This window comes from Pelobates fuscus, chromosome 4 (genome assembly GCF_036172605.1).
Source record: "Pelobates fuscus isolate aPelFus1 chromosome 4, aPelFus1.pri, whole genome shotgun sequence".
Classification (NCBI taxonomy): Eukaryota; Metazoa; Chordata; class Amphibia; order Anura; family Pelobatidae; genus Pelobates; species Pelobates fuscus.
The window spans coordinates 304,486,004-304,558,092 of record NC_086320.1 but is presented as its reverse complement, the minus strand read 5'-3'; positions in this window follow the sequence as shown (position 1 = coordinate 304,558,092).

Genomic DNA, 72,089 nt, shown 5'->3' with positions numbered 1-72,089 from the left:
GAACTTTCTTGCAGTGCGAAGCGTGTATCCAAGTGTCCTTCCCAGCTAGTTTTACTGAGGTAGATGTAGTTAGGAGGACTTGGAATAAACCATGAAATCTTGGCTCAAGTGTGTGCTTTCTCAGGAATTTCTTAACCAGAACCCAATCACCAGGGAGTAACTTATGGGTGATTGTATCAGACACTGGATCTGGAATAGAAGAAAACACTTGCGCATGGATTTTGGTCAAGGCATGAGAGAGAGCAGTTATGTAATTTACCATTGCATCTGACTGAATTTGGAGCTGCTGAGGAAAGTAACAGCATAGCATGGGAGCTGAACCAAATAGATTCTCGTAGGGGGACAAGCTAAATTTCCCTCTTGAAGTGTACCTCACGCTAAACAGTGCTATGGGAAGATAGGCTCAGAGCGTGGGCTGAGTAGTCTCTGCATATCATTTCCGCCCATTGTTGATGTGGACTGGTATAATTAAGGCAGAGTTTATCCCTGCCTGTTGAACAGAGCCAAGGGACACCAGCCACCTTATCCATTTTAATGAGCTGTCCCTTTAAGAGCAGAGCTCAGCTAAGAAGAACAGCACAATCAACAATTTCAGCATTTGATCAAACAATGAGATATAGAATAGGTTTGATGATTTCTTTGTGCTGCGGAATCTGTCTTCCCAAAAGGTGCAAACACCAGTGGTTTTTGAAGTGTGCGACCACACTGGGACCATTGGACAGTGGAATATCCAGGCCCAGTAACTACCATTAAGTTATTTATTTTCCCTTATTAATCCATTCTTCTCAAGCATTAAATCTATAACATGTCACTGCACAGAAAGGATCAGAATTGTAAGAGCAAATAAATCAGGCATTGTTGTAATGATGATGAGGGTTGGAAAGTGAGAGACAGCATTAGGAAGTTGGAGAATTTCAAAACGTCAGGTTCCCTGTGTACAATGTATTGATGGGCTTAAATCGCCTATCTGAAAATGGTCTGGGTGGCAGATCGGGATTATTAAGGAATGAAATAATTAATATTACTGGTGCTCTCTTTGGTTCTAGACTTGCAATAAATTACAATCTGCAAACTAATGATTGCTTCCGGTTCCTACGTTTTCACTGTGCTTTGCCCTAATAATATAAAGCAGAATCCTCAGAAAAACAACAAAATAAAGAATTCAGTTATAAAACTTTTTTAATAAAAAACTTTTTCCTTTACAAGCAAGCAGTCTTTTTCCCCACAACAATTCCTTCTTTAAAAGACTTTCCATTTCATCTCTTCTTTCACCTTCGTCACCTCCATCACCTCTTCCTCATTCTTCTCCTCCATGCCTTCCATTGCCATCTTCCCCCTCTTGGCCAAGTCTATTAAGACTATCTGGAATACACAGAAAACTGTGGCCACTAGATAAAGGTGCTCATAAATAAGGAGGAGAAGGAGGTACAGTGCGTATGTTGTACTCAGGAAGACTGCCGTATAATGAACACGGGATTTGACCGTCCCTTGTAGAAATAAAGAGTCCAGCATTAGCCGACATGTTGCTGAGTTCACAGAAACACATACATAAATGCACGTGTAACATATGAGCAGGAAAGAGCTGGCACAAATATGGAAATATTCACTGCTAATGGAGGGTGGTGGCGGTTTAAATTTCCTATTCACTGAGAATTTTACCTGTATTAAAGAGGAAAAACACTGTTAGACGGAGTATATAATTTTATCGAGAGTCACAATCTTTCCAGTTTGATTTTTGTCACAATCGAGTCACAATCTTTCCAGTTTGATTTTTTTTCTATTGATTAAAGATGGCATAGGACACAGCAATGTACCCAATAACTGGAATATCTATTAGAGACAAACAAATCTGACCAATTGTTAGCTACCACTCACTTTAGGCAGTCTGACAGTGAAATAGCCTGTTGGTAGCCATATGTATTGGGCAGGTAGTAGATTGAGAGGGATAGAATGTGGAAAGAAGGGAGCTGTAAAAAACAGGACTGGTATCTGAAATAAAGTGTGTGAACAGAATCCTGTTGCAGCAGCTCGTTTTATATGCAGAGTAAAGTTGGACATATTATGGAAGCATGGGTTGGTGAATAAATGAAGAGAAAATTACACAAATAAATATCAACTGTGTCTGGAGGAACAGAAAAGGGTAACAATGAGTGGTATGGGTATTGAAAGGCCAAAGCAGTGGTTTCTGGGAAAATTGATATATGGCTGCCGGCAGCATAAGAAATAAACGTTGGATTCCATTATTTTAACAATCACCTATGGTGTATTTATATGGAGTTTATATCAATACTTTATGTATAGCACAAGGAAATCAGTAAGGACTTTATAATCAATAATTAATTATTGTTATTAATATCTAAGCATTTTATTATTGTGTTGTTGTTTAAGCTCATATTTTAAAGTAACAGTATAATCACCAAAACAACTTTATATTAATGAAGCAGTTTTTCTGTATACATTATGCCTCTGAAGTCTTACTGCTCAATTCTCTACCATTTTGAAGTAAAATCACTTTTAATTCTGTCTATCCAGCCCTAGCTACACCTCCCGTGGCTGTAAATCACAAAGCGTGCAAAAAAACATGTAATTTTCTTTTAGATGTTACTTATTTTAAACGTTTTTATCTCCTGCTATTCAAATGAAACTTTAATCACACACAAGATACCCCTGCATGGTCTAGCAAGCTATTAACAGAGTAGGAGATACGAAATTCTAAATTAAACATAATTTGTAGTAAAGGAAGTGTAAGCTTTACAAAGCTCTTTTCAGGAAGTGTTTAGGAAAGTTGTGTAAGTCATGCAGGGAGTTGTGACTAGGGCTGCATGAACATAGTGATTCAATTCCTAAATGGTATAGAATTGAGCAGTGTTCCTTTAGGTTTTTATTTAATGCAAAAAAGTAACAAAATAAAAACTTAAAATTTGGAATTTCATTTGTTTTAATTATTTGAAAATGATAGCTAGACAGATAGATATAAAGCAGAAAAATAATCACTCACCATTCTCATTATACTTGTTTTATAGGATAGCAAAGTACAAGTCAACGGTCCTGTACTCAAGAGGTGCCTTTTCACAAGATCCCTTTGCAGGTGAGTAGGAAATATATATTTCCAGTTAATATAACCACTGTCCAGGTGAAGTGTAGCTCTGAGTGCTGTGAGTGTTCACGGAATGTTTGAAAATGACATCACTGTGTGTTACCTAGACGTACTCTGCTGTAATTTATGACATCACAGACTCTGCTCTTGTGCATAGGCCTTACTAAGTATTGCAATGTCAACTTTGTTATTACTTATTTTTTTCATAGATAAAGCAGAGGGTTTGAAAAGGCCATTAGGTACTTTTTTTGCATGAAATATAACTTCTAATCTAAACTTCAAATTGACTGTACGAACAACAAAAACAGAAATATATTTTTATATTATTAACAGCAATGAATAATATACATACCTATGTCCCTTATAGATTTCTAAGTAGTGCATAATCGCTATTATATACAATATATGAGTTCATGCGCTGTTAATTATTGTTAAATGTTACATTTGTGGAGTTTTTTCTTTATTTGCTTTTCCTGTGATCAACTAGGACTCTACTTGAATTTGTTATATACATCTAGTTAAATAATATATAAGCACACACATATTATATACATAGAGAGCTTAAAATCTATAGCCTGGAGAGCCCATGGCATACTCTCCATAAATTGCCAATGACTTACCAGTAGTGAGTTGAAATTATTATAGATACATATATATATACATGTATGTGTGTGTGTAAATATAATCATACCTTGTCCAGATATTTGTTATGTGTTGGAGCAGCTCTTGGACAAGTTGGTAGATTTGATTAATAGTATTAATAATCGATCTATCTGTAAATATATATATATATATATATATATATATATATATATATATATATATATATATATATATAAACTTCATTGAGATACACCTTTTGTATAATCATCCCTTATTCGGGTTTTGTAAAATCTGGAGAAGATACATAGATGATGCTTTTTATGTGTTGGAGCAGCTCTTTTCCACGTTTGAAGATTACATTGATAGTATCAATAATCTTGATTAGAATATCAAACTCACTGCTATGGTTACAAAGGTACCTAGTTTGAACTAAATTGTACATGAGCCTAGAGAATGTTCTTTATATGAAACCCAAATATAAAAAATAATCTGTTGTTATTTTAGATTTTTCTATCCTAAAAATCATTAGAGAAAATTACCATATTGCCTGTTGCTGGGAAAACAGTTTCTAGTTTCTAATCAAAAGTGAAGAAAAATTGCAAGAAATTTGTGCTGGGTTTACAGAAAAGCTGTTGTGGATCAAATCAAGTGCTTGATATTTTTGCATATCTGCCCCTGTCCAAATTAATAAGTATTTACGTGCACGCTCCCAAAGTAATTCACACCAGACACAAGTTTCAGGTTAATGAAAGACTTGAGGAATCTTTATTCCGAGGGTCCGGTAAAGCAATTGGTTAGGTGTTAAGTGGTTCATCAATTGCTCATCCTACCGGGTGTGATGTCACTGGCATCATGGAGCTCTCCTCCAGATTCCAGCGCCATCTTGTTAATTCAAGGGTGTTAGTTGACTACAGGGGAAATTCCCTAGCGGCCATTTTAAGTAACTTATGAATAATATTGATTATAGTTATGCAGAGCAAATAGGCATTTTACGAAAATTAATAGAGTTAATATTCTGTCCACAACAGTCCCCCCTAAAAATTACTATTTACGATGTAAACAACTACTATCTATCCCTAATAATATCCCTAATAGGCTGCTGCTCATCTTCTCAAACATGTTTTCTTGAACTCTTCACTGCACTAGAACCCGTAGCGGCTTGTCCACTACATCTCCGCAACAGACTTTTTACCCGTTAGACAAGACGCTGTCCCTATAGTTTCCCTAGAGAGAAGTAATTGTATACTTAATGTGGTGGGACTGAAGAGGTGCATGTGTTGTGTCACAGGTTCCGTCATCAATGTCTTGTTGTAGGAATGTTGGGGTGGTGCGGTCAATGGTTTGATCTACAGTCTTCTGCAAATATTTCTGTGCACAAGGCATTATACAGCAGACAAAGAAGAGGAAAAGAATCATTACAGTTAGGACAGCCATACCCACTTGGAAGAGTACTTTCTGCCATCCGTTCATCCATCCAAACCATCTATCCCAAGAATTGGTGATCCCTGAGTTTCTTTTTAACTCTTCAGAGAGGCTTTCAAGCTTCTCGATGGCCATAGTTACTTTCCCGTTAGGGCCTGTGTTATCTGGGATAAAAGTGCAGCATGTCATGGTATCTGGGAGTATTTCACACACACCTCCTTTCCCCCGCCAGAATCATGTCTATGGCCATCCTATTCTGAAATGACATTTGGGAGGTGGCTTGTAATTGTTCTGCCAGTCCCTGGAGGGCATTGTTGGTTTTAGTAGATGTAATTAATCCAATTTACATTCTTATATGCCGTGATGAGTGGAATCAAGGATTTGAATCCAGCTGCAACCTCATCCCTGGCTTTAAAATCATTTGGCACCCCCCTTGGCATCTATGTATATGTGAGGGTCGAAACTGCCCTGTACAGGAGTGTCTCTTTTTACTCTAAAGTATGTGTGTGGTGAGTCAAGAGGGCCTTGGTGGTTGTCTGATATTATGTGTATGGGCATGATAACTTTAGTAAAAGCACATTCCCCCCACCATAGGCCTGTCAATTTGGATCTGAGTTGCATGTATCCACATAGCCAATAAATGTCTCTCAAGTATTTAACTTGATGTATTAACAGGGTAGCTGGAGGCTTTCGGCATGTAGCACAATAACCAGAAGGGAATTTTCCCACAAACTTCCCTGTGGTACTGTGTGTAGTGTATCAAGTGTAATTACCTGAATATACTGTGACTCCATAAGGTGGCCTGATATCCCTTTGGTTTAGAGGGTATATCTTCTTCCATGATTCACATACTGATGAGTTTGTAATTGACTGCACATAGAGACTTAAAGGACCACTCTAGGCACCCAGACCACTTCAGCTTAATGAAGTGGTCTGGGTGCCAGGTCCTTCTAGGGTTAACCCATTTTTTCATAAACATAGCAGTTTCAGAGAAACTGCTATGTTTGTGAATGGGTTAAGCCTTCCCCTATTTCCTCTAGTGGCTGTCTCACTGACAGCCGCTAGAGGCGCTTGCGTGATTCTCACTGTGAAAATCACAGTGAGAGCACGCAAGCGTCCATAGGAAAGCATTATGAATGCTTTCCTATGTGACCGGCTGAATGCGCGCGCAGCTCTTGCCGCGCGTGCGCATTCAGCCGACGGGGAGGAGAAGAGGAGGATCGGAGGAGGAGATCTCTCCGCCCACCGCTGGAAAAAGGTAAGTTTTTACCCCTTTCCCCTTTCCAGAGCCGGGCGGGAGGGGGTCCCTGAGGGTGGGGGCACCCTCAGGGCACTCTAGTGCCAGGAAAACGAGTATGTTTTCCTGACACTAGAGTGGTCCTTTAAGAAACATGTTTCAACATCAGGAGGTAGATTTAGAGGCACTGTACCTAGATGGGGTCTGGCTCCACCACAAACATAACAGTTAGTTTTATTATGAGAATTAGCATTATATCTCATCCACTCAAGCCATAGTCTCTACTGCCATAGTGTCTTCAAATGTAGGGTTAGCTATGGCTACCATGTCTTTAAGAGTCTTAATGTGGGGTTTGAGAGGGTTGATGGTCATATGTCTTGTATCTACCCACTCAGGTGATGTGTGCATGTCTTGTAAATAGAAAGTTCCCAATGTATTGTATGAACTACCCCCTCTCCAGTACATTCCCATTATATACTCTCCAGTGTCTCCTGGACTAGGGTGTTCTATGTTTAAGGTAAGTTTCATTGGAGTAGACCCAGTTGGTTTGCACAAAGTCATTCTGTGTAACAAGGATTTCCCATTCCTGTCCACTCTATCTAAGGCACTTTGTGGTCTGTAACCCCATGGTCGGCCCGTGTTCCAACCCGCTGCTTTCCAGGAACTACAGTGATGTCCCCAATGGTCACCAGTCACACAAATGTGTGGGTCCTTTTTATTAGGTATGTCTTTGTATATAGTCGAATGTTGGGATTGTGGAAAAGTACAAGAGACAATATCACAGTAAAGCTTCCTCTGGAGCTGGAACTTTCTTGCAGTGCGAAGCGTGTATCCAAGTGTCCTTCCCAGCTAGTTTTACTGAGGTAGATGTAGTTAGAAGGACTTGGAATAAACCATGAAATCTTGGCTCAAGTGTGTGCTTTCTCAGGAATTTCTTAACCAGAACCCAATCACCAGGGAGTAACTTATGGGTGATTGTATCAGACACTGGATCTGGAATAGAAGAAAACACTTGCGCATGGATTTTGGTCAAGGCATGAGAGAGAGCAGTTATGTAATTTACCATTGCATCTGACTGAATTTGGAGCTGCTGAGGAAAGTAACAGCCTAGCCTGGGAGCTGAACCAAATAGAATCTCGTAGGGGGACAAGCTAAATTTCCCTCTTGGAGTGTACCTCACGCTAAACAGTGCTATGGGAAGATAGGCTCAGAGCGTGGGCTGAGTAGTCTCTGCATATCATTTCCGCCCATTGTTGATGTGGACTTGTATAATTAAGGCAGAGTTTATCCCTGCCTGTTGAACAGAGCCAAGGGACACCAGCCACCTTATCCATTTTAATGAGCTGTCCCTTTAAGAGCAGAGCTCAGCTAAGAAGAACAGCACAATCACCAATTTCAGCATTTGATCAAACAATGAGATATAGAATAGGTTTGATGATTTCTTTGTGCTGCGGAATCTGTCTTCCCAAAAGGTGCAAACACCAGTGGTTTTTGAAGTGTGCGACCACACTGGGACCATTGGACAGTGGAATATCCAGGCCCAGTAACTACCATTAAGTTATTTATTTTCCCTTATAAATCCATTCTTCTCAAGCATTAAATCTATAACATGTCACTGCACAGAAAGGATCAGAATTGTAAGAGCAAATAAATCAGGCATTGTTGTAATGATGATGAGGGTTGGAAAGTGAGAGACAGCATTAGGAAGTTGGAGAATTTCAAAACGTCAGGTTCCCTGTGTACAATGTATTGATGGGCTTAAATCGCCTATCTGAAAATGGTCTGGGTGGCAGATCGGGATTATTAAGGAATGAAAGAATTAATATTACTGGTGCTCTCTTTGGTTCTAGACTTGCAATAAATTACAATCTGCAAACTAATGATTGCTTCCGGTTCCTACGTTTTCACTGTGCTTTGCCCTAATAATATAAAGCAGAATCCTCAGAAAAACAACAAAATAAAGAATTCAGTTATAAAACTTTTTTAATAAAAAACTTTTTCCTTTACAAGCAAGCAGTCTTTTTCCCCACAACAATTCCTTCTTTAAAAGACTTTCCATTGCATCTCTTCTTTCACCTTCGTCACCTCCATCACCTCTTCCTCATTCTTCTTCTCCATGCCTTCCATTGCCATCTTCCCCCTCTTGGCCAAGTCTATTAAGACTATCTGTAATACACAGAAAACTGTGGCCACTAGATAAAGGTGCTCATAAATAAGGAGGAGAAGGAGGTACAGTGCGTATGTTGTGCTCAGGAAGACTGCCGTATAATGAACACGGGATTTGACCGTCTCTTGTAGAAATAAAGAGTCCAGCATTAGCCGACATGTTGCTGAGTTCACAGAAACACATACATAAATGCACGTGTAACATATGAGCAGGAAAGAGCTGGCACAAATATGGAAATATTCACTGCTAATGGAGGGTGGTGGCGGTTTAAGTTTCCTATTCACTGAGAATTTTACCTGTATTAAAGAGGAAAAACACTGTTAGACGGAGTATATAATTTTATCGAGAGTCACAATCTTTCCAGTTTGATTTTTGTCACAATCGAGTCACCATCTTTCCAGTTTGATTTTTTTCTATTGATTAAAGATGGCATTGGACACAGCAATGTACCCAATAACTGGAATATCTATTAGAGACAAACAAATCTGACCAATTGTTAGCTACCACTCACTTTAGGCAGTCTGACAGTGAAATAGCCTGTTGGTAGCCATATGTATTGGGCAGGTAGTAGATTGAGAGGGATAGAATGTGGAAAGAAGGGAGCTGTAAAAAACAGGACTGGTATCTGAAATAAAGTGTGTGAACAGAATCCTGTTGCAGCAGCTGGTTTTATATGCAGAGTAAAGTTGGACATATTATGGAAGCATGGGTTGGTGAATAAATGAAGAGAAAATTACACAAATAAATATCAACTGTGTCTGGAGGAACAGAAAAGGGTAACAATGAGTGGTATGGGTATTGAAAGGTCAAAGCAGTGGTTTCTGGGAAAATTGATATATGGCTGCCGGCAGCATAAGAAATAAACGTTGGATTCCATTATTTTAACAATCACCTATGGTGTATTTATATGGAGTTTATATCAATACTTTATGTATAGCACAAGGAAATCAGTAAGGACTTTATAATCAATAATTAATTATTGTTATTAATATCTAAGCATTTTATTATTGTGTTGCTGTTTAAGCTCATATTTTAAAGTAACAGTATAATCACCAAAACAACTTTATATTAATGAAGCAGTTTTTCTGTATACATTATGCCTCTGAAGTCTTACTGCTCAATTCTCTACCATTTTGAAGTAAAATCACTTTTAATTCTGTCTATCCAGCCCTAGCTACACCTCCCCTGGCTGTAAATCACAAAGCGTGCAAAAAAACATGTAATTTTCTTTTAGATGTTACTTATTTTAAACGTTTTTATCTCCTGCTATTCAAATGAAACTTTAATCACACACAAGATACCCCTGCATGGTCTAGCAAGCTATTAACAGAGTAGGAGATACGAAATTCTAAATTAAACATAATTTGTAGTAAAGGAAGTGTAAGCTTTACAAAGCTCTTTTCAGGAAGTGTTTAGGAAAGTTGTGTAAGTCACATGCAGGGAGTTGTGACTAGGGCTGCATGAACATAGTGATTCAATTCCTAAATGGTATAGAATTGAGCAGTGTTCCTTTAGGTTTTTATTTAATGCAAAAAAGTAACAAAATAAAAACTTAAAATTTGGAATTTCATTTGTTTTAATTATTTGAAAATGATAGCTAGACAGATAGATATAAAGCAGAAAAATAATCACTCACCATTCTCATTATACTTGTTTTATAGGATAGCAAAGTACAAGTCAACGGTCCTGTACTCAAGAGGTGCCTTTTCACAAGATCCCTTTGCAGGTGAGTAGGAAATATATATTTCCAGTTAATATAACCACTGTCCAGGTGAAGTGTAGCTCTGAGTGCTGTGAGTGTTCACGGAATGTTTGAAAATGACATCACTGTGTGTTACCTAGACGTACTCTGCTGTAATTTATGACATCACAGACTCTGCTCTTGTGCATAGGCCTTACTAAGTATTGCAATGTCAACTTTGTTATTACTTATTTTTTTCATAGATAAAGCAGAGGGTTTGAAAAGGCCATTAGGTACTTTTTTTGCATGAAATATAACTTCTAATCTAAACTTCAAATTGACTGTACGAACAACAAAAACAGAAATATATTTTTATATTATTAACAGCAATGAATAATATATATACCTATGTCCCTTATAGATTTCTAAGTAGTGCATAATCGCTATTATATACAATATATGAGTTCATGCGCTGTTTATTATTGTTAAATGTTACATTTGTGGAGTTTTTTCTTTATTTGCTTTTCCTGTGATCAACTTGGACTCTACTTGAATTTGTTATATACATCTAGTTAAATAATATATAAGCACACACATATTATATACATAGAGAGCTTAAAATCTATAGCCTGGAGAGCCCATGGCATACTCTCCATAAATTGCCAATGACTTACCAGTAGTGAGTTGAAATTATTATAGATACATATATATATACATGTATGTGTGTGTGTAAATATAATCATACCTTGTCCAGATATTTGTTATGTGTTGGAGCAGCTCTTGGACAAGTTGGTAGACTTGATTAATAGTATTAATAATCGATCTATCTGTAAATATATATATATATATATATATATATATATATATATATATATATAAACTTCATTGAGATACACCTTTTGTATAATCATCCCTTATTCGGGTTTTGTAAAATCTGGAGAAGATACATAGATGATGCTTTTTATGTGTTGGAGCAGCTCTTTTCCACGTTTGAAGATTACATTGATAGTATCAATAATCTTGATTAGAATATCAAACTCACTGCTATGGTTACAAAGGTACCTAGTTTGAACTAAATTGTACATGAGCCTAGAGAATGTTCTTTATATGAAACCCAAATATAAAAAATAATCTGTTGTTATTTTAGATTTTTCTATCCTAAAAATCATTAGAGAAAATTACCATATTGCCTGTTGCTGGGAAAACAGTTTCTAGTTTCTAATCAAAAGTGAAGAAACATTGCAAGAAATTTGTGCTGGGTTTACAGAAAAGCTGTTGTGGATCAAATCAAGTGCTTGATATTTTTGCATATCTGCCCCTGTCCAAATTAATAAGTATTTACGTGCACGCTCCCAAAGTAATTCACACCAGACACAAGTTTCAGGTTAATGAAAGACTTGAGGAATCTTTATTCCGAGGGTCCGGTAAAGCAATTGGTTAGGTGTTAAGTGGTTCATCAATTGCTCATCCTACCGGGTGTGATGTCACTGGCATCATGGAGCTCTCCTCCAGATTCCAGCGCCATCTTGTTAATTCAAGGGTGTTAGTTGACTACAGGGGAAATTCCCTAGCGGCCATTTTAAGTAACTTATGAATAATATTGATTATAGTTATGCAGAGCAAATAGGCATTTTACGAAAATTAATAGAGTTAATATTCTGTCCACAACAGTCCCCCCTAAAAATTACTATTTACGATGTAAACAACTACTATCTATCCCTAATAATATCCCTAATAGGCTGCTGCTCATCTTCTCAAACATGTTTTCTTGAACTCTTCACTGCACTAGAACCCGTAGCGGCTTGTCCACTACATCTCCGCAACAGACTTTTTACCCGTTAGACAAGACGCTGTCCCTATAGTTTCCCTAGAGAGAAGTAATTGTATACTTAATGTGGTGGGACTGAAGAGGTGCATGTGTTGTGTCACAGGTTCCGTCATCAATGTCTTGTTGTAGGAATGTTGGGGTGGTGCGGTCAATGGTTTGATCTACAGTCTTCTGCAAATATTTCTGTGCACAAGGCATTATACAGCAGACAAAGAAGAGGAAAAGAATCATTACAGTTAGGACAGCCATACCCACTTGGAAGAGTACTTTCTGCCATCCGTTCATCCATCCAAACCATCTATCCCAAGAATTGGTGATCCCTGAGTTTCTTTTTAACTCTTCAGAGAGGCTTTCAAGCTTCTCGATGGCCATAGTTACTTTCCCGTTAGGGCCTGTGTTATCTGGGATAAAAGTGCAGCATGTCATGGTATCTGGGAGTATTTCACACACACCTCCTTTCCCCCGCCAGAATCATGTCTATGGCCATCCTATTCTGAAATGACATTTGGGAGGTGGCTTGTAATTGTTCTGCCAGTCCCTGGAGGGCATTGTTGGTTTTAGTAGATGTAATTAATCCAATTTACATTCTTATATGCCGTGATGAGTGGAATCAAGGATTTGAATCCAGCTGCAACCTCATCCCTGGCTTTAAAATCATTTGGCACCCCCCTTGGCATCTATGTATATGTGAGGGTCGAAACTGCCCTGTACAGGAGTGTCTCTTTTTACTCTAAAGTATGTGTGTGGTGAGTCAAGAGGGCCTTGGTGGTTGTCTGATATTATGTGTATGGGCATGATAACTTTAGTAAAAGCACATTCCCCCCACCATAGGCCTGTCAATTTGGATCTGAGTTGCATGTATCCACATAGCCAATAAATGTCTCTCAAGTATTTAACTTGATGTATTAACAGGGTAGCTGGAGGCTTTCGGCATGTAGCACAATAACCAGAAGGGAATTTTCCCACAAACTTCCCTGTGGTACTGTGTGTAGTGTATCAAGTGTAATTACCTGAATATACTGTGACTCCATAAGGTGGCCTGATATCCCTTTGGGTTAGAGGGTATATCTTCTTCCATGATTCACATACTGATGAGTTTGTAATTGACTGCACATAGAGACTTAAAGGACCACTCTAGGCACCCAGACCACTTCAGCTTAATGAAGTGGTCTGGGTGCCAGGTCCTTCTAGGGTTAACCCATTTTTTCATAAACATAGCAGTTTCAGAGAAACTGCTATGTTTGTGAATGGGTTAAGCCTTCCCCTATTTCCTCTAGTGGCTGTCTCACTGACAGCCGCTAGAGGCGCTTGCGTGATTCTCACTGTGAAAATCACAGTGAGAGCACGCAAGCGTCCATAGGAAAGCATTATGAATGCTTTCCTATGTGACCGGCTGAATGCGCGCGCAGCTCTTGCCGCGCGTGCGCATTCAGCCGACGGGGAGGAGAAGAGGAGGATCGGAGGAGGAGATCTCTCCGCCCACCGCTGGAAAAAGGTAAGTTTTTACCCCTTTCCCCTTTCCAGAGCCGGGCGGGAGGGGGTCCCTGAGGGTGGGGGCACCCTCAGGGCACTCTAGTGCCAGGAAAACGAGTATGTTTTCCTGGCACTAGAGTGGTCCTTTAAGAAACATGTTTCAACATCAGGAGGTAGATTTAGAGGCACTGTACCTAGATGGGGTCTGGCTCCACCACAAACATAACAGTTAGTTTTATTATGAGAATTAGCATTATATCTCATCCACTCAAGCCATAGTCTCTACTGCCATAGTGTCTTCAAATGTAGGGTTAGCTATGGCTACCATGTCTTTAAGAGTCTTAATGTGGGGTTTGAGAGGGTTGATGGTCATATGTCTTGTATCTACCCACTCAGGTGATGTGTGCATGTCTTGTAAATAGAAAGTTCCCAATGTATTGTATGAACTACCCCCTCTCCAGTACATTCCCATTATATACTCTCCAGTGTCTCCTGGACTAGGGTGTTCTATGTTTAAGGTAAGTTTCATTGGAGTAGACCCAGTTGGTTTGCACAAAGTCATTCTGTGTAACAAGGATTTCCCATTCCTGTCCACTCTATCTAAGGCACTTTGTGGTCTGTAACCCCATGGTCGGCCCGTGTTCCAACCCGCTGCTTTCCAGGAACTACAGTGATGTCCCCAATGGTCACCAGTCACACAAATGTGTGGGTCCTTTTTATTAGGTATGTCTTTGTATATAGTCGAATGTTGGGATTGTGGAAAAGTACAAGAGACAATATCACAGTAAAGCTTCCTCTGGAGCTGGAACTTTCTTGCAGTGCGAAGCGTGTATCCAAGTGTCCTTCCCAGCTAGTTTTACTGAGGTAGATGTAGTTAGAAGGACTTGGAATAAACCATGAAATCTTGGCTCAAGTGTGTGCTTTCTCAGGAATTTCTTAACCAGAACCCAATCACCAGGGAGTAACTTATGGGTGATTGTATCAGACACTGGATCTGGAATAGAAGAAAACACTTGCGCATGGATTTTGGTCAAGGCATGAGAGAGAGCAGTTATGTAATTTACCATTGCATCTGACTGAATTTGGAGCTGCTGAGGAAAGTAACAGCCTAGCCTGGGAGCTGAACCAAATAGAATCTCGTAGGGGGACAAGCTAAATTTCCCTCTTGGAGTGTACCTCACGCTAAACAGTGCTATGGGAAGATAGGCTCAGAGCGTGGGCTGAGTAGTCTCTGCATATCATTTCCGCCCATTGTTGATGTGGACTTGTATAATTAAGGCAGAGTTTATCCCTGCCTGTTGAACAGAGCCAAGGGACACCAGCCTTCTTATCCATTTTAATGAGCTGTCCCTTTAAGAGCAGAGCTCAGCTAAGAAGAACAGCACAATCACCAATTTCAGCATTTGATCAAACAATGAGATATAGAATAGGTTTGATGATTGTAGCGAAAGCCACTTTGCCACTGTGGTTTGGAGGGGGCTGCTTGCCCGCCTCTTGCCCTGTGACTACGGTCCCTGGGCGATTTGGCCCTTTATGCACGGTATTTGGGCATACTGTGGGTTATTGGGCTGCCCCAGGATTATGGGCCCTCTCATCAGCCCATACGAAACTTAAACCCCATGGCGTTTGAACTGTGTTTGTGGCATCTAAACGCTGTTTGGATATGTTGAGCGCTCAGATCCAAGCCATCTGGGGATAGGTTGAATGTGGGGGTTCTGTTTAGTATAACAGGAGTTATGTATTTTTATGTCTTTTGGTGGTTGCTGGTAACATGTGCTTAATGGAGGCTGTGTTTGTCCCTGGAGATAATTAAATCAGCTTCTCCATTGTCTCCAGGATAGAGGATTCTGGGGAACTAGTTTGAGCTTCTAAAAACCATGCTTCCAGAAGGTCAAATGCACATTTGTACTAACTTTTGAACCCCTGGTCCAATTCGTATGATTTTTGAGTATGTTGTTCCCCCGAATGGATTGATTGTGTATATGTATTTTTATGCGAATGTGATGTATATTTTGGGAGTTATGAATGTTGTGTAAAAACTGTATTTTCCCTACCTAGGATAATTGTATTTTCCTGTGTGTACAGATAATTAGTTTACAGGTAGAGGGGAGGGCTATGTATGGGATGTAACTATTGTGTGATTGGTTAATGTACGTTACTGTGTGTGTCCCTCCCCTTCATGGGAGCACCTAATAAAAAGGGCTGCAAGCTAGCAGCCAGAGAGTTCTATTTTTACCCTCAACTTGAGTCCTGTCTCTTATTGGGGGAATCTGCTACAAGGGATTGCTATGCTAGGCATATTCCCTTGCTATAATCACTGAGCTCTTGTAAGAGCTTGTTCCTGCTTCGTTCTGAAGGGAGATAGCTGCAGCCTGCGGTGCTTATGGTGTCTGGTGGAGTGCTTGGAGTCCTCTGGAAGCGCTAGGAGCATCTTTCAACGGAGGTACCCAGTCGGGGTGCCAGTGGATCCGTTACATTGGTGGCAAGCGGTGGGATGGCGTCCTAGTGCGAGGAGAAGCAGCTCAGAGACACCGGTAACGTGTGGAGTTGTGCAGCGTCCCTATCTTCAGCAACATAATGGAACCAGCAGTGGCTACAGCAAGCATGGCGTATAGCTACTCCGTACTAGAGTTTGGCACGATGGTAGGGTTGCGCCTGAAGTTTTACGGACCCAATCCAGAGGAGAAATACGTGCGGTTCGTGTGGGACATGGTGACCCGGAACCTACAACACAGGGCGTTGAGGGAAGGCCAGTGGGCACGTTGGGAGAAACTCCAGCCACAGGTAGAGTGGGACGAGGAAGAAACCGAGGTGGCCGGTGGAGATGGGACCGAGGTCTCTCTACCGGCCCTACAGGGATGCTGGGCACCCGGCCCAGATCCCCAGCGGCAGTATGTTTTACAGGGAGGGGAGACAGTCGGTCTCACTCCCCAGCGGCAGAATGTGTTATTGGAGGAAGAGACAACCGGTCTCCCTCCCCAACAGCAACCAGAGGTACCCGAGGTAGAGGACCTCATAGACTGGTCCTGGGAGGACCCCCTGCAGGCAGGTGGAGATGGGACCGAGATCTCTCCACCGGCCCTACAGGGATGCTGGGCAACCGGCCCAGATCCCCAACTAGAGCTGGAGTTACAGAAAGTGGAGAGCATCGACCTCCCCCCCCAGCAGCAGCCGGAGTACCAGGGGGAGGTAAGTGATATTTCTCCTCCCCAGTCAACTCCTTTGTTCCCTGACCCCCCAGCAGAAGAGCTGGCAACTGGGCAGAGCGCCGCTGGCCTCTGTCCTCCCTTGTTTCCTTCCCCTGAGCCTGACTTTCTACAGGCTGCCTCAGCGGAAGAGCTGGCAACTGGGCAGAGCGCCGCTGGCCTCTGTCCTTCCTTTTTTCCTTACCCTGAGACTACCCCAGCTCTGACCCCGGAGCAGAACACATCGGGCATCCGGCCCCCAAGTACTCACAGCCATTTGCCCAGCAAGGCCGAGGGTGCCACAGTTTCACCCCACAACTTGGGACTTACAGGCCAGTATGACTTATTGTTGGGGGGCTATTCTGTGAATGCTTTATTGTGGGGGGGCTACACTGTTAAATTTGTTTTGTGGGTTAGACCCTCTGTGAACTATGTACCGTGGGTGGGCCATTCTGTGAATTCTTTATTGTGGGGGGGCTACACTGCTAAATTTGTTTTGTGGGTGGGCTACTCTGCTAATTTTGTTTTATGGGTGGGCTGCCCGACTAATCTAGGTACTGACCGGCAGAAGGTCAGGTACCTGGTTAGTCTACCCCCGAATGGGAAGATATGTAGCGAAAGCCACTTTGCCACTGTGGTTTGGAGGGGGCTGCTTGCCCGCCTCTTGCCCTGTGACTACGGTCCCTGGGCGATTTGGCCCTTTATGCACGGTATTTGGGCATACTGTGGGTTATTGGGCTGCCCCAGGATTATGGGCCCTCTCATCAGCCCATACGAAACTTAAACCCCATGGCGTTTGAACTGTGTTTGTGGCATCTAAACGCTGTTTGGATATGTTGAGCGCTCAGATCCAAGCCATCTGGGGATAGGTTGAATGTGGGGGTTCTGTTTAGTATAACAGGAGTTATGTATTTTTATGTCTTTTGGTGGTTGCTGGTAACATGTGCTTAATGGAGGCTGTGTTTGTCCCTGGAGATAATTAAATCAGCTTCTCCATTGTCTCCAGGATAGAGGATTCTGGGGAACTAGTTTGAGCTTCTAAAAACCATGCTTCCAGAAGGTCAAATGCACATTTGTACTAACTTTTGAACCCCTGGTCCAATTCGTATGATTTTTGAGTATGTTGTTCCCCCGAATGGATTGATTGTGTATATGTATTTTTATGCGAATGTGATGTATATTTTGGGAGTTATGAATGTTGTGTAAAAACTGTATTTTCCCTACCTAGGATAATTGTATTTTCCTGTGTGTACAGATAATTAGTTTACAGGTAGAGGGGAGGGCTATGTATGGGATGTAACTATTGTGTGATTGGTTAATGTACGTTACTGTGTGTGTCCCTCCCCTTCATGGGAGCACCTAATAAAAAGGGCTGCAAGCTAGCAGCCAGAGAGTTCTATTTTTACCCTCAACTTGAGTCCTGTCTCTTATTGGGGGAATCTGCTACAAGGGATTGCTATGCTAGGCATATTCCCTTGCTATAATCACTGAGCTCTTGTAAGAGCTTGTTCCTGCTTCGTTCTGAAGGGAGATAGCTGCAGCCTGCGGTGCTTATGGTGTCTGGTGGAGTGCTTGGAGTCCTCTGGAAGCGCTAGGAGCATCTTTCAACGGAGGTACCCAGTCGGGGTGCCAGTGGATCCGTTACAATGATTTCTTTGTGCTGCGGAATCTGTCTTCCCAAAAGGTGCAAACACCAGTGGTTTTTGAAGTGTGCGACCACACTGGGACCATTGGACAGTGGAATATCCAGGCCCAGTAACTACCATTAAGTTATTTATTTTCCCTTATAAATCCATTCTTCTCAAGCATTAAATCTATAACATGTCACTGCACAGAAAGGATCAGAATTGTAAGAGCAAATAAATCAGGCATTGTTGTAATGATGATGAGGGTTGGAAAGTGAGAGACAGCATTAGGAAGTTGGAGAATTTCAAAACGTCAGGTTCCCTGTGTACAATGTATTGATGGGCTTAAATCGCCTATCTGAAAATGGTCTGGGTGGCAGATCGGGATTATTAAGGAATGAAAGAATTAATATTACTGGTGCTCTCTTTGGTTCTAGACTTGCAATAAATTACAATCTGCAAACTAATGATTGCTTCCGGTTCCTACGTTTTCACTGTGCTTTGCCCTAATAATATAAAGCAGAATCCTCAGAAAAACAACAAAATAAAGAATTCAGTTATAAAACTTTTTTAATAAAAAACTTTTTCCTTTACAAGCAAGCAGTCTTTTTCCCCACAACAATTCCTTCTTTAAAAGACTTTCCATTGCATCTCTTCTTTCACCTTCGTCACCTCCATCACCTCTTCCTCATTCTTCTTCTCCATGCCTTCCATTGCCATCTTCCCCCTCGTGGCCAAGTCTATTAAGACTATCTGTAATACACAGAAAACTGTGGCCACTAGATAAAGGTGCTCATAAATAAGGAGGAGAAGGAGGTACAGTGCGTATGTTGTGCTCAGGAAGACTGCCGTATAATGAACACGGGATTTGACCGTCTCTTGTAGAAATAAAGAGTCCAGCATTAGCCGACATGTTGCTGAGTTCACAGAAACACATACATAAATGCACGTGTAACATATGAGCAGGAAAGAGCTGGCACAAATATGGAAATATTCACTGCTAATGGAGGGTGGTGGCGGTTTAAGTTTCCTATTCACTGAGAATTTTACCTGTATTAAAGAGGAAAAACACTGTTAGACGGAGTATATAATTTTATCGAGAGTCACAATCTTTCCAGTTTGATTTTTGTCACAATCGAGTCACAATCTTTCCAGTTTGATTTTTTTCTATTGATTAAAGATGGCATTGGACACAGCAATGTACCCAATAACTGGAATATCTATTAGAGACAAACAAATCTGACCAATTGTTAGCTACCACTCACTTTAGGCAGTCTGACAGTGAAATAGCCTGTTGGTAGCTATATGTATTGGGCAGGTAGTAGATTGAGAGGGATAGAATGTGGAAAGAAGGGAGCTGTAAAAAACAGGACTGGTATCTGAAATAAAGTGTGTGAACAGAATCCTGTTGCAGCAGCTGGTTTTATATGCAGAGTAAAGTTGGACATATTATGGAAGCATGGGTTGGTGAATAAATGAAGAGAAAATTACACAAATAAATATCAACTGTGTCTGGAGGAACAGAAAAGGGTAACAATGAGTGGTATGGGTATTGAAAGGTCAAAGCAGTGGTTTCTGGGAAAATTGATATATGGCTGCCGGCAGCATAAGAAATAAACGTTGGATTCCATTATTTTAACAATCACCTATGGTGTATTTATATGGAGTTTATATCAATACTTTATGTATAGCACAAGGAAATCAGTAAGGACTTTATAATCAATAATTAATTATTGTTATTAATATCTAAGCATTTTATTATTGTGTTGCTGTTTAAGCTCATATTTTAAAGTAACAGTATAATCACCAAAACAACTTTATATTAATGAAGCAGTTTTTCTGTATACATTATGCCTCTGAAGTCTTACTGCTCAATTCTCTACCATTTTGAAGTAAAATCACTTTTAATTCTGTCTATCCAGCCCTAGCTACACCTCCCCTGGCTGTAAATCACAAAGCGTGCAAAAAAACATGTAATTTTCTTTTAGATGTTACTTATTTTAAACGTTTTTATCTCCTGCTATTCAAATGAAACTTTAATCACACACAAGATACCCCTGCATGGTCTAGCAAGCTATTAACAGAGTAGGAGATACGAAATTCTAAATTAAACATAATTTGTAGTAAAGGAAGTGTAAGCTTTACAAAGCTCTTTTCAGGAAGTGTTTAGGAAAGTTGTGTAAGTCACATGCAGGGAGTTGTGACTAGGGCTGCATGAACATAGTGATTCAATTCCTAAATGGTATAGAATTGAGCAGTGTTCCTTTAGGTTTTTATTTAATGCAAAAAAGTAACAAAATAAAAACTTAAAATTTGTAATTTCATTTGTTTTAATTATTTGAAAATGATAGCTAGACAGATAGATATAAAGCAGAAAAAGAATCACTCACCATTCTCATTATACTTGTTTTATAGGATAGCAAAGTACAAGTCAACGGTCCTGTACTCAAGAGGTGCCTTTTCACAAGATCCCTTTGCAGGTGAGTAGGAAATATATATTTCCAGTTAATATAACCACTGTCCAGGTAAAGTGTAGCTCTGAGTGCTGTGAGTGTTCACGGAATGTTTGAAAATGACATCACTGTGTGTTACCTAGACGTACTCTGCTGTAATTTATGACATCACAGACTCTGCTCTTGTGCATAGGCCTTACTAAGTATTGCAATGTCAACTTTGTTATTACTTATTTTTTTCATAGATAAAGCAGAGGGTTTGAAAAGGCCATTAGGTACTTTTTTTGCATGAAATATAACTTCTAATCTAAACTTCAAATTGACTGTACGAACAACAAAAACAGAAATATATTTTTATATTATTAACAGCAATGAATAATATATATACCTATGTCCCTTATAGATTTCTAAGTAGTGCATAATCGCTATTATATACAATATATGAGTTCATGCGCTGTTAATTATTGTTAAATGTTACATTTGTGGAGTTTGTTCTTTATTTGCTTTTCCTGTGATCAACTTGGACTCTACTTGAATTTGTTATATACATCTAGTTAAATAATATATAAGCACACACATATTATATACATAGAGAGCGTAAAATCTATAGCCTGGAGAGCCCATGGCATACTCTCCATAAATTGCCAATGACTTACCAGTAGTGAGTTGAAATTATTATAGATACATATATATATACATGTATGTGTGTGTGTAAATATAATCATACCTTGTCCAGATATTTGTTATGTGTTGGAGCAGCTCTTGGACAAGTTGGTAGATTTGATTAATAGTATTAATAATCGATCTATCTGTAAATATATATATATATATATAAACTTCATTGAGATACACCTTTTGTATAATCATCCCTTATTCGGGTTTTGTAAAATCTGGAGAAGATACATAGATGATGCTTTTTATGTGTTGGAGCAGCTCTTTTCCACGTTTGAAGATTACATTGATAGTATCAATAATCTTGATTAGAATATCAAACTCACTGCTATGGTTACAAAGGTACCTAGTTTGAACTAAATTGTACATGAGCCTAGAGAATGTTCTTTATATGAAACCCAAATATAAAAAATAATCTGTTGTTTTTTTTTTTTTATTTCAAATTTTTATTCTTTTTATGTGCATATAGTTTTACAACATCGACATGCAATTGGTACATAAGGTCAAAATTTGACTGAATATAAATCTGAAAACATATGTCGCAATTGCAACAATAAAACATTACAGTTGTACATTAAATCAAGAAGGGTAAATTAGTTATACAAAGAATCATAAAAAAAGGTTTAACATGAAATATGCATTCGTGGAACCGCTTCAAAGATAGTCATAACGGTTTAAGGTTCTGTTGCGACCTTGTAATAGAAGGTTCTACTAACCTCAGTGAGAGGAATTTGTATGTATGAAAAAATAACGGTGGGAGTGGAATGGTAGGAGAGGAAGGGATGGGGTGGGGGGGGGGGGAGGATGAAGGGTTTAGTAGGTGGTTGTTGTTTCCATGAATTGTGTCCAAGGTTTCCAAATATTGGTGAACTTGGTGTAATCTTTTGACTTGGCGAATGTTATCGCTTCCATTTGTTTAGTGCTTTCCACTCTCATGATCCACTCTCTTGTGGAAGGGACTTGCGTCGTTTTCCAGTATATGGGAATTAGTTGAGCCGCCGCCATAGCTAAATGTTGAAAGAGAGTGCATTGCATTTTGTTTAATTTCAGAATATTGGGCGGTTCTAGAAAAATAAAGTGTAAAGGCTCTAGAGCAGGGGTAGGCAACCTACGGCACTAGTGCCATGCACGGCACTCAAGGTGTCTTTGCACGGCACTCAAGGCTGCTAGAGCCAAACAGGCTCTGGCCTATCAGGAGTCCCAGTGAAACTTCAGATATCTGATAATATGAAAAGGTGGTGAAGGAAAATCCTCAAGTTATGCATTGCTGCACGTAGAGGAAGTGATGTCAGATAACTATCTCATATCACTTCCTCCCAGCACTTGTAAATGGGAATCCAAACTGTAGTAGAGCAGCCTGCAGCTGCTGTTGCAGCTCCTGTCCTTGACCTGTACCTGGGCAACCTGGCCCCCACTGTAACCCTGGGAAGCCACCCACACTGCTAGATATACACAGAAATGCACAATAACCCTCCCCTCATACAAATAATACGAACAGCCCACAAACAAACATACACACAATCCGCACAAACTTAACCCGCTAACAATCCACATACATGCACACAACCCCACATGCAGCCTCTCACATGCAATACCCCAAACAGCCTCCACACATACACACACTATCTACACAATGTGACTTATCCATCCACACACACAATTCCACAAGCAGCCCTCATACACAGCCCACATTCATGTGTATCATACACGATACCATAAACTACTAATCAGGGCCGGCCTTAGACATTTGGGCGCCCTGTGCGAAAAAGCTTCACAGCGCCCCCCCTTCCCGTCCCACTCTCCCCCACTCCTTCCCCCTTCCCACACACCCTGTCACACACACACACAGGCAGACAGCCATATACACACACACACACAAACACACTCAGGCAGTCATACACAGACAGCCACACACAAACACACACACAGACATAGAATGTGACGGCAGATAAGAACCATTTGGCCCATCTAGTCTGCCCAGACAGTCACACATAGGCAGTCACACACACAAACACACATACACAGGCAGACCCACACACACACAAACACACACAGGCAGACAGCCACACACACAGGCCGGCAGTCACACACAGACAGAAACACACACAAATACACAGGCAGACAGCCACACACACAGAGGCAAACAGCCACACACACACACACACACACACACACATAGACAAACAGTCAAACACACACTGGCAGACAGCCACACACACACAGGCAGACAGCCACACACACAGACAGACAGACACACACACACACGCAGACAGTCACACACGCAGACAGTCACACACACACACACACACACATAGGCAAACAGTCACACACACACAGGCAGACAGCCACACACACACAGTCAGACACACACACACACACTCACAGGCAAACACACTAACAGACACACACTAACAGACACACACACTAACAGACACAGACACACACTAACAGACACACACTAACATACACACACACACTCACCCACATTAACACATTTTTAAAGATTTATTTAAACACCCCCCCCAGCCTCCTTACCTTTGGGAATTCCGGCTCCCAGCCTCACTCTGCGGCGCGCGAGGGAGCTGAGCAGACAGCTCAGAGGAAGTGCTCCCTCGCCAGCCTGCCCACCAGCGCCGCCCGACCGCCCAGCAGCCCGCCGGCATGTCTGTTAGCCGCAAGGCTAACAAGACATTTGCCTTGGGCATTTGGGGGCGGCTTTTTTTTGCCGCCCCCTGGAAAATGCCGCCCAAGGCAAATGCCTTGTTTGCCTCGCGGCTAATACGCCCCTGCCGTGTGAGCTATGCGGCCGCAGGGCGACCCCTGCTCCATGGCGCCCTGTGCGGCCGCACAGTTCGCACACCCCTAAGGCCGGCCCTGCTACTAATGAACATATACAATATAATAGTTCATATACGCACAAATATAAAGATACAAAGCAATTACAGTATAAATAACACAAGCAGAAAACGGCAGCATACAGACCTCAATTTTAAAAAAATAGGACCGGCATACTACCGGACATCACAATCCTATATCGGCACAGTGCTGCTAAAAGGTTGCCTACCCCTGCTCTAGAGGGAATTTTTTGCCCAGGATCATTTGGGTAATCGTGTGGATTCTTTTCCAATATTTAGTGACAATTGGGCACTGCCACCAAATGTGGGAGTGATCTGCAGTGCTATTATTGCATCTCCAACAGTTGTCGCTTTCTGTATTATGTATATGCTGGATTTTAGCTGGAGTGTAGTGCCAGCGTGATATTCGCTTATAATTACTTTCTTGGACCGTTAGAGAGATTGATGCTCTATGTGTAGATGTGAATATGGCTTGCCATTGTTTATGTGAGAAATTCGTTTGTAATTCCTGCGACCATTTTTGTGTGAATTTTGGGAATTCAAGAGGTCTTGAGTTTTTAATCACCTGGTATAAGGTAGACAATATTTTCTTTTGGGGCTTGTGATGTGCACATATGTTTTCAAAGTCTGTCAAGGGGCGGTTACCATCAGGTAACAAGTCTTGAGAGTCTATAAAGTTTTTAAGTTGCGTATATTGAAGTATTTGGTTTCCTGTTAGAAGTCTATTAGGGAAAATTTGTTGTATTGTTCTCAATTTATTATTTGTGATCATGTCACGGAGCAGAAGTATGTTGCCTTTGTGGTAATTATCGTAAGTCGTCCCTGATTGACCTCTTTGAAATTTCGGATTGTTTGTTAGCGGGTATAGAGGAGAGGGGCAGGGGGAGATCTTAGTAGTGTTTACTAGTTTATGCCAGATCTGAATAGTGGTTTTGATGGTCGGGTGAGGATCAAAGAGGTGGGGAGTGTGTGGAGGTTGTTTGGGCAACCATGGGAGAACCATCAGGGGGGTAACTGAGAATTTGTTTTCTATCTGAACCCAGTGCTGGATCGCTCCAGCTCTAGTCCATTCATATATTCTACTGAGATGGATTGCTTTGTGGTATGTATCTAGGTCAGGGAAGTTTAGACCCCCATTATTTCTATTTTTGATCAGGGTCTCGTAGGCTATTCTTGGTTGAGCATGTGACCAAATAAAGTTTGTGAAGGTTGATCTAAGTTTAGAGAAGAAACTAGAATGCAATTGAATTGGGAGAGTTTGGAGAGTGTAAAGTAGGCGGGGAAGGATGTTCATCTTAATGATGTTAATTCTACTGAACCATCCGAAGCAGGGTTTGTGCCATTTCTGTAAGTCCAGATTGATTTCTGTAAGTAGTTTGTGGAAGTTTAAGTCATATAAGAGCTTTAGTTTGTGTGGAATGTGGACCCCCAGATATTTGATTGAGGTATGTTGCCAATTAAATTGAAACCTTGTCTTTAGTTGGTTGTTTAGGAATTTAGTGGAGTGTAGAGGCATAAGGTCGCATTTTGTGATATTTGCTTGGAAATTGGATAACTTCCCATAAAGCTCCATTTCGGATATGATGGTTGGAAGTGTGGAAAGTGGGTTAGAGATTGTGAAGAGGAGGTCATCTTTTCCCCAGTGGCGGGGATTCTCTCAGTTGATGAGAGTGGGGGCAATCTATCGTGACGCAACCGATAGATGCCTACTTATGAATGGGGAATCGGTGTGCCAATACCAAGGGTAAGGATCCCGGACCATCCAATCTTTTAGTATTTGACAATAGAGTAGACTTATGGAGACTAGCGTTTAGATCTATCGAACAGAGATCTAGTTATACGGATGAAAGATCTAATTAACTAATAGTATCAGCGGAGAGAGGTTAGGAAGAGGAGGTATGGAGATAGGTGAGAGAAGGAGGAAAAGAAACCGGCATTTGTACTGTTCACAATTTACATGTCTCTTAACCATAACCTATCTCGTGTACATCAGCTGATACAAAAAATCTGTCGTATTTACAATTCGCTAGGATTGCATGAAATCACTTATCGAGTTTGAGATTAACATTAACAGTTTTTCCGACATACATTATTTTATATACAACCTGTCCTCAATTGTGAAGTCTGAGTGGCTTGGTTAAGTGAAACTTTCTTAGATTAGGCTGGATAGTCCAATTTAAGTTCAAGACTGGTATCTTCGATATTGTAGGTAAACACTTGTGGTTTAAATCGAACATCATTGTTGATTGGAGAGCTGTCTGAAGGATGTTGAATTAAAGTGACTGAGATTTTCTTCTGAACAGCTGCGGGTATTAGAGGAGAGGTTGTTGTAAATAGTTGTCGTCCATATTTGGATACGGCACCATGAGAGTCAATTTGTGATTTTCTGGCTTGTTTCTGTAAACAGTAAGAGACAGTAGGGGTATAGTATGTGATGTGCAAGGGACCCAAATTCCCTTATTCAGGGGATTGCATGGTACGGAGGTTGACATTGTCTGTTGGAATCCTTGATCTCTGTTGTGGTGAGACAAATCGTTGGTCATTTCTTCTTTTTTTGGCAGGTGTGACCCATCGTTGTCTTTGAGGGAGAATTGCTGTATCCTGTTGCGGATGTATCCCGTTCCAATCCATGACATTGGTGACAGGTAAGTCGAGTGCTTGAAGGAATGGGGGAACATCCAGTATAGATGAGATTGACAGCAGGTTTCCCTTGTGATTCACTATTAGGGCAAAAGGGAACCCCCAACGGTATTTAATATTTCTGTTCCTGAGATGTTCAGTAACTGGTTTTAAGGCTCTACGTGCCTGTAGAGTGTACCGGGAAAGATCCGGATATATCTGCACTGGATGCCCATGAAAAAGGAGAGGTTGAGAGGTGCCTCTTAGAGATTTTAGAATATTCTCCTTTATGGAGAAGTAATGGATCCTGCAGATGGCGTCTCTGGGGGTTTCAGGTGAAAGGCCCCTAGGACGCAGGGATCGGTGGGCCCTATCCATTAAAATTCTATTGTCACTTTGTTCTCCCAGTATTAGGTTAAAGAGTTCTGTTAAAATAACCTCTATGTTCTCACCTTGAGATTCTGATTGTTCCTTCTCCCACGATTATCAAGATCGTCTAAGTGCCTCTGTGTGGATGCTAGATGCAGGGAGTCTATTGTAGTTGTAATATTGGTTAAATGAGCTTGGATTATGTCTCTTTCTTCTTCTAGATCCACCACTCTGAGATTCAGCTGGCGGACCTCTGTGCCAATCGCCTCCATTTTTGTATGAAACGTGGCTTCCAATTTTCCCATTGTGGTTTGTAGATCGTTTTTCATACTTTGTAAATCCATTTTCGAAGGCAAGTTTTTCAGCAATGTACGAATGTCTGCCTCATTTGTTGTGTCGGAGGAGATGTGTGATATTTCTGAGGCTGAGGGGCTGCTCGGTTGCGGATCTGTGTCCGCCATTACGAGAGGGGACGCCGCGGCCTCCTCCCCGCGATCAGGATTTTCTTTAAAGTATCGGGTTAATGTTCCCGATTTCGCGGAAGGTGTTTTCCCTGATTGCCCCTGAGTGGTACCTTGCTTCTTCTGATTGCCCATTTCGTTTAGTGGTCTCCGATTATAGTGGATTGGTGTCCGGGTCCTTTGGAGCTAATTCAGCATGCGTCCATTAGGCTCCGCAGTCGGCCACGCCCCCCAAAATAATCTGTTCTTATTTTAGATTTTTCTATCCTAAAAATCATTAGAGAAAATTACCATATTGCCTGTTGCTGGGAAAACAGTTTCTAGTTTCTAATCAAAAGTGAAGAAAAATTGCAAGACATTTGTGCTGGGTTTGCAGAAAAGCTGTTGTGGATCAAATCAAGTGCTTGATATTTTTGCATATCTGCCCCTGTCCAAATTAATAAGTATTTACGGGCACGCTCCCAAAGTAATTCACACCAGACACAAGTTTCAGGTTAATGAAAGACTTGAGGAATCTTTATTCCGAGGGTCCGGTAAAGCAATTGGTTAGGTGTTAAGTGGTTCATCAATTGCTCATCCTACCGGGTGTGATGTCACTGGCATCATGGAGCTCTCCTCCAGATTCCAGCGCCATCTTGTTAATTCAAGGGTGTTAGTTGACTACAGGGGAAATTCCCTAGCGGCCATTTTAAGTAACTTATGAATAATATTGATTATAGTTATGCAGAGCAAATAGGCATTTTACGAAAATTAATAGAGTTAATATTCTGTCCACAACAGTCCCCCCTAAAAATTACTATTTACGATGTAAACAACTACTATCTATCCCTAATAATATCCCTAATAGGCTGCTGCTCATCTTCTCAAACATGTTTTCTTGAACTCTTCACTGCACTAGAACCCGTAGCGGCTTGTCCACTACATCTCCGCAACAGACTTTTTACCCGTTAGACAAGACGCTGTCCCTATAGTTTCCCTAGAGAGAAGTAATTGTATACTTAATGTGGTGGGACTGAAGAGGTGCATGTGTTGTGTCACAGGTTCCGTCATCAATGTCTTGTTGTAGGAATGTTGGGGTGGTGCGGTCAATGGTTTGATCTACAGTCTTCTGCAAATATTTCTGTGCACAAGGCATTATACAGCAGACAAAGAAGAGGAAAAGAATCATTACAGTTAGGACAGCCATACCCACTTGGAAGAGTACTTTCTGCCATCCGTTCATCCATCCAAACCATCTATCCCAAGAATTGGTGATCCCTGAGTTTCTTTTTAACTCTTCAGAGAGGCTTTCAAGCTTCTCGATGGCCATAGTTACTTTCCCGTTAGGGCCTGTGTTATCTGGGATAAAAGTGCAGCATGTCATGGTATCTGGGAGTATTTCACACACACCTCCTTTCCCCCGCCAGAATCATGTCTATGGCCATCCTATTCTGAAATGACATTTGGGAGGTGGCTTGTAATTGTTCTGCCAGTCCCTGGAGGGCATTGTTGGTTTTAGTAGATGTAATTAATCCAATTTACATTCTTATATGCCGTGATGAGTGGAATCAAGGATTTGAATCCAGCTGCAACCTCATCCCTGGCTTTAAAATCATTTGGCACCCCCCTTGGCATCTATGTATATGTGAGGGTCGAAACTGCCCTGTACAGGAGTGTCTCTTTTTACTCTAAAGTATGTGTGTGGTGAGTCAAGAGGGCCTTGGTGGTTGTCTGATATTATGTGTATGGGCATGATAACTTTAGTAAAAGCACATTCCCCCCACCATAGGCCTGTCAATTTGGATCTGAGTTGCATGTATCCACATAGCCAATAAATGTCTCTCAAGTATTTAACTTGATGTATTAACAGGGTAGCTGGAGGCTTTCGGCATGTAGCACAATAACCAGAAGGGAATTTTCCCACAAACTTCCCTGTGGTACTGTGTGTAGTGTATCAAGTGTAATTACCTGAAAATACTGTGACTCCATAAGGTGGCCTGATATCCCTTTGGGTTAGAGGGTATATCTTCTTCCATGATTCACATACTGATGAGTTTGTAATTGACTGCACATAGAGACTTAAAGGACCACTCTAGGCACCCAGACCACTTCAGCTTAATGAAGTGGTCTGGGTGCCAGGTCCTTCTAGGGTTAACCCATTTTTTCATAAACATAGCAGTTTCAGAGAAACTGCTATGTTTGTGAATGGGTTAAGCCTTCCCCTATTTCCTCTAGTGGCTGTCTCACTGACAGCCGCTAGAGGCGCTTGCGTGATTCTCACTGTGAAAATCACAGTGAGAGCACGCAAGCGTCCATAGGAAAGCATTATGAATGCTTTCCTATGTGACCGGCTGAATGCGCGCGCAGCTCTTGCCGCGCGTGCGCATTCAGCCGACGGGGAGGAGAAGAGGAGGATCGGAGGAGGAGATCTCTCCGCCCACCGCTGGAAAAAGGTAAGTTTTTACCCCTTTCCCCTTTCCAGAGCCGGGCGGGAGGGGGTCCCTGAGGGTGGGGGCACCCTCAGGGCACTCTAGTGCCAGGAAAACGAGTATGTTTTCCTGGCACTAGAGTGGTCCTTTAAGAAACATGTTTCAACATCAGGAGGTAGATTTAGAGGCACTGTACCTAGATGGGGTCTGGCTCCACCACAAACATAACAGTTAGTTTTATTATGAGAATTAGCATTATATCTCATCCACTCAAGCCATAGTCTCTACTGCCATAGTGTCTTCAAATGTAGGGTTAGCTATGGCTACCATGTCTTTAAGAGTCTTAATGTGGGGTTTGAGAGGGTTGATGGTCATATGTCTTGTATCTACCCACTCAGGTGATGTGTGCATGTCTTGTAAATAGAAAGTTCCCAATGTATTGTATGAACTACCCCCTCTCCAGTACATTCCCATTATATACTCTCCAGTGTCTCCTGGACTAGGGTGTTCTATGTTTAAGGTAAGTTTCATTGGAGTAGACCCAGTTGGTTTGCACAAAGTCATTCTGTGTAACAAGGATTTCCCATTCCTGTCCACTCTATCTAAGGCACTTTGTGGTCTGTAACCCCATGGTCGGCCCGTGTTCCAACCCGCTGCTTTCCAGGAACTACAGTGATGTCCCCAATGGTCACCAGTCACACAAATGTGTGGGTCCTTTTTATTAGGTATGTCTTTGTATATAGTCGAATGTTGGGATTGTGGAAAAGTACAAGAGACAATATCACAGTAAAGCTTCCTCTGGAGCTGGAACTTTCTTGCAGTGCGAAGCGTGTATCCAAGTGTCCTTCCCAGCTAGTTTTACTGAGGTAGATGTAGTTAGAAGGACTTGGAATAAACCATGAAATCTTGGCTCAAGTGTGTGCTTTCTCAGGAATTTCTTAACCAGAACCCAATCACCAGGGAGTAACTTATGGGTGATTGTATCAGACACTGGATCTGGAATAGAAGAAAACACTTGCGCATGGATTTTGGTCAAGGCATGAGAGAGAGCAGTTATGTAATTTACCATTGCATCTGACTGAATTTGGAGCTGCTGAGGAAAGTAACAGCCTAGCCTGGGAGCTGAACCAAATAGAATCTCGTAGGGGGACAAGCTAAATTTCCCTCTTGGAGTGTACCTCACGCTAAACAGTGCTATGGGAAGATAGGCTCAGAGCGTGGGCTGAGTAGTCTCTGCATATCATTTCCGCCCATTGTTGATGTGGACTTGTATAATTAAGGCAGAGTTTATCCCTGCCTGTTGAACAGAGCCAAGGGACACCAGCCACCTTATCCATTTTAATGAGCTGTCCCTTTAAGAGCAGAGCTCAGCTAAGAAGAACAGCACAATCACCAATTTCAGCATTTGATCAAACAATGAGATATAGAATAGGTTTGATGATTTCTTTGTGCTGCGGAATCTGTCTTCCCAAAAGGTGCAAACACCAGTGGTTTTTGAAGTGTGCGACCACACTGGGACCATTGGACAGTGGAATATCCAGGCCCAGTAACTACCATTAAGTTATTTATTTTCCCTTATAAATCCATTCTTCTCAAGCATTAAATCTATAACATGTCACTGCACAGAAAGGATCAGAATTGTAAGAGCAAATAAATCAGGCATTGTTGTAATGATGATGAGGGTTGGAAAGTGAGAGACAGCATTAGGAAGTTGGAGAATTTCAAAACGTCAGGTTCCCTGTGTACAATGTATTGATGGGCTTAAATCGCCTATCTGAAAATGGTCTGGGTGGCAGATCGGGATTATTAAGGAATGAAAGAATTAATATTACTGGTGCTCTCTTTGGTTCTAGACTTGCAATAAATTACAATCTGCAAACTAATGATTGCTTCCGGTTCCTACGTTTTCACTGTGCTTTGCCCTAATAATATAAAGCAGAATCCTCAGAAAAACAACAAAATAAAGAATTCAGTTATAAAACTTTTTTAATAAAAAACTTTTTCCTTTACAAGCAAGCAGTCTTTTTCCCCACAACAATTCCTTCTTTAAAAGACTTTCCATTGCATCTCTTCTTTCACCTTCGTCACCTCCATCACCTCTTCCTCATTCTTCTTCTCCATGCCTTCCATTGCCATCTTCCCCCTCTTGGCCAAGTCTATTAAGACTATCTGTAATACACAGAAAACTGTGGCCACTAGATAAAGGTGCTCATAAATAAGGAGGAGAAGGAGGTACAGTGCGTATGTTGTGCTCAGGAAGACTGCCGTATAATGAACACGGGATTTGACCGTCTCTTGTAGAAATAAAGAGTCCAGCATTAGCCGACATGTTGCTGAGTTCACAGAAACACATACATAAATGCACGTGTAACATATGAGCAGGAAAGAGCTGGCACAAATATGGAAATATTCACTGCTAATGGAGGGTGGTGGCGGTTTAAGTTTCCTATTCACTGAGAATTTTACCTGTATTAAAGAGGAAAAACACTGTTAGACGGAGTATATAATTTTATCGAGAGTCACAATCTTTCCAGTTTGATTTTTGTCACAATCGAGTCACAATCTTTCCAGTTTGATTTTTTTCTATTGATTAAAGATGGCATTGGACACAGCAATGTACCCAATAACTGGAATATCTATTAGAGACAAACAAATCTGACCAATTGTTAGCTACCACTCACTTTAGGCAGTCTGACAGTGAAATAGCCTGTTGGTAGCCATATGTATTGGGCAGGTAGTAGATTGAGAGGGATAGAATGTGGAAAGAAGGGAGCTGTAAAAAACAGGACTGGTATCTGAAATAAAGTGTGTGAACAGAATCCTGTTGCAGCAGCTGGTTTTATATGCAGAGTAAAGTTGGACATATTATGGAAGCATGGGTTGGTGAATAAATGAAGAGAAAATTACACAAATAAATATCAACTGTGTCTGGAGGAACAGAAAAGGGTAACAATGAGTGGTATGGGTATTGAAAGGTCAAAGCAGTGGTTTCTGGGAAAATTGATATATGGCTGCCGGCAGCATAAGAAATAAACGTTGGATTCCATTATTTTAACAATCACCTATGGTGTATTTATATGGAGTTTATATCAATACTTTATGTATAGCACAAGGAAATCAGTAAGGACTTTATAATCAATAATTAATTATTGTTATTAATATCTAAGCATTTTATTATTGTGTTGCTGTTTAAGCTCATATTTTAAAGTAACAGTATAATCACCAAAACAACTTTATATTAATGAAGCAGTTTTTCTGTATACATTATGCCTCTGAAGTCTTACTGCTCAATTCTCTACCATTTTGAAGTAAAATCACTTTTAATTCTGTCTATCCAGCCCTAGCTACACCTCCCCTGGCTGTAAATCACAAAGCGTGCAAAAAAACATGTAATTTTCTTTTAGATGTTACTTATTTTAAACGTTTTTATCTCCTGCTATTCAAATGAAACTTTAATCACACACAAGATACCCCTGCATGGTCTAGCAAGCTATTAACAGAGTAGGAGATACGAAATTCTAAATTAAACATAATTTGTAGTAAAGGAAGTGTAAGCTTTACAAAGCTCTTTTCAGGAAGTGTTTAGGAAAGTTGTGTAAGTCACATGCAGGGAGTTGTGACTAGGGCTGCATGAACATAGTGATTCAATTCCTAAATGGTATAGAATTGAGCAGTGTTCCTTTAGGTTTTTATTTAATGCAAAAAAGTAACAAAATAAAAACTTAAAATTTGTAATTTCATTTGTTTTAATTATTTGAAAATGATAGCTAGACAGATAGATATAAAGCAGAAAAAGAATCACTCACCATTCTCATTATACTTGTTTTATAGGATAGCAAAGTACAAGTCAACGGTCCTGTACTCAAGAGGTGCCTTTTCACAAGATCCCTTTGCAGGTGAGTAGGAAATATATATTTCCAGTTAATATAACCACTGTCCAGGTAAAGTGTAGCTCTGAGTGCTGTGAGTGTTCACGGAATGTTTGAAAATGACATCACTGTGTGTTACCTAGACGTACTCTGCTGTAATTTATGACATCACAGACTCTGCTCTTGTGCATAGGCCTTACTAAGTATTGCAATGTCAACTTTGTTATTACTTATTTTTTTCATAGATAAAGCAGAGGGTTTGAAAAGGCCATTAGGTACTTTTTTTGCATGAAATATAACTTCTAATCTAAACTTCAAATTGACTGTACGAACAACAAAAACAGAAATATATTTTTATATTATTAACAGCAATGAATAATATATATACCTATGTCCCTTATAGATTTCTAAGTAGTGCATAATCGCTATTATATACAATAGATGAGTTCATGCGCTGTTAATTATTGTTAAATGTTACATTTGTGGAGTTTGTTCTTTATTTGCTTTTCCTGTGATCAACTTGGACTCTACTTGAATTTGTTATATACATCTAGTTAAATAATATATAAGCACACACATATTATATACATAGAGAGCTTAAAATCTATAGCCTGGAGAGCCCATGGCATACTCTCCATAAATTGCCAATGACTTACCAGTAGTGAGTTGAAATTATTATAGATACATATATATATACATGTATGTGTGTGTGTAAATATAATCATACCTTGTCCAGATATTTGTTATGTGTTGGAGCAGCTCTTGGACAAGTTGGTAGATTTGATTAATAGTATTAATAATCGATCTATCTGTAAATATATATATATATATATAAACTTCATTGAGATACACCTTTTGTATAATCATCCCTTATTCGGGTTTTGTAAAATCTGGAGAAGATACATAGATGATGCTTTTTATGTGTTGGAGCAGCTCTTTTCCACGTTTGAAGATTACATTGATAGTATCAATAATCTTGATTAGAATATCAAACTCACTGCTATGGTTACAAAGGTACCTAGTTTGAACTAAATTGTACATGAGCCTAGAGAATGTTCTTTATATGAAACCCAAATATAAAAAATAATCTGTTGTTTTTTTTTTTTTATTTCAAATTTTTATTCTTTTTATGTGCATATAGTTTTACAACATCGACATGCAATTGGTACATAAGGTCAAAATTTGACTGAATATAAATCTGAAAACATATGTCGCAATTGCAACAATAAAACATTACAGTTGTACATTAAATCAAGAAGGGTAAATTAGTTATACAAAGAATCATAAAAAAAGGTTTAACATGAAATATGCATTCGTGGAACCGCTTCAAAGATAGTCATAACGGTTTAAGGTTCTGTTGCGACCTTGTAATAGAAGGTTCTACTAACCTCAGTGAGAGGAATTTGTATGTATGAAAAAATAACGGTGGGAGTGGAATGGTAGGAGAGGAAGGGATGGGGTGGGGGGGGGGGGGGGAGGATGAAGGGTTTAGTAGGTGGTTGTTGTTTCCATGAATTGTGTCCAAGGTTTCCAAATATTGGTGAACTTGGTGTAATCTTTTGACTTGGCGAATGTTATCGCTTCCATTTGTTTAGTGCTTTCCACTCTCATGATCCACTCTCTTGTGGAAGGGACTTGCGTCGTTTTCCAGTATATGGGAATTAGTTGAGCCGCCGCCATAGCTAAATGTTGAAAGAGAGTGCATTGCATTTTGTTTAATTTCAGAATATTGGGCGGTTCTAGAAAAATAAAGTGTAAAGGCTCTAGAGCAGGGGTAGGCAACCTACGGCACTAGTGCCATGCACGGCACTCAAGGTGTCTTTGCACGGCACTCAAGGCTGCTAGAGCCAAACAGGCTCTGGCCTATCAGGAGTCCCAGTGAAACTTCAGATATCTGATAATATGAAAAGGTGGTGAAGGAAAATCCTCAAGTTATGCATTGCTGCACGTAGAGGAAGTGATGTCAGATAACTATCTCATATCACTTCCTCCCAGCACTTGTAAATGGGAATCCAAACTGTAGTAGAGCAGCCTGCAGCTGCTGTTGCAGCTCCTGTCCTTGACCTGTACCTGTGCAACCTGGCCCCCACTGTAACCCTGGGAAGCCACCCACACTGCTAGATATACACAGAAATGCACAATAACCCTCCCCTCATACAAATAATACGAACAGCCCACAAACAAACATACACACAATCCGCACAAACTTAACCCGCTAACAATCCACATACATGCACACAACCCCACATGCAGCCTCTCACATGCAATACCCCAAACAGCCTCCACACATACACACACTATCTACACAATGTGACTTATCCATCCACACACACAATTCCACAAGCAGCCCTCATACACAGCCCACATTCATGTGTATCATACACGATACCATAAACTACTAATCAGGGCCGGCCTTAGACATTTGGGCGCCCTGTGCGAAAAAGCTTCACAGCGCCCCCCCTTCCCGTCCCACTCTCCCCCACTCCTTCCCCCTTCCCACACACCCTGTCACACACACACACAGGCAGACAGCCATATACACACACACACACAAACACACTCAGGCAGTCATACACAGACAGCCACACACAAACACACACACAGACATAGAATGTGACGGCAGATAAGAACCATTTGGCCCATCTAGTCTGCCCAGACAGTCACACATAGGCAGTCACACACACAAACACACACACACAGGCAGACCCACACACACACAAACACACACAGGCAGACAGCCACACACACAGGCCGGCAGTCACACACAGACAGAAACACACACAAATACACAGGCAGACAGCCACACACACAGAGGCAAACAGCCACACACACACACACACACACACACACATAGACAAACAGTCAAACACACACTGGCAGACAGCCACACACACACAGGCAGACAGCCACACACACAGACAGACAGACACACACACACACGCAGACAGTCACACACGCAGACAGTCACACACACACACACACACACACACATAGGCAAACAGTCACACACACACAGGCAGACAGCCACACACACACAGTCAGACACACACACACACACTCACAGGCAAACACACTAACAGACACACACTAACAGACACACACACTAACAGACACAGACACACACTAACAGACACACACTAACATACACACACACACTCACCCACATTAACACATTTTTAAAGATTTATTTAAACACCCCCCCCAGCCTCCTTACCTTTGGGAATTCCGGCTCCCAGCCTCACTCTGCGGCGCGCGAGGGAGCTGAGCAGACAGCTCAGAGGAAGTGCTCCCTCGCCAGCCTGCCCACCAGCGCCGCCCGACCGCCCAGCAGCCCGCCGGCATGTCTGTTAGCCGCAAGGCTAACAAGACATTTGCCTTGGGCATTTGGGGCGGCTTTTTTTTGCCGCCCCCTGGAAAATGCCGCCCAAGGCAAATGCCTTGTTTGCCTCGCGGCTAATACGCCCCTGCCGTGTGAGCTATGCGGCCGCAGGGCGACCCCTGCTCCATGGCGCCCTGTGCGGCCGCACAGTTCGCACACCCCTAAGGCCGGCCCTGCTACTAATGAACATATACAATATAATAGTTCATATACGCACAAATATAAAGATACAAAGCAATTACAGTATAAATAACACAAGCAGAAAACGGCAGCATACAGACCTCAATTTTAAAAAAATAGGACCGGCATACTACCGGACATCACAATCCTATATCGGCACAGTGCTGCTAAAAGGTTGCCTACCCCTGCTCTAGAGGGAATTTTTTGCCCAGGATCATTTGGGTAATCGTGTGGATTCTTTTCCAATATTTAGTGACAATTGGGCACTGCCACCAAATGTGGGAGTGATCTGCAGTGCTATTATTGCATCTCCAACAGTTGTCGCTTTCTGTATTATGTATATGCTGGATTTTAGCTGGAGTGTAGTGCCAGCGTGATATTCGCTTATAATTACTTTCTTGGACCGTTAGAGAGATTGATGCTCTATGTGTAGATGTGAATATGGCTTGCCATTGTTTATGTGAGAAATTCGTTTGTAATTCCTGCGACCATTTTTGTGTGAATTTTGGGAATTCAAGAGGTCTTGAGTTTTTAATCACCTGGTATAAGGTAGACAATATTTTCTTTTGGGGCTTGTGATGTGCACATATGTTTTCAAAGTCTGTCAAGGGGCGGTTACCATCAGGTAACAAGTCTTGAGAGTCTATAAAGTTTTTAAGTTGCGTATATTGAAGTATTTGGTTTCCTGTTAGAAGTCTATTAGGGAAAATTTGTTGTATTGTTCTCAATTTATTATTTGTGATCATGTCACGGAGCAGAAGTATGTTGCCTTTGTGGTAATTATCGTAAGTCGTCCCTGATTGACCTCTTTGAAATTTCGGATTGTTTGTTAGCGGGTATAGAGGAGAGGGGCAGGGGGAGATCTTAGTAGTGTTTACTAGTTTATGCCAGATCTGAATAGTGGTTTTGATGGTCGGGTGAGGATCAAAGAGGTGGGGAGTGTGTGGAGGTTGTTTGGGCAACCATGGGAGAACCATCAGGGGGGTAACTGAGAATTTGTTTTCTATCTGAACCCAGTGCTGGATCGCTCCAGCTCTAGTCCATTCATATATTCTACTGAGATGGATTGCTTTGTGGTATGTATCTAGGTCAGGGAAGTTTAGACCCCCATTATTTCTATTTTTGATCAGGGTCTCGTAGGCTATTCTTGGTTGAGCATGTGACCAAATAAAGTTTGTGAAGGTTGATCTAAGTTTAGAGAAGAAACTAGAATGCAATTGAATTGGGAGAGTTTGGAGAGTGTAAAGTAGGCGGGGAAGGATGTTCATCTTAATGATGTTAATTCTACTGAACCATCCGAAGCAGGGTTTGTGCCATTTCTGTAAGTCCAGATTGATTTCTGTAAGTAGTTTGTGGAAGTTTAAGTCATATAAGAGCTTTAGTTTGTGTGGAATGTGGACCCCCAGATATTTGATTGAGGTATGTTGCCAATTAAATTGAAACCTTGTCTTTAGTTGGTTGTTTAGGAATTTAGTGGAGTGTAGAGGCATAAGGTCGCATTTTGTGATATTTGCTTGGAAATTGGATAACTTCCCATAAAGCTCCATTTCGGATATGATGGTTGGAAGTGTGGAAAGTGGGTTAGAGATTGTGAAGAGGAGGTCATCTTTTTCCCAGTGGCGGGGATTCTCTCAGTTGATGAGAGTGGGGGCAATCTATCGTGACGCAACCGATAGATGCCTACTTATGAATGGGGGATCGGTGTGCCAATACCAAGGGTAAGGATCCCGGACCATCCAATCTTTTAGTATTTGACAATAGAGTAGACTTATGGAGACTAGCGTTTAGATCTATCGAACAGAGATCTAGTTATACGGATGAAAGATCTAATTAACTAATAGTATCAGCGGAGAGAGGTTAGGAAGAGGAGGTATGGAGATAGGTGAGAGAAGGAGGAAAAGAAACCGGCATTTGTACTGTTCACAATTTACATGTCTCTTAACCATAACCTATCTCGTGTACATCAGCTGATACAAAAAATCTGTCGTATTTACAATTCGCTAGGATTGCATGAAATCACTTATCGAGTTTGAGATTAACATTAACAGTTTTTCCGACATACATTATTTTATATACAACCTGTCCTCAATTGTGAAGTCTGAGTGGCTTGGTTAAGTGAAACTTTCTTAGATTAGGCTGGATAGTCCAATTTAAGTTCAAGACTGGTATCTTCGATATTGTAGGTAAACACTTGTGGTTTAAATCGAACATCATTGTTGATTGGAGAGCTGTCTGAAGGATGTTGAATTAAAGTGACTGAGATTTTCTTCTGAACAGCTGCGGGTATTAGAGGAGAGGTTGTTGTAAATAGTTGTCGTCCATATTTGGATACGGCACCATGAGAGTCAATTTGTGATTTTCTGGCTTGTTTCTGTAAACAGTAAGAGACAGTAGGGGTATAGTATGTGATGTGCAAGGGACCCAAATTCCCTTATTCAGGGGATTGCATGGTACGGAGGTTGACATTGTCTGTTGGAATCCTTGATCTCTGTTGTGGTGAGACAAATCGTTGGTCATTTCTTCTTTTTTTGGCAGGTGTGACCCATCGTTGTCTTTGAGGGAGAATTGCTGTATCCTGTTGCGGATGTATCCCGTTCCAATCCATGACATTGGTGACAGGTAAGTCGAGTGCTTGAAGGAATGGGGGAACATCCAGTATAGATGAGATTGACAGCAGGTTTCCCTTGTGATTCACTATTAGGGCAAAAGGGAACCCCCAACGGTATTTAATATTTCTGTTCCTGAGATGTTCAGTAACTGGTTTTAAGGCTCTACGTGCCTGTAGAGTGTACCGGGAAAGATCCGGATATATCTGCACTGGATGCCCATGAAAAAGGAGAGGTTGAGAGGTGCCTCTTAGAGATTTTAGAATATTCTCCTTTATGGAGAAGTAATGGATCCTGCAGATGGCGTCTCTGGGGGTTTCAGGTGAAAGGCCCCTAGGACGCAGGGATCGGTGGGCCCTATCCATTAAAATTCTATTGTCACTTTGTTCTCCCAGTATTAGGTTAAAGAGTTCTGTTAAAATAACCTCTATGTTCTCACCTTGAGATTCTGATTGTTCCTTCTCCCACGATTATCAAGATCGTCTAAGTGCCTCTGTGTGGATGCTAGATGCAGGGAGTCTATTGTAGTTGTAATATTGGTTAAATGAGCTTGGATTATGTCTCTTTCTTCTTCTAGATCCACCACTCTGAGATTCAGCTGGCGGACCTCTGTGCCAATCGCCTCCATTTTTGTATGAAACGTGGCTTCCAATTTTCCCATTGTGGTTTGTAGATCGTTTTTCATACTTTGTAAATCCATTTTCGAAGGCAAGTTTTTCAGCAATGTACGAATGTCTGCCTCATTTGTTGTGTCGGAGGAGATGTGTGATATTTCTGAGGCTGAGGGGCTGCTCGGTTGCGGATCTGTGTCCGCCATTACGAGAGGGGACGCCGCGGCCTCCTCCCCGCGATCAGGATTTTCTTTAAAGTATCGGGTTAATGTTCCCGATTTCGCGGAAGGTGTTTTCCCTGATTGCCCCTGAGTGGTACCTTGCTTCTTCTGATTGCCCATTTCGTTTAGTGGTCTCCGATTATAGTGGATTGGTGTCCGGGTCCTTTGGAGCTAATTCAGCATGCGTCCATTAGGCTCCGCAGTCGGCCACGCCCCCCAAAATAATCTGTTCTTATTTTAGATTTTTCTATCCTAAAAATCATTAGAGAAAATTACCATATTGCCTGTTGCTGGGAAAACAGTTTCTAGTTTCTAATCAAAAGTGAAGAAAAATTGCAAGACATTTGTGCTGGGTTTGCAGAAAAGCTGTTGTGGATCAAATCAAGTGCTTGATATTTTTGCATATCTGCCCCTGTCCAAATTAATAAGTATTTACGGGCACGCTCCCAAAGTAATTCACACCAGACACAAGTTTCAGGTTAATGAAAGACTTGAGGAATCTTTATTCCGAGGGTCCGGTAAAGCAATTGGTTAGGTGTTAAGTGGTTCATCAATTGCTCATCCTACCGGGTGTGATGTCACTGGCATCATGGAGCTCTCCTCCAGATTCTAGCGCCATCCTTTTAATTCAAGGGTGTTAGTTGACTACAGGGGAAATTCCCTAGCGGCCATTTTAAGTAACTTATGAATAATATTGATTATAGTTATGCAGAGCAAATAGGCATTTTACGAAAATTAATAGAGTTAATATTCTGTCCACAACAGTCCCCCCTAAAAATTACTATTTACGATGTAAACAACTACTATCTATCCCTAATAATATCCCTAATAGGCTGCTGCTCATCTTCTCAAACATGTTTTCTTGAACTCTTCACTGCACTAGAACCCGTAGCGGCTTGTCCACTACATCTCCGCAACAGACTTTTTACCCGTTAGACAAGACGCTGTCCCTATAGTTTCCCTAGAGAGAAGTAATTGTATACTTAATTTGGTGGGACTGAAGAGGTGCATGTGTTGTGTCACAGGTTCCGTCATCAATGTCTTGGTGTAGGAATGTTGGAGTGGTGCGGTCAATGGTTTGATCTACAGTCTTCTGCAAATATTTCTGTGCACAAGGCATTATACAGCAGACAAAGAAGAGGAAAAGAATCATTACAGTTAGGACAGCCATACCCACTTGGAAGAGTACTTTCTGCCATCCGTTCATCCATCCAAACCATCTATCCCAGGAATTGGTGATCCCTGAGTTTCTTTTTAACTCTTCAGAGAGGCTTTCAAGCTTCTCGATGGCCATAGTTACTTTCCCGTTAGGGCCTGTGTTATCTGGGATAAAAGTGCAGCATGTCATAGTATCTGGGAGTATTTCACACACGCCTCCTTTCCCCCGCCAGAATCATGTCTATGGCCATCCTATTCTGAAATGACATTTGGGAGGTGGCTTGTAATTGTTCTGCCAGTCCCTGGAGGGCATCTCTGGTATAATTGACAAAACATTGTTGGTTTTAGTAGATGTAATTAATCCAATTTACATTCTTATAGGCCGTGATGAGTGGAATCAAGGATTTGAATCCAGCTGCAACCTCATCCCTGGCTTTAAAATCATTTGGCACCCCCCTTGGCATCTATGTATATGTGAGGGTCGAAACTGCCCTGTACAGGAGTGTCTCTTTTTACTCTAAAGTATGTGTGTGGTGAGTCAAGAGGGCCTTGGTGGTTGTCTGATATTATGTGTATGGGCATGATAACTTTAGTAAAAGCACATTACCCCCACCATAGGCCTGTCAATTTGGATCTGAGTTGCATGTATCCACATAGCCAATAAATGTCTCTCAAGTATTTAACTTGAATGCGTGCGCATTCAGCCGACGGGGAGGAGAAGAGGAGGATCGGAGGAGGAGATCTCTCCGCCCACCGCTGGAAAAGAGTACGTTTTTACCCCTTTCCCCTTTCCAGAGCCGGGCGGGAGGGGGTCCCTGAGGATGGGGGCACCCTCAGGGCACTCTAGTGCCAGGAAAACGAGTATGTTTTCCTGGCACTAGAGTGGTCCTTTAAGAAACATGTTTCAACATCAGGAGGTAGATTTAGAGGCACTGTACCTAGTTGGGGTCTGGCTCCACCACAAACATAACAGTTAGTTTTATTATGAGAATTAGCATTATATCTCATCCACTCAAGCCATAGATTAGTGTCTGAAAAAACAGTCTCTACTGCCATAGTGTCTTCAAATGTAGGGTTAGCTATGGCTACCATGTCTTTAAGAGTCTTAATGTGGGGATTGAGAGGGTTGATGGTCATATGTCTTGTATCTACCCACTCAGGTGATGTGTGCATGTCTTGTAAATAGAAAGTTCCCAATTTATTGTATGAACTACCCCCTCTCCAGTACATTCCCATTATATACTCTCCAGTGTCTCCTGGACTAGGGTGTTCTATGTTTAAGGTAAGTTTCATTGGAGTAGACCCAGTTGGTTTTCACAAAGTCATTCTGTGTAACAAGGATTTCCCATTCCTGTCCACTCTATCTAAGGCACTTTGTGGTCTGTAACCCCATGGTCGGCCCGTGTTCCAACCCGCTGCTTTCCAGGAACTACAGTGATGTCCCCAATGGTCACCAGTCACACAAATGTGTGGGTCCTTTTTATTAGGTATGTCTTTGTATATAGTCGAATGTTGGGATTGTGGAAAAGTACAAGAGACAATATCACAGTAAAGCTTCCTCTGGAGCTGGAACTTTCTTGCAGTGCGAAGCGTGTATCCAAGTGTCCTTCCCAGCTAGTTTTACTGAGGTAGATGTAGTTAGAAGGACTTGGAATAAACCATGAAATCTTGGCTCAAGTGTGTGCTTTCTCAGGAATTTCTTAACCAGAACCCAATCACCAGGGAGTAACTTATGGGTGATTGTATCAGACACTGGATCTGGAATAGAAGAAAACACTTGCGCATGGATTTTGGTCAAGGCATGAGAGAGAGCAGTTATGTAATTTACCATTGCATCTGACTGAATTTGGAGCTGCTGAGGAAAGTAACAGCCTAGCCTGGGAGCTGAACCAAATAGAATCTCGTAGGGGGACAAGCTAAATTTCCCTCTTGGAGTGTACCTCACGCTAAACAGTGCTATGGGAAGATAGGCTCAGAGCGTGGGCTGAGTAGTCTCTGCATATCATTTCCGCCCATTGTTGATGTGGACTGGTATAATTAAGGCAGAGTTTATCCCTGCCTGTTGAACAGAGCCAAGAGACACCAGCCACCTTATCCATTTTAATGAGCTGTCCCTTTAAGAGCAGAGCTCAGCTAAGAAGAACAGCACAATCACCAATTTCAGCATTTGATCAAACAATGAGATATAGAATAGGTTTGATGATTTCTTTGTGCTGCGGAATCTGTCTTCCCAAAAGGTGCAAACAACAGTGGTTTTTGAAGTGTGCGACCACACTGGGACCATTGGACAGTGGAATATCCAGACCCAGTAACTACCATTAAGTTATTTATTTTCCCTTATAAATCCATTCTTCTCAAGCATTAAATCTATAACATGTCACTGCACAGAAAGGATCAGAATTGTAAGAGCAAATAAATCAGGCATTGTTGTAATGATGATGAGGGTTGGAAAGTGAGAGACAGCATTAGGAAGTTGGAGAATTTCAAAACGTCAGGTTCCCTGTGTACAATGTATTGATGGGCTTAAATCGCCTATCTGAAAATGGTCTGGGTGGCAGATCGGGATTATTAAGGAATGAAAGAATTAATATTACTGGTGCTCTCTTTGGTTCTAGACTTGCAATAAATTACAATCTGCAAACTAATGATTGCTTCCGGTTCCTACGTTTTCACTGTGCTTTGCCCTAATAATATAAAGCAGAATCCTCAGAAAAACAACAAAATAAAGAATTCAGTTATAAAACTTTTTTAATAAAAAACTTTTTCCTTTACAAGCAAGCAGTCTTTTTCCCCACAACAATTCTTTCTTTAAAAGACTTTCCATTTCATCTCTTCTTTCACCTTCGTCACCTCCATCACCTCTTCCTCATTCTTCTTCTCCATGCCTTCCATTGCCATCTTCCCCCTCTTGGCCAAGTCTATTAAGACTATCTGTAATACACAGAAAACTGTGGCCACTAGATAAAGGTGCTCATAAATAAGGAGGAGAAGGAGGTACAGTGCGTATGTTGTGCTCAGGAAGACTGCCGTATAATGAACACGGGATTTGACCGTCCCTTGTAGAAATAAAGAGTCCAGCATTAGCCGACATGTTGCTGAGTTCACAGAAACACATACATAAATGCACGTGTAACATATGAGCAGGAAAGAGCTGGCACAAATATGGAAATATTCACTGCTAATGGAGGGTGGTGGCGGTTTAAGTTTCCTATTCACTGAGAATTTTACCTGTATTAAAGAGGAAAAACACTGTTAGACGGAGTATATAATTGTATCGAGAGTCACAATCTTTCCAGTTTGATTTTTGTCACAATCGAGTCACAATCTTTCCAGTTTGATTTTTTTTCTATTGATTAAAGATGGCATAGGACACAGCAATGTACCCAATAACTGGAATATCTATTAGAGACAAACAAATCTGACCAATTGTTAGCTACCACTCACTTTAGGCAGTCTGACAGTGAAATAGCCTGTTGGTAGCCATATGTATTGGGCAGGTAGTAGATTGAGAGGGATAGAATGTGGAAAGAAGGGAGCTGTAAAAAACAGGACTGGTATCTGAAATAAAGTGTGTGAACAGAATCCTGTTGCAGCAGCTGGTTTTATATGCAGAGTAAAGTTGGACATATTATGGAAGCATGGGTTGGTGAATAAATGAAGAGAAAATTACACAAATAAATATCAACTGTGTCTGGAGGAACAGAAAAGGGTAACAATGAGTGGTATGGGTATTGAAAGGTCAAAGCAGTGGTTTCTGGGAAAATTGATATATGGCTGCCGGCAGCATAAGAAATAAACGTTGGATTCCATTATTTTAACAATCACCTATGGTGTATTTATATGGAGTTTATATCAATACTTTATGTATAGCACAAGGAAATCAGTAAGGACTTTATAATCAATAATTAATTATTGTTATTAATATCTAAGCATTTTATTATTGTGTTGCTGTTTAAGCTCATATTTTAAAGTAACAGTATAATCACCAAAACAACTTTATATTAATGAAGCAGTTTTTCTGTATACATTATGCCTCTGAAGTCTTACTGCTCAATTCTCTACCATTTTGAAGTAAAATCACTTTTAATTCTGTCTATCCAGCCCTAGCTACACCTCCCCTGGCTGTAAATGACAAAGCCTGCAAAAAAACATGTAATTTTCTTTTAGATGTTACTTATTTTAAACGTTTTTATCTCCTGCTATTCAAATGAAACTTTAATCACACACAAGATACCCCTGCATGGTCTAGCAAGCTATTAACAGAGTAGGAGATACGAAATTCTAAATTAAACATAATTTGTAGTAAAGGAAGTGTAAGCTTTACAAAGCTCTTTTCAGGAAGTGTTTAGGAAAGTTGTGTAAGTCACATGCAGGGAGTTGTGACTAGGGCTGCATGAACATAGTGATTCAATTCCTAAATGGTATAGAATTGAGCAGTGTTCCTTTAGGTTTTTATTTAATGCAAAAAAGTAACAAAATAAAAACTTAAAATTTGTAATTTCATTTGTTTTAATTATTTGAAAATGATAGCTAGACAGATAGATATAAAGCAGAAAAAGAATCACTCACCATTCTCATTATACTTGTTTTATAGGATAGCAAAGTACAAGTCAACGGTCCTGTACTCAAGAGGTGCCTTTTCACAAGATCCCTTTGCAGGTGAGTAGGAAATATATATTTCCAGTTAATATAACCACTGTCCAGGTGAAGTGTAGCTCTGAGTGCTGTGAGTGTTCACGGAATGTTTGAAAATGACATCACTGTGTGTTACCTAGACGTACTCTGCTGTAATTTATGACATCACAGACTCTGCTCTTGTGCATAGGCCTTACTAAGTATTGCAATGTCAACTTTGTTATTACTTATTTTTTTCATAGATAAAGCAGAGGGTTTGAAAAGGCCATTAGGTACTTTTTTTGCATGAAATATAACTTCTAATCTAAACTTCAAATTGACTGTACGAACAACAAAAACAGAAATATATTTTTATATTATTAACAGCAATGAATAATATATATACCTATGTCCCTTATAGATTTCTAAGTAGTGCATAATCGCTATTATATACAATATATGAGTTCATGCGCTGTTAATTATTGTTAAATGTTACATTTGTGGAGTTTTTTCTTTATTTGCTTTTCCTGTGATCAACTTGGACTCTACTTGAATTTGTTATATACATCTAGTTAAATACTATATAAGCACACACATATTATATACATAGAGAGCTTAAAATCTATAGCCTGGAGAGCCCATGGCATACTCTCCATAAATTGCCAATGACTTACCAGTAGTGAGTTGAAATTATTATAGATACTGTGACGAAACCAATCTCGCCACATTGTATTGGAGGAGCCTGGTTGCCCGCCTGCTGCCTCTGGACTATGGACCAGCAGCTAAAGGGTTAATTTTACTGTGCAGAAGGATTTATTTCTCCCTTTCTGCACAGCAGTTCGGTAGATTTAATCTACCGAACAAACAGCCATTCACCAACCTCCCCAGAGCCGTGGGAAGCCGGCCGGCGTTGTTAATTGGCCACCCAGAAGCTGGAGTGTGCTGCCAATTTACCTCCCTGAAGCTGCGGTTAATTGCCTGTTAACTGTGTGGCCGCTGTTACACTTAGTGGCCGCTAGGTGGCGCTGTTCTGGAGCTCCCCGGGCAGCCAGCACTTTTCTGCCCGGCTTTCATGCACCAAAATCGTACACTTTTCCGTGCAGGCACCGCTGAACCTCCAGCCCCTGGTTCTCATTCGTATGGATTTGGTGAATGCAGGGAAATTCGGTAGTTTATGTTTTATGTGAACTGTAGTAACCCAGATAGCCTGCCATGGAGCCTGTTCGTATAATTAAAGACTTTGGCTCCATGGCAATTAAAATGTATTTGTGTGATCTGGGTGCCATTCACCTAATAATGTGCACCCAGACCTGAACTATCTGGGGATATGTTACATGTCTATGTTTTGTGTATAAAATGTGTCTGTATGTATTTTAAAGTGATAGTCTGTTTCTGTGTCACCATGTGCATAATGGAGTCTGGCCTTTGTCCTAGGAGATAATTGAATTACTTCATTAATTATTTCCAGGACAGAGAGGAGGAAACCAAGATACATTGTGGGAAAGTATTGTGGCTGTGTGTACTAATCTGATACATGTCTGTCTGCTGTTTCAGTCTTCCATCTGGTCCCCTAGGGGAGTGTCCACCAGGTGGGAGACCTGCATAAATACAGGGGCAGGTAGCCCTGAATAAACAGACCACTGCTTGACCTTCAACACGGAGCCTTGTCTCGTTCTTGGGGGGATTCACTGTATGTTGTTGGAGTTTGACTGCTAGGAGTGTAAGCTGATGTCTGCTTTTCCTATTCATCTGCTAGCAGCTATTTGTGAGGTTCCAGCTTAGAGTGCTATCTTATTCCCTGGTATGCAGTTCGGGAGTTTGGTGCATTCATTTATATCCAAATTCGTGAGTTTTGGTGCTTTTACAGTAGCTGTGCCTTTTTGGGAAAAGGGGATTATCGCCTAAACCGATTTTTCCCCTTTTATGCTGAAACGGTCCGTAACAGATACATATATATATACATGTATGTGTGTGTGTAAATATAATCATACCTTGTCCAGATATTTGTTATGTGTTGGAGCAGCTCTTGGACAAGTTGGTAGATTTGATTAATAGTATTAATAATCGATCTATCTGTAAATATATATATATATATAAACTTCATTGAGATACACCTTTTGTATAATCATCCCTTATTCGGGTTTTGTAAAATCTGGAGAAGATACATAGATGATGCTTTTTATGTGTTGGAGCAGCTCTTTTCCACGTTTGAAGATTACATTGATAGTATCAATAATCTTGATTAGAATATCAAACTCACTGCTATGGTTACAAAGGTACCTAGTTTGAACTAAATTGTACATGAGCCTAGAGAATGTTCTTTATATGAAACCCAAATATAAAAAATAATCTGTTGTTATTTTAGATTTTTCTATCCTAAAAATCATTAGAGAAAATTACCATATTGCCTGTTGCTGGGAAAACAGTTTCTAGTTTCTAATCAAAAGTGAAGAAAAATTGCAAGAAATTTGTGCTGGGTTTACAGAAAAGCTGTTGTGGATCAAATCAAGTGCTTGATATTTTTGCATATCTGCCCCTGTCCAAATTAATAAGTATTTACGTGCACGCTCCCAAAGTAATTCACACCAGACACAAGTTTCAGGTTAATGAAAGACTTGAGGAATCTTTATTCCGAGGGTCCGGAGCAATTGGTTAGTTGTTAAGTGGTTCATCAATTGCTCATCCTACCGGGTGTGATGTCACTGGCATCATGGAGCTCTCCTCCAGATTCCAGCGCCATCTTGTTAATTTAAGGGTGTTAGTTGACTACAGGGGAAATTCCCTAGCGGCCATTTTAAGTAACTTATGAATAATATTGATTATAGTTATGCAGAGCAAATAGGCATTTTACGAAAATTAATAGAGTTAATATTCTGTCCACAACAGTCCCCCCTAAAAATTACTATTTACGATATAAACAACTACTATCTATCCCTAATAATATCCCTAATAGGCTGCTGCTCATCTTCTCAAACATGTTTTCTTGAACTCTTCACTGCACTAGAACCCGTAGCGGCTTGTCCACTACATCTCCGCAACAGACTTTTTACCCGTTAGACAAGACGCTGTCCCTATAGTTTCCCTAGAGAGAAGTAATTGTATACTTAATGTGGTGGGACTGAAGAGGTGCATGTGTTGTGTCACAGGTTCCGTCATCAATGTCTTGGTGTAGGAATGTTGGGGTGGTGCGGTCAATGGTTTGATCTACAGTCTTCTGCAAATATTTCTGTGCACAAGGCATTATACAGCAGACAAAGAAGAGGAAAAGAATCATTACAGTTAGGACAGCCATACCCACTTGGAAGAGTACTTTCTGCCATCCGTTTATCCATCCAAACCATCTATCCCAGGAATTGGTGATCCCTGAGTTTCTTTTTAACTCTTCAGAGAGGCTTTCAAGCTTCTCGATGGCCATAGTTACTTTCCCGTTAGGGCCTGTGTTATCTGGTATAAAAGTGCAGCATGTCATGGTATCTGGGAGTATTTCACACACACCTCCTTTCCCCCGCCAGAATCATGTCTATGGCCATCCTATTCTGAAATGACATTTGGGAGGTGGCTTGTAATTGTTCTGCCAGTCCCTGGAGGGCATCTCTGGTATAATTGACAAAACATTGTTGGTTTTAGTAGATGTAATTAATCCAATTTACATTCTTATAGGCCGTGATGAGTGGAATCAAGGATTTGAATCCAGCTGCAACCTCATCCCTGGCTTTAAAATCATTTGGCACCCCCCTTGGCATCTATGTATATGTGAGGGTCGAAACTGCCCTGTACAGGAGTGTCTCTTTTTACTCTAAAGTATGTGTGTGGTGAGTCAAGAGGGCCTTGGTGGTTGTCTGATATTATGTGTATGGGCATGATAACTTTAGTAAAAGCACATTCCCCCCACCATAGGCCTGTCAATTTGGATCTGAGTTGCATGTATCCACATAGCCAATAAATGTCTCTCAAGTATTTAACTTGATGTATTAACAGGGTAGCTGGAGGCTTTCGGTATGTAGCACAATAACCAGAAGGGAATTTTCCCACAAACTTCCCTGTAGTACTGTGTGTAGTGTATCAAGTGTAATTACCTGAATATACTGTGACTCCATAAGGTGGCCTGATATCCCTTTGGGTTAGAGGGTATATCTTCTTCCATGATTCACATACTGATGAGTTTGTAATTGACTGCACATAGAGACTTAAAGGACCACTCTAGGCACCCAGACCACTTTCCTATGTGACCGGCTGAATGCGCGCGCAGCTCTTGCCGCGCGTGCGCATTCAGCCGACGGGGAGGAGAAGAGGAGGATCGGAGGAGGAGATCTCAACGCCCACCGCTGGAAAAAGGTAAGTTTTTACCCCTTTCCCCTTTCCAGAGCTGGGCGGGAGGGGGTCCCTGAGGGTGGGGGCACCCTCAGGGCACTCTATTGCCAGGAAAACAAGTATGTTTTCCTGGCACTAGAGTGGTCCTTTAAGAAACATGTTTCAACATCAGGAGGTAGATTTAGAGGCACTGTACCTAGATGGGGTCTGGCTCCACCACAAACATAACAGTTAGTTTTATTATGAGAATTAGCATTATATCTCATCCACTCAAGCCATAGATTAGTGTCTGAAAAACCAGTCTCTACTGCCATAGTGTCTTCAAATGTAGGGTTAGCTATGGCTACCATGTCTTTAAGAGTCTTAATGTGGGGTTTGAGAGGGTTGATGGTCATATGTCTTGTATCTACCCACTCAGGTGATGTGTGCATGTCTTGTAAATAGAAAGTTCCCAATTTATTGTATGAACTACCCCCTCTCCAGTACATTCCCATTATATACTCTTCAGTGTCTCCTGGACTAGGGTGTTCTATGTTTAAGGTAAGTTTCATTGGAGTAGACCCAGTTGGTTTGGACAAAGTCATTCTGTGTAACAAGGATTTCCCATTCCTGTCCACTCTATCTAAGGCACTTTGTGGTCTGTAACCCCATGGTAGGCCCGTGTTCCAACCCGCTGCTTTCCAGGAACTACAGTGATGTCCCCAATGGTCACCAGTCACACAAATGTGTGGGTCCTTTTTATTAGGTATGTCTTTGTATATAGTCGAATGTTGGGATTGTGGAAAAGTACAAGAGACAATATCACAGTAAAGCTTCCTCTGGAGCTGGAACTTCCTTGCAGTGCGAAGCGTGTATCCAAGTGTCCTTCCCAGCTAGTTTTACTGAGGTAGATGTAGTTAGAAGGACTTGGAATAAACCATGAAATCTTGGCTCAAGTGTGTGCTTTCTCAGGAATTTCTTAACCAGAACCCAATAACCAGGGAGTAACTTATGGGTGATTGTATCAGACACTGGATCTGGAATAGAAGAAAACACTTGCGCATGGATTTTGGTCAAGGCATGAGAGAGAGCAGTTATGTAATTTACCATTGCATCTGACTGAATTTGGAGCTGCTGAGGAAAGTAACAGCCTAGCCTGGGAGCTGAACCAAATAAAATCTCGTAGGGGGACAAGCTAAATTTCCCTCTTGGAGTGTACCTCACGCTAAACAGTGCTATGGGAAGATAGGCTCAGTGCGTGGGCTGAGTAGTCTCTGCATATCATTTCCGCCCATTGTTGATGTGGACTGGTATAATTAAGGCAGAGTTTATCCCTGCCTGTTGAACAAAGCCAAGGGACACCAGCCACCTTATCCATTTTAATGAGCTGTCCCCGTTAAGAGCAGAGCTCAGCTAAGAAGAACAGCACAATCACCAATTTCAGCATTTGATCAAACAATGAGATATAGAATAGGTTTGATGATTTCTTTGTGCTGCGGAATCTGTCTTCCCAAAAGGTGCAAACACCAGTGGTTTTTGAAGTGTGCGACCACACTGGGACCATTGGACAGTGGAATATCCAGGCCCAGTAACTACCATTAAGCTATTTATTTTCCCTTATGAATCCATTCTTCTCAAGCATTAAATCTATAACATGTCACTGCACAGAAAGGATCAGAATTGTAAGAGCAAGTAAATCAGGCATTGTTGTAATGATGATGAGGGTTGGAAAGTGAGAGACAGCATTAGGAAGTTGGAGAATTTCAAAACGTCAGGTTCCCTGTGTACAATGTATTGATGGGCTTAAATCGCCTATCTGAAAATGGTCTGGGTGGCAGATCGGGATTATTAAGGAATGAAAGAATTAATATTACTGGTGCTCTCTTTGGTTCTAGACTTGCAATAAATTACAATCTGCAAACTAATGATTGCTTCCGGTTCCTACGTTTTCACTGTGCTTTGCCCTAATAATATAAAGCAGAATCCTCAGAAAAACAACAAAATAAAGAATTCAGTTATAAAACTTTTTTAATAAAAAACTTTTTCCTTTACAAGCAAGCAGTCTTTTTCCCCACAACAATTCCTTCTTTAAAAGACTTTCCATTTCATCTCTTCTTTCACCTTCGTCACCTCCATCACCTCTTCCTCATTCTTCTTCTCCATGCCTTCCATTGCCATCTTCCCCCTCTTGGCCAAGTCTATTAAGACTATCTGGAATACACAGAAAACTGTGGCCACTAGATAAAGGTGCTCATAAATAAGGAGGAGAAGAAGGTACAGTGCGCATGTTGTGCTCAGGAAGACTGCCGTATAATGAACACGGGATTTGACCGTCCCTTGTAGAAATAAAGAGTCCAGCATTAGCCGACATGTTGCTGAGTTCACAGAAACACATACATAAATGCACGTGTAACATATGAGCAGGAAAGAGCTGGCACAAATATGGAAATATTCACTGCTAATGGAGGGTGGTGGCGGTTTAAGTTTCCTATTCACTGAGAATTTTACCTGTATTAAAGAGGAAAAACACTGTTAGACGGAGTATATAATTTTATCGAGAGTCACAATCTTTCCAGTTTGATTTTTGTCACAATCGAGTCACAATCTTTCCAGTTTGATTTTTTTTCTATTGATTAAAGATGGCATAGGACACAGCAATGTACCCAATAACTGGAATATCTATTAGAGACAAACAAATCTGACCATTTGTTAGCTACCACTCACTTTAGGCAGTCTGACAGTGAAATAGCCTGTTGGTAGCCATATGTATTGGGCAGGTAGTAGATTGAGAGGGATAGAATGTGGAAAGAAGGGAGCTGTAAAAAACAGGACTGGTATCTGAAATAAAGTGTGTGAACAGAATCCTGTTGCAGCAGCTGGTTTTATATGCAGAGTAAAGTTGGACATATTATGGAAGCATGGGTTGGTGAATAAATGAAGAGAAAATTACACAAATAAATATCAACTGTGTCTGGAGGAACAGAAAAGGGTAACAATGAGTGGTATGGGTATTGAAAGGTCAAAGCAGTGGTTTCTGGGAAAATTGATATATGGCTGCCGGCAGCATAAGAAATAAACGTTGGATTCCATTATTTTAACAATCACCTATGGTGTATTTATATGGAGTTTATATCAATACTTTATGTATAGCACAAGGAAATCAGTAAGGACTTTATAATCAATAATTAATTATTGTTATTAATATCTAAGCATTTTATTATTGTGTTGCTGTTTAAGCTCATATTTTAAAGTAACAGTATAATCACCAAAACAACTTAATATTAATGAAGCAGTTTTTCTGTATACATTATGCCTCTGAAGTCTTACTGCTCAATTCTCTACCATTTTGAAGTAAAATCACTTTTAATTCTGTCTATCCAGCCCTAGCTACACCTCCCCTGGCTGTAAATCACAAAGCCTGCAAAAAAACATGTAATTTTCTTTTAGATGTTACTTATTTTAAAAGTTTTTATCTCCTGCTATTCAAATTAAACTTTAATCACACACAAGATACCCCTGCATGGTCTAGCAAGCTATTAACAGAGTAGGAGATACGAAATTCTAAATTAAACATAATTTGTAGTAAAGGAAGTGTAAGCTTTACAAAGCTCTTTTCAGGAAGTGTTTAGGAAAGTTGTGTAAGTCACATGCAGGGAGTTGTGACTAGGGCTGCATGAACATAGTGATTCAATTCCTAAATGGTATAGAATTGAGCAGTGTTCCTTTAGGTTTTTATTTAATGCAAAAAAGTAACAAAATAAAAACTTAAAATTTGTAATTTCATTTGTTTTAATTATTTGAAAATGATAGCTAGACAGATAGATATAAAGCAGAAAAAGAATCACTCACCATTCTCATTATACTTGTTTTATAGGATAGCAAAGTACAAGTCAACGGTCCTGTACTCAAGAGGTGCCTTTTCACAAGATCCCTTTGCAGGTGAGTAGCAAATATATATTTCCAGTTAATATAACCACTGTCCAGGTGAAGTGTAGCTCTGAGTGCTGTGAGTGTTCACGGAATGTTTGAAAATGACATCACTGTGTGTTACCTAGACGTACTCTGCTGTAATTTATGACATCACAGACTCTGCTCTTCTGCATAGGCCTTACTAAGTATTGCAATGTCAACTTTGTTATTACTTATTTTTTTCATAGATAAAGCAGAGGGTTTGAAAAGGCCATTAGGTACTTTTTTGCATGAAATATAACTTCTAATCTAAACTTCAAATTGACTGTACGAACAACAAAAACAGAAATATATTTTTATATTATTAACAGCAATGAATAATATATATACCTATGTCCCTTATAGATTTCTAAGTAGTGCATAATCGCTATTATATACAATATATGAGTTCATGCGCTGTTAATTATTGTTAAATGTTACATTTGTGGAGTTTTTTCTTTATTTGCTTTTCCTGTGATCAACTAGGACTCTACTTGAATTTGTTATATACATCTAGTTAAATAATATATAAGCACACACATATTATATACATAGAGAGCTTAAAATCTATAGCCTGGAGAGCCCATGGCATACTCTCCATAAATTGCCAATGACTTACCAGTAGTGAGTTGAAATTATTATAGATACATATATATATACATGTATGTGTGTGTGTAAATATAATCATACCTTGTCCAGATATTTGTTATGTGTTGGAGCAGCTCTTGGACAAGTTGGTAGATTTGATTAATAGTATTAATAATCGATCTATCTGTAAATATATATATATATATATATATATATAAACTTCATTGAGATACACCTTTTGTATAATCATCTCTTATTCGGGTTTTGTAAAATCTGGAGAAGATACATAGATGATGCTTTTTATGTGTTGGAGCAGCTCTTTTCCACGTTTGAAGATTACATTGATAGTATCAATAATCTTGATTAGAATATCAAACTCACTGCTATGGTTACAAAGGTACCTAGTTTGAACTAAATTGTACATGAGCCTAGAGAATGTTCTTTATATGAAACCCAAATATAAAAAATAATCTGTTGTTATTTTAGATTTTTCTATCCTAAAAATCATTAGAGAAAATTACCATATTGCCTGTTGCTGGGAAAACAGTTTCTAGTTTCTAATCAAAAGTGAAGAAAAATTGCAAGAAATTTGTGCTGGGTTTACAGAAAAGCTGTTGTGGATCAAATCAAGTGCTTGATATTTTTGCATATCTGCCCCTGTCCAAATTAATAAGTATTTACGTGCACGCTCCCAAAGTAATTCACACCAGACACAAGTTTCAGGTTAATGAAAGACTTGAGGAATCTTTATTCCGAGGGTCCGGTAAAACAATTGGTTAGGTGTTAAGTGGTTCATCAATTGCTCATCCTACCGGGTGTGATGTCACTGGCATCATGGAGCTCTCCTCCAGATTCCAGCGCCATCTTGTTAATTCAAGGGTGTTAGTTGACTACAGGGGAAATTCCCTAGCGGCCATTTTAAGTAACTTATGAATAATATTGATTATAGTTATGCAGAGCAAATAGGCATTTTACGAAAATTAATAGAGTTAATATTCTGTCCACAACAGTTTCCCCTAAAAATTACTATTTACGATGTAAACAACTACTATCTATCCCTAATAATATCCCTAATAGGCTGCTGCTCATCTTCTCAAACATGTTTTCTTGAACTCTTCACTGCACTAGAACCCGTAGCGGCTTGTCCACTACATCTCCGCAACAGACTTTTTACCCGTTAGACAAGACGCTGTCCCTATAGTTTCCCTAGAGAGAAGTAATTGTATACTTAATGTGGTGGGACTGAAGAGGTGCATGTGTTGTGTCACAGGTTCCGTCATCAATGTCTTGGTGTAGGAATGTTGGGGTGGTGCGGTCAATGGTTTGATCTACAGTCTTCTGCAAATATTTCTGTGCACAAGGCATTATACAGCAGACAAAGAAGAGGAAAAGAATCATTACAGTTAGGACAGCCATACCCACTTGGAAGAGTACTTTCTGCCATCCGTTCATCCATCCAAACCATCTATCCCAAGAATTGGTGATCCCTGAGTTTCTTTTTAACTCTTCAGAGAGGCTTTCAAGCTTCTCGATGGCCATAGTTACTTTCCCGTTAGGGCCGGTGTTATCTGGGATAAAAGTGCAGCATGTCATGGTATCTGGGAGTATTTCACACACACCTCCTTTCCCCCGCCAGAATCATGTCTATGGCCATCCTATTCTGAAATGACATTTGGGAGGTGGCTTGTAATTGTTCTGCCAGTCCCTGGAGGGCATCTCTGGTATAATTGACAAAACATTATTGGTTTTAGTAGATGTAATTAATCCAATTTACATTCTTATAGGCCGTGATGAGTGGAATCAAGGATTTGAATCCAGCTGCAACCTCATCCCTGGCTTTAAAATCATTTGGCACCCCCTTGGCATCTATGTATATGTGAGGGTCGAAACTGCCCTGTACAGGAGTGTCTCTTTTTACTCTAAAGTATGTGTGTGGTGAGTCAAGAGGGCCTTGGTGGTTGTCTGATATTATGTGTATGGGCATGATAACTTTAGTAAAAGCACATTACCCCCACCATAGGCCTGTCAATTTGGATCTGAGTTGCATGTATCCACATAGCCAATAAATGTCTCTCAAGTATTTAACTTGATGTATTAACAGGGTAGCTGGAGGCTTTCGGCATGTAGCACAATAACCAGAAGAGAATTTTCCCACAAACTTCCCTGTGGTACTGTGTGTAGTGTATCAAGTGTAATTACCTGAATATACTGTGACTCCATAAGGTGGCCTGATATCCCTTTGGGTTAGAGGGTATATCTTCTTCCATGATTCACATACTGATGAGTTTGTAATTGACTGCACATAGAGACTTAACCCCTTAAGGACCAAACTTCTGGAATAAAAGGGAATCATGACATGTCACACATGTCATGTGTCCTTAAGGGATTAAAGGACCAATCTAGGCACCCAGACCACTTCAGCTTAATGAAGTGGTCTGGGTGCCAGGTCCTTCTAGGGTTAACCCATTTTTTCATAAACATAGCAGTTTCAGAGAAACTGCTATGTTTGTGAATGGGTTAAGCCTTCCCCTATTTCCTCTAGTGGCTGTCTCACTGACAGCCGCTAGAGGCGCTTGCGTGATTCTCACTGTGAAAATCACAGTGAGAGCACGCAAGCGTCCATAGGAAAGCATTATGAATGCTTTCCTATGTGACCGGCTGAATGCGCGCGCAGCTCTTGCCGCGCGTGCGCATTCAGCCGACGGGGAGGAGAAGAGGAGGATCGGAGGAGGAGATCTCTCCGCCCACCGCTGGAAAAAGGTAAGTTTTTACCCCTTTCCCCTTTCCAGAGCCGGGCGGGAGGGGGTCCCTGAGGGTGGGGGCACCCTCAGGGCACTCTAGTGCCAGGAAAACGAGTATGTTTTCCTGGCACTAGAGTGGTCCTTTAAGAAACATGTTTCAACATCAGGAGGTAGATTTAGAGGCACTGTACCTAGATGGGGTCTGGCTCCACCACAAACATAACAGTTAGTTTTATTATGAGAATTAGCATTATATCTCATCCATTCAAGCCATAGATTAGTGTCTGAAAAACCAGTCTCTACTGCCATAGTGTCTTCAAATGTAGGGTTAGCTATGGCTACCATGTCTTTTAGAGTCTTAATGTGGGGTTTGAGAGGGTTGATGGTCATATGTCTTGTATCTACCCACTCAGGTGATGTGTGCATGTCTTGTAAATAGAAAGTTCCCAATTTATTGTATGAACTACCCCCTCTCCAGTACATTCCCATTTTATACTCTCCAGTGTCTCCTGGACTAGGGTGTTCTATTTTTAAGGTAAGTTTCATTGGAGTAGACCCAGTTGGTTTGCACAAAGTCATTCTGTGTAACAAGGATTTCCCATTCCTGTCCACTCTATCTAAGGCGCTTTGTGGTCTGTAACCCCATGGTCGGCCCGTGTTCCAACCCGCTGCTTTCCAGGAACTACAGTGATGTCCCCAATGGTCACCAGTCACACAAATGTGTGGGTCCTTTTTATTAGGTATGTCTTTGTATATAGTCGAATGTTGGGATTGTGGAAAAGTACAAGAGACAATATCACAGTAAAGCTTCCTCTGGAGCTGGAACTTTCTTGCAGTGCGAAGCGTGTATCCAAGTGTCCTTCCCAGCTAGTTTTACTGAGGTAGATGTAGTTAGAAGGACTTGGAATAAACCATGAAATCTTGGCTCAAGTGTGTGCTTTCTCAGGAATTTCTTAACCAGAACCCTATCACCAGGGAGTAACTTATGGGTGATTGTATCAGACACTGGATCTGGAATAGAAGAAAACACTTGCGCATGGATTTTGGTCAAGGCATGAGAGAGAGCAGTTATGTAATTTACCATTGCATCTGACTGAATTTGGAGCTGCTGAGGAAAGTAACAGCCTAGCCTGGGAGCTGAACCAAATAGAATCTCGTAGGGGGACAAGCTAAATTTCCCTCTTGGAGTGTACCTCACGCTAAACAGTGCTATGGGAAGATAGGCTCAGAGCGTGGGCTGAGTAGTCTCTGCATATCATTTCCGCCCATTGTTGATGTGGACTGGTATAATTAAGGCAGAGTTTATCCCTGCCTGTTGAACAGAGCCAAGGGACACCAGCCACCTTATCCATTTTAATGAGCTGTCCCTTTAAGAGCAGAGCTCAGCTAAGAAGAACAGCACAATCACCAATTTCAGCATTTGATCAAACAATGAGATATAGAATAGGTTTGATGATTTCTTTGTGCTGCGGAATCTGTCTTCCCAAAAGGTGCAAACACCAGTGGTTTTTGAAGTGTGCGACCACACTGAGACCATTGGACAGTGGAATATCCAGGCCCAGTAACTACCATTAAGTTATTTATTTTCCCTTATAAATCCATTTTTCTCAATATTAAATATATAACATGTCACTGCACAGAAAGGATCAGAATTGTAAGAGCAAATAAATCAGGCATTGTTGTAATGATGATGAGGGTTGGAAAGTGAGAGACAGCATTAGGAAGTTGGAGAATTTCAAAACGTCAGGTTCCCTGTGTACAATGTATTGATGGGCTTAAATCGCCTATCTGAAAATGGTCTGGGTGGCAGATCGGGATTATTAAGGAATGAAAGAATTAATATTACTGGTGCTCTCTTTGGTTCTAGACTTGCAATAAATTACAATCTGCAAACTAATGATTGCTTCCGGTTCCTACGTTTTCACTGTGCTTTGCCCTAATAATATAAAGCAGAATCCTCAGAAAAACAACAAAATAAAGAATTCAGTTATAAAACTTTTTTAATAAAAAACTTTTTCCTTTACAAGCAAGCAGTCTTTTTCCCCACAACAATTCCTTCTTTAAAAGACTTTCCATTTCATCTCTTCTTTCACCTTCGTCACCTCCATCACCTCTTCCTCATTCTTCTTCTCCATGCCTTCCATTGCCATCTTCCCCCTCTTGGCCAAGTCTATTAAGACTATCTGTAATACACAGAAAACTGTGGCCACTAGATAAAGGTGCTCATAAATAAGGAGGAGAAGGAGGTACAGTGCGTATGTTGTACTCAGGAAGACTGCCGTATAATGAACACGGGATTTGACCGTCCCTTGTAGAAATAAAGAGTCCAGCATTAGCCGACATGTTGCTGAGTTCACAGAAACACATACATAAATGCACGTGTAACATATGAGCAGGAAAGAGCTGGCACAAATATGGAAATATTCACTGCTAATGGAGGGTGGTGGCGGTTTAAATTTCCTATTCACTGAGAATTTTACCTGTATTAAAGAGGAAAAACACTGTTAGACGGAGTATATAATTTTATCGAGAGTCACAATCTTTCCAGTTTGATTTTTGTCACAATCGAGTCACAATCTTTCCAGTTTGATTTTTTTTCTATTGATTAAAGATGGCATAGGACACAGCAATGTACCCAATAACTGGAATATCTATTAGAGACAAACAAATCTGACCAATTGTTAGCTACCACTCACTTTAGGCAGTCTGACAGTGAAATAGCCTGTTGGTAGCCATATGTATTGGGCAGGTAGTAGATTGAGAGGGATAGAATGTGGAAAGAAGGGAGCTGTAAAAAACAGGACTGGTATCTGAAATAAAGTGTGTGAACAGAATCCTGTTGCAGCAGCTGGTTTTATATGCAGAGTAAAGTTGGACATATTATGGAAGCATGGGTTGGTGAATAAATGAAGAGAAAATTACACAAATAAATATCAACTGTGTCTGGAGGAACAGAAAAGGGTAACAATGAGTGGTATGGGTATTGAAAGGTCAAAGCAGTGGTTTCTGGGAAAATTGATATATGGCTGCCGGCAGCATAAGAAATAAACGTTGGATTCTATTATTTTAACAATCACCTATGGTGTATTTCTATGGAGTTTATATCAATACTTTATGTATAGCACAAGGAAATCAGTAAGGACTTTATAATCAATAATTAATTATTGTTATTAATATCTAAGCATTTTATTATTGTGTTGCTGTTTAAGCTCATATTTTAAAGTAACAGTATAATCACCAAAACAACTTTATATTAATGAAGCCGTTTTTCTGTATACATTATGCCTCTGAAGTCTTACTGCTCAATTCTCTACCATTTTGAAGTAAAATCACTTTTAATTCTGTCTATCCAGCCCTAGCTACACCTCCCCTGGCTGTAAATCACAAAGCCTGCAAAAAAACATGTAATTTTCTTTTAGATGTTACTTATTTTAAACGTTTTTATCTCCTGCTATTCAAATGAAACTTTAATCACACACAAGATACCCCTGCATGGTCTAGCAAGCTATTAACAGAGTAGGAGATACAAAATTCTAAATTAAACATAATTTGTAGTAAAGGAAGTGTAAGCTTTACAAAGCTCTTTTCAGGAAGTGTTTAGGAAAGTTGTGTAAGTCACATGCAGGGAGTTGTGACTAGGGCTGCATGAACATAGTGATTCAATTCCTAAATGGTATAGAATTGAGCAGTGTTCCTTTAGGTTTTTATTTAATGCAAAAAAGTAACAAAATAAAAACTTAAAATTTGTAATTTCATTTGTTTTAATTTCATGGCAAGACAGGAGGCTTCATATTTGCTTTATCTTTCTTTACTGAACCTCCCAGCAGCAAAGGAACAGTTAACAGTAATGTAAAAAGTTCAACCAATCAGATAGTATAACAGTATTATATGATGTCATCAAACTCCTCCCATATCCTCTTTCTTTGCTGCTTGCCTCCCAGGTGAGTCTGTTCCAATTATATTGCTGTATCATTTAACCTTTAATACACTATTTCAATTAAAAAATGTATTACAATGGTCATATACCTTTAACACTTTATTCACTTATCACTTTAACAACACTTTCTGTGGAAACATTTATGCTCTATTTATTTTAATTTAATTCTATTCAATCTTGGACTACTTTGTCAATTTCCTATTAAACTTTATTTAGATTTCCCCTTTAAATCGCAGGAGGTTTTTCCTCCTGCGACTCATTACTGCTTTTTACTATTCTCAGTTTCGCGCCCTCGCGTTACCCCGCCCGTTCGCATCAGCACTTAGCAAGTGCATTGTTTCCCGCCCTTTTGCTGGCGGCGGCCATTTTATTTGCATTCCAGTCACCAGAGCAGCGATCAACTCGCCTGACTTCGGATCTGGTAAGTACTATTTTCCTCTTCTGTTATAGCACCTTAAAGTGCTAATACCTGAATGTCTTTTAGTGATTTTTTTCCCCCCTTTTATTTCCTTCTCAGGATTTTTTCCAACACCTGCTGTATTATCATTGTTGTTACTAAATAAAGGAAGGCTTTGTGGGTGACCCCCACCATTTTATTATCTGCCACTTCATTATATTGAGTGTCTTTAATATCAATTCTTTTTTTTTTATAATTCTTTATTTTTGTTGTGACAGTGAGAACAACATGCTTGTAAAGCCACGACAGCTGTATCAAGCTCAATAACAACAGTAGAAAACAATATGGCATAGAGTAACAGCACAATTTTTTAAAATTATGAGTGTGAAGCAGGCTTATTATGTGTGGCTAGACTATGTTCAACATAAGTTTAATCATCTCTTAACTTGTCTGAGTCACAAAAGCTATGAACTTTAGAACACCCCAATGGCCCCCCGAGCGAGTGAGCAGGAGTTTGGAGTCCCTGGTGTACTGACTTAAAGTTGTATGCAGCAATGCGAGCACAGTGAGAGGTAAATCATAGAGGGTGATGCAGGGGAACCGTGTCTCACTACTATGATGAGTGTCACCTTGTGATAGTTGGTAAGTAGATTAAAGTGTGAGAATAAAAGGCAAACTATTGATTGGGTGTGAGAGGTTCAGGTAGGATAGGATGAGTGTTACAGCTCCAAGCTATATATGTGGGTCAAAGCCCGGGTGGTGTAGGGAGCTGGGTTGCTTATATGGCCCTTGAGAGTGAGATCCCCCCAGAGACCCCCACAGCATGAAAGGAGTCAGCAATACTTTAGGCATTGTTAAGATACTGAGTGGTACATTTAAATGAATTTGGTCTCGATTAGAGATGGCAAGCATTGTTAGGCAATAAACACGTTGTGGCAAATTAGACATGTATATAGTTATCAGAGCGTTCGAGTGAGCATCTGCTCTGCTGATTACGGGCAGTGGTTTAGTGTGGGTCCGCTGTGGTTGTGCTCTCTCCAGGCGTTGCAGCCCCTGCACGGCAATCTGGGAGGTGCTGCGGGTCCGGCTGCTAAGCTGGAGCGGTGCTTCATGTCGGGACCCGTCTTCTCGGGTAGGTGCAAGGGTAAGTGTGAGAGGGCAGTCCACCTTTGCTTGTTTTCGTGTTGCGTCTGCCGGTTTGTTGTTTCTCCGGCTCCCCCGCTCAACCAGGACCGGTGCCTTTGCTCCCTGTTGGTCCAAGCGTGGCAAGTGCAATGCTGGGGATTTATGTCTGTTACAGCTTTCGCCCGGTGTCGAGACTGCACATGCCAGATATCTTCTTGTGGTGTGGTGAGTGAGGAGGGAGCGTTGGTCTTCCCCCTCGGCATAGGTACCACAACACGCGGTCTCCGCCATTTCAGATGCGGCTCCTGTGCTTTGTGTTTTCCTGGCGGCAGTAGGGGCCCTGGGGTGTGGACCGGGATCACCCCCGCCGGTCCGGGGGGGGGGGGGAAATGGGGCCAGGACCACCCAGCCTCATGCTTCTGGTATGGCCCTATTTGGCAGGACAGTAGGGTGGCGGCCGTCCACCCCATTCACCGCCCGAGTAGGCCTCATCTTGGCGATGAGGATCACCTCACCAAGGGACTAAAACATACTCTGCAAGCCTCGCCTTGGTACGGGTGTGCCTCCCTGCAATGTGCTGCAGCTGTCAGTCGTCAGGTTGGTACAAATTTCGTGTTTATATGCTTCAATTGTGGACAGGTTGAAGGAGCTACTCTCTTGTGCGACTGTTCAGCATGGCGGCCCAGCCCCGCCCCCCTTTAATATCAATTCTTAAGGTGTTTTTAACACCAATATTACTGTTAAGGGTGACCCCCGTATACAAATACACTATAATTACAGTGATACAACACTTTAATATCAATTCTTAAGGTGTTTTAACACCAATATTACTGTTAAGGGTGCCCCCCTTATACAAATGCACTATAATTAAAGTGATACAACACTTTAATATCAATTCTTAAGGTGTTTTAACACCAATATTACTGTTAAGGGTGCCCCCCTTATACAAATGCACTATAATTAAAGTGATACAACACTTTAATATCAATTCTTAAGGTGTTTTAACACCAATATTACTGTTAAGGGTGATCCCCTTATACAAATGCACTATAATTAAAGTGATACAACACTTTAATATCAATTCTTAAGGTGTTTTAACACCAATATTACTGTTCAGGGTGACCCCCTTATACAAATGCACTATAATTAAAGTATACAACACTTTAATATCAATTCTTAAGGTGTTTTAACACCAATATTACTGTTAAGGGTGACCCCCTTATACAAATGCACTATAATTAAAGTGATACAACACTTTAATATCAATTATTAAGGTGTTTTAACACCAATATTACTGTTAAGGGTGACCCCCTTATACAAATACACTATAATTAAGTGATACACCACTTTATTACTACTCAGTGGTGAACCCCACTGTCTATGGTTATAATTAAGTGGTTAACCCCACTGTTTACTATCATAGTGGTACAACCCACTTGTGTATATTTTAGTGGACAACCCCACTAAATATTGAGTGCCGCCTACGTATTAAACTACACAAATATTTTGGGTGACCCCCATCTATACTCTGAAATAATTTTGGGTGAAACCCATTCAACTCCATTCTTTCAAATTAATATACTTAACTGTTTGGCAACCGCTCTAAGACAAACCATGTCTGACAATAATGAGCCAGCTATATCCCAGGTACTCAGAGCCTGGTTGGTTTCACCCATTGCAGATTCCATCCCCAAGGCATTAGCAGCCTTTCATGAGAAGACTTCGGCCGAAGTCACCCCTACTGCACGTCAACTCTCTGATTCCGAGGACTCTCAACCCTCGGATCAGGAGGTTACACGCAAACGCCCCTGGAAAGGGGAGAGTTGGTCTGCGGGCAAGGGCAAGGCTCCTGCCAAGTCCCAAAAATGGATTGCCACTCGCCCCGTTCAAGCTAACTTTAACCCCTTAGAGGGTCTACATCCCACACGTTAGACGGGGTTGACGATTATTTCCTTGGATATTCTGGTGACGACCCCTCGGCGAATGCGCTAGGGGATACCGTCTTCGGAATTTGTCAAGGAAACCTTTCTCACACATAAAGATCTAGATGCTATACTACCTTATCAAAAGGACCCGATTCAACATCCTTCTGGATGCTTCGGGTGATCCTTTATTTGACCCCAGGGTCATCAGACACCCACGGTCGTCAGAATGGCCTCCACCAGAGCACATTTCCAACTTTTGTAAAATGTGGTTATGCAAACCACTGGACAAAGAAATGAGGGCAAAACTCCGAGTGCCCTCGACCGACCATGCCAAACAAGGTAGCTCTCACGCCAGATTTGACCCAAACACAGTTAGAGAGTGGGCCAGAGAGCCTTATGCTTACTAGGCAACGCTAATGTGGCCATGTCCACTGAGAGACGCTAGGCGGCACTGTACAAACTGGATGCAAAATTAGCCGATCTGAGCTCCCGAGAACTGGGACCAGAGGCAATGGATTACTGTTTGGGGACTCGTTCATGAAAGACCTTTCCAAACATGTAGCGGTGTTCACCACCCTAAATAAGGCTCAATCCTCCTTGCGCAGGGTTTTTCGTTCTCAGTCAGGCCGTTTTTCTGGGAGAGCTGGACGTTATAGAGGCCGAACGAACAGCAGAATCGCCTTCACAGGCTACAGGCCTCGCCCCTCTGAAAACTATTGGCAATCGGGACAACCCCGACCCTACCACAGGCAACTATTCACTAATAGAGGGTCTATCCGGGGACGTGGATCTGCCTTCCTACGCGGAAGAGCTGCTCCAGGTAATACATCTCCCTTCTTTCAATGTACCTATAGCAGGTCGATTAACCAGTTTTTCCAACAGTGGGAATTACTTTCTCAGGATCTATGGATCCTACACACAGTCCAAGGGTTCAAATAGATTTCCTTTCCACCCCTTCCAGGACACCCCACCTACACCACTACAGATGTCTGCAGCAGACAACCTGACACTACAAACCGAACTGCGCAAGCTAGTAAAAAAAGAGCCAATAGAGAAATCCCCTTTCCCGCATACTTTTCTAAGCAACATTTTTTTTTTTTGGCCACAAAAAACTGGAGACCTACGCCCAATTATCAACTTAAAAAAACCTGAATCACTTTGTCAGGTATCGCCACTTCAAGATGGAGGGCGTCCATCTACTCAGGGACCTCCTTTGCGTGGGAGATTGGTTCTCCAGCTTCGATCTCAAAGACGCATACCTCACAGTTCCTATTGCTCGCAACCATCGAGCTTTTCCTTCAATTCCTCTGGCAAGAGGAAATCTGGCAATTCACATGCCTCCCGTTCGGACTATGCTCCGCACCATGTTTCACGAAACTGATGAAACCAGTGATGGCGCTACTCCGATCACAGGGGATTCGATCCATCATATATTTGGATGACATCCTGATAATGGCACAAGACATTCGCAAATTGTTATCAACTCATCAGATTCGCTTACGCGATCTGGCCCATACTATAGGCCTACTGTCCGCCTCTATCCAAGCCATTTACCCAGGACCTTTACACTACCGAGCCATGCAACGGCTCAAGACATACTACCTACACCGTTCCACCTCCTACGATCAGTACATCCAACTGACAGACGAAGTTCATATAGAACTTCACTGGTGGCTTCACAATATGGAAGCCTGGAATGGCAAAGCCATCTTCGGATCACAACCAGATTTCATTCTGGAATCCGATGCCAGTCTCCTGGGATGGGGCGCCACATGCGCCCAAGGGTCCACAGGGGGACTTTGGTCCCCATCCGAACAAGCACTGCACATCAATTGTTTGGAATTGATTACAGGATCTTTCGCAGTTTCACGAAAGACTGTTTCAACTGTAGTACTGCGCATGGACAACGTCTCTGCAGTGCGCTATGTGAATCGGTTAGGAGGCTCTCGATCCAAGCTACTATCCGATCTGACCAAAGATCTTTACCAATTCTGTCTAGAACGGAACTTATCTATCAGAGCGGAATATCTTCCGGGCACGGACAACCTAGTCGCGGATTGGTTCTCTCGCCATTGGAGGGATGTAAGCGACTGGCAATTAGACCCCCGCGTGTTCCACCAAATTCATTGCCTTCGCGGGCCCCTTACACTGGACCTGTTTGCATCCCGTCTGAACCGCCAGATGGAAGCCTTTATCAGCTGGCTCCCAGACCCCAGTCATGGGCAGTCAACGCCTTTCTACATCCTTGGCTGGAGACAGGAGCCTATGCGTTCCCACCTTTCTCCATGATCCAACGCACCCTCTACCGGGTCAAAGCCCTACTAGTGACGATAGTCATTGTCACTCCACTAAGGAGAACCCAGACTTGGTTTCCAACCCTGTTAGAATTATCAGTGAACTATCCAATTCTTCTACCTCGATCACCCGACATCCTCAGGAACCCAACAGGGCACTTTCACCCACTCGCCCTTCAGGACCGGCTCCAGCTTGTAGCTTGGACCGTTTCAGGGGATCTTGGAACGTCTCAGGACTTTCTGAGACAACTCAGGCTCTCCTATGGGACTCCTGGGCCCCAGGCACTAGTCGAGGAAGACATGGGTCAGCTGGTGTTTTTCAGCACCTCTGACAATCATCCTAAATTTTCTGTCTACCCTATTTGATCAAGGTAAATCCTATCGATCAATTAATGTCTATAGATCCACTATCTCTACGGCCCATAATCCCATTGACAATGCGTCAATAGGGAAACATCCTTCAGTCTGTAGACTTTTACGAGGGATCAGGTTAGCCAGACCCCCTCTTCCTAAATACTCCTGTTTCTGGGATATCACTCAAGTCTTTTCCCTTTTAGAATCCTGGACCGCTAATGAAAATTAGCGAACAAAACTAATTCTTCCTCCGTATTCTACCTTACTTTCCTAATAGACAGTCACTCTGCGTGGCACTCTGCGTAAGGCATTATTTAGATGCCACCACCACTCTACGCCCCCCCTACGGGACCCCTCCTCGTGTCTTATGTAAAACCACACAAACCGTCGCATGGTGGATCAGATGGATACTAGCGCAAGCAGGCATTGACTCAAATTTTGGCGCATATTCAGTCAGAGGAGCAGCCACATCCTCAGCCTTTCGCGCGGGAAGCTTCCTCTCAGACATTTTGTCATCTGCAGATTGGTCCAGAGAGTCCACATTCCGTACATTTTATTTCAAACCTATGACACATGCTGCATCTTCTATCATATAGGAGCGTTAAAACAGCAAATATGAAGCCTCCTGTCTTGCCATAAAATTAGGGATTATTCTAGCTTTAGTGACTGAATAATCTAAATTTTAGTAATGACAGGAGGCGAATATTTCCCCCCCCTTCTTTATTTTCACTTTTTAACACCCGCCCAGGTAAGCCATAACACTTCTAATCTAGTGTTTGAAATATTCAATATTATATTCAAAGAGTAACTACAATTTGTTCTTAACATACATGCCATAAATTGCATTCACGTAGTATGAGAACCTATACTCTCACGTCTCTTCTCTATTCCCTTAGTGTGAAAAATACCTTTGTATATACGGCTCCTTCAAGCACGCTGAAGATTCCACATGTTGACTACTTCAGGACTCCAACTTAGTCCGCAGTTCATCGTTAGAGTTTACACGGTTGACACAGACATATCATCGACCACAGCAAGAAAGAGGATATGGGAGGAGTTTGATGACATCATATAATACTGTTATACTATCTGATTGCTTGAACTTTTTACATTACTGTTAACTGTTCCTTTGCTGCTGGGAGGTTCAGTAAAGAAAGATAAAGCAAATATTCTCCTCCTGTCATTAATAAAATTTAGATTATTCAGTCACTAAAGCTAGAATAATCCCTAACTATTTGAAAATGATAGCTAGACAGATAGATATAAAGCAGAAAAAGAATCACTCACCATTCTCATTATACTTGTTTTATAGGATAGCAAAGTACAAGTCAACGGTCCTGTACTCAAGAGGTGCCTTTTCACAAGATCCCTTTGCAGTTGAGTAGGAAATATATATTTCCAGTTAATATAACCACTGTCCAGGTGAAGTGTAGCTCTGAGTGCTGTGAGTGTTCACGGAATGTTTGAAAATGACATCACTGTGTGTTACCTAGACGTACTCTGCTGTAATTTATGACATCACAGACTCTGCTCTTGTGCATAGGCCTTACTAAGTATTGCAATGTCAACTTTGTTATTACTTATTTTTTTCATAGATAAAGCAGAGGGTTTTAAAAGGCCATTAGGTACTTTTTTGCATGAAATATAACTTCTAATCTAAACTTCAAATTGACTGTACGAACAACAAAAACAGAAATATATTTTTATATTATTAACAGCATTGAATAATATATATACCTATGTCCCTTATAGATTTCTAAGTAGTGCATAATCGCTATTATATACAATATATGAGTTCATGCGCTGTTAATTATTGTTAAATGTTACATTTGTGGAGTTTTTTCTTTATTTGCTTTTCCTGTGATCAACTTGGACTCTACTTGAATTTGTTATATACATCTAGTTAAATAATATATAAGCACACACATATTATATACATAGAGAGCTTAAAATCTATAGCCTGGAGAGCCCATGGCATACTCTCCATAAATTGCCAATGACTTACCAGTAGTGAGTTGAAATTATTATAGATACATATATATATACATGTATGTGTGTGTGTAAATATAATCATACCTTGTCCAGATATTTGTTATGTGTTGGAGCAGCTCTTGGACAAGTTGGTAGATTTTATTAATAGTATTAATAATCGATCTATCTGTAAATATATATATATATATAAACTTCATTGAGATACACCTTTTGTATAATCATCCCTTATTCGGGTTTTGTAAAATCTGAAAAAGATACATAGATGATGCTTTTTATGTGTTAGAGCAGCTCTTTTCCACATTTGAAGATTACATTGATAGTATCAATAATCTTGATTAGAATATCAAACTCACTGCTATGGTTACAAAGGTACCTAGTTTGAACTAAATTGTACATGAGCCTAGAGAATGTTCTTTATATGAAACCCAAATATAAAAAATAATCAGTTGTTATTTTAGATTTTTCTATCCTAAAAATCATTAGAGAAAATTACCATATTGCCTGTTGCTGGGAAAACAGTTTCTAGTTTCTAATCAAAAGTGAAGAAAAATTGCAAGAAATTTGTGCTGGGTTTACAGAAAAGCTGTTGTGGATCAAATCAAGTGCTTGATATTTTTGCATATCTGCCCCTGTCCAAATTAATAAGTATTTACGTGCACGCTCCCAAAGTAATTCACACCAGACACAAGTTTCAGGTTAATGAAAGACTTGAGGAATCTTTATTCCGAGGGTCCGGTAAAACAATTGGTTAGGTGTTAAGTGGTTCATCAATTGCTCATCCTACCGGGTGTGATGTCACTGGCATCATGGAGCTCTCCTCCAGATTCCAGCGCCATCTTGTTAATTCAAGGGTGTTAGTTGACTACAGGGGAAATTCCCTAGCGGCCATTTTAAGTAACTTATGAATAATATTGATTATAGTTATGCAGAGCAAATAGGCATTTTACGAAAATTAATAGAGTTAATATTCTGTCCACAACAGTCCCCCCTAAAAATTACTATTTACGATGTAAACAACTACTATCTATCCCTAATAATATCCCTAATAGGCTGCTGCTCATCTTCTCAAACATGTTTTCTTGAACTCTTCACTGCACTAGAACCCGTAGCGGCTTGTCCACTACATCTCCGCAACAGACTTTTTACCCGTTAGACAAGACGCTGTCCCTATAGTTTCCCTAGAGAGAAGTAATTGTATACTTAATGTGGTGGGACTGAAGAGGTGCATGTGTTGTGTCACAGGTTCCGTCATCAATGTCTTGGTGTAGGAATGTTGGGGTGGTGCGGTCAATGGTTTGATCTACAGTCTTCTGCAAATATTTCTGTGCACAAGGCATTATACAGCAGACAAAGAAGAGGAAAAGAATCATTACAGTTAGGACAGCCATACCCACTTGGAAGAGTACTTTCTGCCATCCGTTCATCCATCCAAACCATCTATCCCAAGAATTGGTGATCCCTGAGTTTCTTTTTAACTCTTCAGAGAGGCTTTCAAGCTTCTCGATGGCCATAGTTACTTTCCCGTTAGGGCCGGTGTTATCTGGGATAAAAGTGCAGCATGTCATGGTATCTGGGAGTATTTCACACACACCTCCTTTCCCCCGCCAGAATCATGTCTATGGCCATCCTATTCTGAAATGACATTTGGGAGGTGGCTTGTAATTGTTCTGCCAGTCCCTGGAGGGCATCTCTGGTATAATTGACA